Consider the following 66,361-nt stretch of genomic DNA (forward strand, 5'->3'; position numbering starts at 1 on the left):
CAGATTTGTTTAAAGGGGACATTTTTGAATAGGAATCCACAAAGAAACCGAATCAGAAATTTTTTCAGACGGGAGCGGTCTCACCACATGGACTATATTGTGTTCCTGTTTTAATGAAATTAATGCGACAATTCGATGAAATAAAATTATTTTGACATAATATTCGAAAGTCAAATCGGTAGACAACAACAGTCGTTTTGAATCATCGTCATGGAAACCAAGATCGTCGTCATGCTAACTAATTATATTGAAAGTTTGGTTTTGACAACCTTGTCAAATAATTAATTTGTGTATGTATTTTTATATTAATTAAATTAATTGATTAAGATTTGGTAATTTTTTAAAGGCTCTTAGAAAAAATGTTGTGCTTAACTCTTGCAGAAAATCTCTTTTCCGCACTCGACTGCTTGCCGAACTCCCGCTTCGCGTCGTTCGGCAAACTGCAGTCGCGTGCGGAAAATAATGACTTTCTGCACTTGTTAGGAAAATAAATATTTCCACCTACCTCTACCGAAAGTATACTTTTCTGGACCTGATTGTAGGGAGCAAAGTTGTACTTTTCCTCCCTAGGGAGGAAAAGTAAAAGTGACGTCATGGTATTTCATTCATGAAATATAACTTATTGACGCCCTGTATAATATCTATTTTCTATTACGAAGTATCTATACATTTTAACGTTTATTTATAAAACATCCTGTATTTTGCAGAATGGTAAAAAACAGTAAATTGTTATTTTGATTTAACAATGTTTACATTAATAATTTGACTTATATTTGACAGTTGACATTTATATTGTACCTACTCGTTGTTTTAGTTCTAATAAATTTTGTTGGTTAGTTCCATAAAGAAATTACGTAAAAATGAAAAAATGACTTGTTATTTGAGGAAGGTGGAAAACCCATATGTATAACATGGGAGCAAAGTGCCTTTTCCTCCCTTGAATGATTACTGCCCTCCGCTACGCGTCGGGCAGTAAACTTCATTCTCGGGAGGAAAAGTTACACTTTCCTCCCTTGTTATACAAATAGCTATTGTTTGCAATGCCGACATTTTTTCGCAATTATATTAACAAGAAATGAGTATATTAAACTTTGTAATACGTCATTTTAAAGCTTTTTCGATAATCTCGAAGATATTTGTACTAAAAAACCATAAGTTTCCCTGTTTTTCATTGATTTAAAAAAAAAAGTGAAAAATGCCATTTTTTGACACTAATTGTTTATAAACAAAAATGGCCGCCAGATCCTAAGCAGGAAATAGTTACAATTTATTCTTATAGGTATTAACTATCGAAAAAACGCTTCAGTACCCTGGCTGTTCAACTGTCATGGAAAAAACCTTATTACCTTGGACTATAAATAAATAACACTAAAATTTCTTTGGCGCACTAATATTAATTTACTCTACGCGATTGCCACTTAATTTAATTAACTAACTGTTAATTTATACCAGAAACTCAAACGGTTGAATTTTAGACGTGGCTCTTACTGATAAATTAAGTTTTATTGAAACATGTGTCTTATTCGGAGAGAAAGAGAGAGCTTTAAACTGAACAAGAAATGACGAAATGTTCATCAATTAAATAAATTAAAACAAGCAATTGGACTTCGTAAGTCCTAAGTTCTCATCTAACGCGAGCGGAAGTAGAACTGGAAGTCGATATTTAAATTCATCGTGTAACTTTTCGTCGATTGATATAGGACTTCACTAATTTTGAGTAATTTTTTCCAAACTACCAGTCATAACTTTTTAACCGGAAGTCACATCAAAACAAGAACTAGAAATTCGAGCTAAAGTTTTTAATACGCGTCGATTGCTTTATCACATGTACGATTTCTGCGACTATAATATAGCACTTCAGATTCTTCTTCTTATTTTGGCATCATAACTTTGAATGTGTCTTTGTTTATGCCCTTGTATTCATATCTCTCTTGTGTCCTTCTCCTCCATTATTTTATATTCTTACTCCAAGTCATCCAACTATCCAGTTCTGGGCCTTCCTTTTTTTCGCATTTCTATCGGCTTCCATTAAAATATGTCTGGACCTCGGAGGTAAACTACACTATGTCATTTTAAGCAACTTTTCAGTAGAGCAGTTTGAATATTTTAAAAATCTTATATATCCCATAATTAGGTATCTTTCGATCTGAAAGACAATGTGATCGTATTTTAATCATAACATATAACTAGTTTGTACAATTCAACTAATAAAACGTTAAAATTTGCCCTAACTACTGTAATTAATGGTAATTTACAGTGACAGTGCAGTTTACCACTGATAGGTTTGATCTATACTTATAAAATATTTAATGAATTTAACCGCGTTTAAGCCCAAAAAAATTAACTAGCTACTTCTCATGAAACAAATTTTTATTTTAGTTAAATGTTATTACAGTAAAACCTGTGCTAACGTAGACCGGTCAAAATCGGCAACCTGTACTAACGGCCATTTATATAATACGGACGCGGCCAAATAATCTTATCCAATCTAATACCGGCCAAAATATTTTTGTATAGGTACTTGTTGATAATACCCAATATTGCGAAATGCCCAATACTATTTTATTACTTATCGTAATTATCTAAAATGAGAATAAAAATAACCTGCAATATAATTAGGGTCGGTGTCAATGAACACAAAGTTCTTAAAGCTCTATAATAATATGTCGTAAAATAGGAAACCTTTGTCGCTAAGAAACATAATAAAAATATAATAGCTGAGAAAGTGAAAATTCTGGTTTAAATTCACAAAAGTTGGCCGAAAAATATAGTGTTGTAAAATTATCAACCTATATTCAAAAAAAAAAATAAAAGTGAGTTGAAGAATTCTTTAAAACGCTTCACTAAACGCTAACAATAGAGTTTTAACATCTAATAACAATCTGAACAGATTATGTTTTTTCCGTAGTATACAGTCTCTGGCCAAATTATTAGAAGCACTATAAAAGATTAAAAAAAAATGGTTATTATGAGGCAATGCCATTGTAATACTAAATAGGTTTTTTGTATGTAGCAGATACAAGGTATGTTGTTTGGTTGTCCATTTAATTGTCTTTATTTTATCACAAATCGATACATTTTTGGCAAAGTAACGTAAGTCACATTTTATGTTTTTCCATTAAACTAAAGCTATTATTGTTTAGAAGGTACTGCCAAAGTGTAATAAGCCTAGAATTAATTCAAACATAATATGTCTAGGCTTACAACACTCCGGCAGTACCTTCTAAACAATAAGAGCGTTTGTTTAATGGAAAAACATGATTCGCCAAAAATGTCACTTACGTTACTTTGCCAAAAATGTATCGAAATGAACATTATTATTAACCAATATGTATTTATTGACTCTTGAAAGGATACAGAAGTAACAACAATGTTGTCAATTTGTTGCTGACATATTGTGGCACAACAAAATAATAACATTTAATAATACTTGTTGTTATTTCTGTTTCTTTTATAATTTTTTTAAATTTAGCATAATTTTAAGTGATGCATAACTTTTGAAACTAGGTGTATAATACAATTCAAAATAGAAACACCAATTTTTAAGAGAAGGTACACACTATTTGTTATTGTTTATTACAAAAAATAACTGCGATTTTTATAAAAAGAAAACAACTATGTAACTATAAAAAAAGAATAGATAAAATTAAAAAGATTTATTTCTGTTACGAAGAACCTATGACCCGTTTGCCAGTAGGTGCTCAGTGCACTAAGTCAACATAGTGTTGTTTACCATCAGCACTCAGTTAGTAACTGAGGTAAAAACACCCAAGTTTACATGGCGCTTTTTACCTCTCAAATTATGTGAACTTAATGTCCTATCTTTTTGGTAATTTCGTTTTCGTGGTCATTAGTACCAAGTGTAGTATACCTCTAAAAAGCTCTTGGAGAGCTGAGTGAGTTAAAGGAATAAGAAGAAAACAACACCATGTCGACATTTTGTAGTTTACCTCCGAGGTCCAGATGAATTTTATTTGTTATTTTTGCATCTATTTGTCTGTGGATATGTCCCAGCCCTGATAATATTTGACTTTTCACAAGTCTTACAATATCATACCCTCCATTCAATTCGTTAATTTCGCCGTTTTCCTGATTCTCTAGTCAAATGCTTTTCCAGCCTTTCCATATGCTTTTCTCAGTATCTTTATCTCGAATGTCTCTTTCGATTACACCTTTTTCACCGGAAGTGATACAAAAAGGGAAGAATATATTTGTGAAAAAAATCCACGAGGAAAATAAAATTCCTGTAGCTGGCTGTGTACCATAAATGGCCAACCTTCCCACGTGGTTGGTCAGTTGGCCATTGAACTTCAATATGTTAGGTTTTAATACTCAAATTCCAATCACGTGGGAATAGTCCTGAGTTACCATGGGAAATATCCAGGAATATATTTGCAACCTCATTAAGTATTTTCATTAATATGTAGTATAGCACAACAACTTTTTACCCAAAACATGTTGGTGGCTCAGGCATGCTATTTTTTTTTTGGCTTTTAGTAACACTGATGATGGATTTTTTATTCCGAAAACGTCCTGTAATTTAATGTAATCCTTATTTAGGGAATTTTAAATATAGCTTTTACAAAGGATCTTGTATTTTTTTTGATATATTTATTCTCGTATTGCTAAGGTGCGTCGAATAGTATATAGCTTGTACTATTTCGGCGACTTTAAAACAGTACTTACGGTTTCAACTCTAAAGCCGGAAGTTTGAGGTCAAATCTCACCCCTAATACTACATGTGGGTTATAAGGTCTCATTCGACACCTCATTCGCCATTCTATCTGTTTTATTAACGGAGGAGTTATAATCGCAGACAGACAGGCGGACGGACAGACAGGCATGAAACCTAAAGCATATATTATTTTTCTAATCATGCTTAAGTGCGTCGAATAATATATCGTTTGTACTATTTCGGCAACTTTAAAATAGTAGGGCAGACCGGAGATGGTTTGAATAGGGGGATATAATGGACAGGATCAAAATTTCCCGCCGTAATGTGAATTTTACTGCCGTGATCAATTGTACGTATCGGCAACCCTATCAGAGACCAGCTGATAAAAGCATATGACCTCTTCTCTAAAATTGTAACTTTTATAGAGATTGTTTACTTTTTGAAATTATTGATCTAATTTTGTTTTCACCCAATTTTGAAAAAATGTGAAAACTTTGAATTATCCACGTCCGTTTGTCTGTCTGTCTGTCTGTCTGTGATCACAACTCCTCCATCAATATACCAGCTAGAATGACAAATGAGGTGTCAAATGAAAGCTTATAATCCAAGGGTGGTACTAAAGGTGAGAAATTTTACTTAAGCTGTCTGTCCGGCGTCGGTCTCTCCGACCGCGAATATAACTCCTCCGTATTTATACCAGGTAGGATGACAAATGAGGTGTCAAATGAAAGCTTATAATCCAAGGATGGTACTAAAGGTGAGAAATTTGATCTAGGCTGTCTGTCCGTCTGTCTGTCCGACCGCGGATATAACTCCTACGTCATTGTACCAGGTACAATGACAAATAAGGTGTCAAATGAAAGCTTATAATCCAAAGATAGTAATAAAGGTGAGAAATTTTAACTAGGCTTTCTGGCCGTCGGTCTGTCTGACCGCCAATATAACTACTCCCTCCTTATACCAGGTAGAATGACAAATGAGGTGTCAAATGAAAGCTTATAATCTAAGGATGGTAATAATGGTAAGAAATTTTACCTAGGCTGTCTGTCCGTCTGTCCGTCCGACCGCGAATATAATTCCTTCGTCATTTTAGCAGGTAGAATGACAAATTAGATGTCAGATGAAAGCTTATAATTCAAGGATGGTCCTAAAGGTGAGAAATTTGACCTAGACTGTCTGTCCGTCTGTCCTTCCGACTGCGAATATAAGTCCTCCGCTATAACAGGCAGAATGAAAAGAAAGTTGAGAAACTTGACATAAGACTTCCGGTTTTAGAAATGCAACCACAAGTACTGTTTTAGAGTCACCGGAATAATACAAGTGATATATTATTCGACGCGACTTCGCAAAAAGAGAAAAAATATATACTTCCGGTTTCATGACTGTGTGCCGGTATGTCTATCTCGTCCGTTATTAATACAGATAGAATGACAGATGATGTGTCGAATAAAATCGTAAAACCCAATCATGGTATTAAAGATGAGAAATTTGACATCAGATTTCCGGTTTAAGAGTTGCAACCTTATGAACTGTTTTAAAGTCACCGAAATAGTATAAGCGATATATCATTCGACGTGCCTTAGCAAGATGAGAACAAATGTAAAATTTTGGTTTTTATATCATTTCCGGTTAAAAAGTTTTAACCAGAAGTGCAGAAATATTACATGTAACACATCAATAGAAGCATATTGAAAAGTTGAGTTTGAATCTTTAATTTCGGTTTTGAAGTCATTTCTGTTTAAACAATGATGACCCAAAGTTTAGTAAAAATGACTAAAAATTAGTTAAATCGGCGCAAAGTTACACGAAGCGTTCAAATATCGACTTCCAGTTTTACTTTCGATTACTTTGGTTGAAAACCTAGGACTTGCGAAGTCCAATTACTTGTTTAAATATAACAACGTACGGTTTTTCTGTAAATTGGTTTCATGTTTTGCATTTGATAGAAATTGACATCATGTCATTTAAGCCTAACTTTCTCACAAGACAGGTTTTCTCAGACCAAATAGATAAAGTACTGGCGAGTTATTTACTACAGTACTTTAAACTGTTTTACGGATAAATGTAACACCGAATAAATGCAGACACATTGCTGATTGCAATTTGCTGAAGTAAACAATCTACCATTTCGTGAAGCCTGAAAAAAAGGACAAGTTGGTGATGACTGGTTTACTGACACACCGGCAAAGAAAGATCTCGAAGAAAACTAGAGTATGAAGATGGCAAAGATAACCAACGTTTGAAGAAGAAAGTATTTACCTACAGAAGACAAGAGTGTTTCGAAGAAAATTCTTCCGATAAAGACTTGGAAGAAGTCGTCATTAAGGGTTTTTGTTTTAAATGGGAAGAAGATATATTGATTTATCTACTGTTATATTTGGAAAATACACGATTTAGAAAGATTTCTGTTACATAATCATTATTTTTGTGCTCATATCTGCCTGACCCTTCCATCCATAGGTGCCGTCCAAAGTATCCCTGTGCACGGGGATAGTTTGGATAGCTTTTGGTACGATTTGTGTAAAGTCAAACTTTCGATTAATCAATCATAATAAATTACTGAAAATTTAGTTTTCGAAACGGCAACAGAAAAGAATATCAAGAGTTAAATAGGGAATTTTTAACTCGCTCTCACATAACGAATTTACAAACATTTATCTTGAAAAACACTTTCAAATATTATTTCCTAGCAAAACGGAGCTAAAAGAATTATTTAAAGAAGATATACAATTTCAAACAAATATCAAAATTATTTATAGGCAATTACTAAAGTATTGCCCATAAATAATTTTTAATTCTGCATAACTATTCGGTTTATTTTATTTAAAAAACTAATAAATAAAAGGATCACTTATTAAAGGTAAACGGTTTTAAACGATAGGTATTTAAAGTGTGTCATGTTTAAAATACTTTACATAATTTCGCAAACAGTGCAAATATACTTTTAAAATTACTCTTCTTTCTCTACGTCCGTTATTCCTGTAAGTCCGGCATAAAAAGTATCCAACCGTCAGAATTACCACTGTAGTTCAAGCAAATTAATCACTCTCAGTGACCTAAACACATACAAGGCAAAACTGAAAATTACCACACATCGTATACTTGCGGTTGCGTACACCCAGGGACGTTTTAGAAAAGTTAAATACGTTATATAGCTGAGATTGCATGTCGAGAAATTTAACCTGGGAGCAGTCGCGCTCACTTCTGTAACGTAAGTAGTAGGCCGGGCCGAAAAAGGGCAAAAAAAATTTTTTTGGGAAATTTTAAACGGGCTAGTAAAAAAAAGTTGTGTATGGTAGTCCTAATACTGTGTACCAAACATAGGCCGAATTAAAATATTTTTGACCGGGCCCCCGGGGGCCTAAAAAAAATTATTTTTTTTGCTTTATTTTTGGGGCGGGCTAGTGTTCAAAATATTAATATCGATGCTACTATCTCATTAAGAAATTGTCATCATGATTGAAAAAATTTAACCAGCCCCCAGGACTAAAAATATAAAAGGGGGGTAAACAATTCATATTTATTTACTATTTTTGCGCTGTGAACGGCGCTGCTCTTTGCTTGAATCAATATTCGGCACGAAAGGTTGTTACATTGAACTATTATGGACATACTTAACATTATTTTGTATATTATTATTTATTTAACCCAGAACTCATCACGATGAGGTAGCTGCATGGCGAGTTCCACCCGCCCACTATGAGATGTATGTAATCTTCTGCATCGAAATTGATTTAGGGATTTGGGATACTATGAAAACGCAATTTTTATACCAGCCTTCCTATATTTTAAAATTTTTCTGACAGCAACCTCTCTGATACGTTAACGTGAAGCTGTTGAATTTGAATGACTTCCGGGTGTGCAAATTAAGCATTGTCTTGAATAACTTTATTGATAATTGATGAGCCATTACTCGGAAAATCTTTCGAGGCCTGTATTAATTTCCATAGATGCCTGGTACCATATTTTAATCTTGGCTAAGTTTTTATCTCAAACCTCATACGAGAATATACTTGTCTTGTAATACAAACTCAGCTAAAATCTTTAAGCTTTTACAGAGGATCAGTTGTAGCTACATAAACTCTAATGCGGTTCGCTGTCACGAACCAACGTGTTTGTGCCATCCTGGACTTCTCTCTGCTAAACTTTGAGAACATATTCCATCTCAAATTATTATTATTATAATAATTGGAGAAAACTATATAACTATATAGTTTGAATAAATACTGTTGATCTGGACTTAGACCATTTTCGTTTACAAGAAGCAGGATAGCTTTTATGGGTTTAAATTTAATAACAGGCATTTTTTCGCAATTGGGAAGAGGGGATCCAATCAGCTCAGAATATGAATAGGGACCTTTTGTGTGCGCATCTAGTTTTTGCAGAAAATATCGCAAGGCAAGTTCAGTAGCGTGCAACGGGCATACATTCAGATGTAATGGTTTATGCACTCGCCTTTCTATAATTCCAATGATTCCACCTTCCAGTCGTATTGACATTTGTACCATCACATCCCATAACACTTAAACTGATTAGATCTATATTATGGCTTTGTAAATAATAATAGGTATTCTTTCGACAATATCTATGACACGAGAATGGCTAAGAGCTAAGTACCCAAAATATAAATTACCGGGTCCTTCGATTAAATATATATGGTCTTCAGTTTTCATAATTCGCCTCGCGTTTCCGAAGACCATGGTTTGATATTTTCTTTCATCACAGTATAGCCCGTTAATTGACTTGTTCAAATTTTTATTCTCGTACTGGAGTTGCCGTCTGTTTTCCTTAACTCCTCTCCGAATTTTATTTTTGTCGATGACCAGCGTTGTATTATCTTTGAAAATTTAGTTTAGATCTTCTAAAACGGCATTTAAAAGCTTAAGTATTTTTTCCTGTCGACTGTATTATCTTTCTTTCGCTTAACAATATAATATGACAATAGAAGCTTTTTTAATAGCCCCTAGCTTTTTTTTTAACAAAATAGAAATTCTTTAAGGGCCGGGGGGCCCGGTTAATTACTTTTTAAACCGGCCCAAATTTGATATAGTATTATATAAATAGTAGTTCCAACTTTTAGCCACTAGCATTGTACAAGAATTTGAAAAAAAAATTTGAACCAAAAAAAAATTTTAAGGGCCAGGGGGCCCGGTTAATTATTTTTTAAACCGACCCAAATTTGGTAAAGGATTATATAAATACTAGTCACAACTTTTGGCAACTATTCGTATAGAAAAAATGGAAAAAAAATTTTTCGGCCCGGCCTAGTAAGTAGTCTCGCGTAGAGAAAAAATCTGACAATATGGATTTAAATACGAATTTAAATCAAATTTCTCTTTGATAATATTTTTATTTACTTTTTATGTTAAAAATATCTATTTGTAACAATTTTAAATCTAATCGGTCCTCACCAAAGCAATAAATTCCACAAAAAAAATAAAAAATTTCCAGGCATTACTACGATCTTCCTCGAGGCACTTACGAGTGGAAAACAATGTTGAAAAATTTTTCATCAAGTTATCACTTAGTTATCAAAATGGAAATAAAATTACATTATTTTTTGTATTTAATTGGCATAATTATTTTGTGTACAAATCTACATATCTACAAATCACCAGAAAAGATTGTCTGGCCATGCACCGCCATTATGGTCACTAGTACTAGTGATAAAAATAACTTTTTTTTAAATTTATTTTCCAAAACAATGGTGGTTCCATAGTGGAACCACTAGGCCACTTGAATGAAACGGTATAAAACTGTTCAGATTGTCTGATTTACACAGTCCAATTATGCAAGTAGTACAGTAACAACGGGTGCAATTCGCTTCTTTCTTGGTACTAAAACTAGCACATCTAATATTTGTGACAGATGTTGACTAATCAGCAGCTTTGTCAATAGGTACCTGTATATGAACTGGATTTTCCGAAGTTTGTTTTCTGGTGTTTCTTTTGACACCCGTAACATTAGCACCAGTCAAACCTGTTGCAACTGCTTAAATTTTTTCAGTGCTATAACAGTTCCATCCACATTTTCCTTAAAAATTAGGTAGGCGTTCACCCCCAAATCGACGAAATGCTAAAACATGCGGTGCCACCATTTTCATCTTCATATCCGAGTAGTCCACATAGTCCACATGCATAATATCATATTTGATTCACAATTTAAGCTGAAATTGAAACTGAAACTGAAACTGTGGTGGAATCCACATTATAGACGGATAATAATGTTGAACTAATACAATTTTGAATGTTGACGAAACTTAGATTCTTTTTGGTGATAAGTACTCAAGGAACTTCAAACGTCCTCGTCTTTTACGAGGACGTTTTAAAATTTTGGAAAAATAGCCACCGCAGGCGGTTTTGAAGACACTGAAAAGTAAAAATTGATGTGATTTGTTTGTTTAGCCTTGCAGTAGGAAGCAATTCTCACGTATACTCTAATTACAAAGTTCGATATATGAAAGAAAGATATAAATTTCTTTCATATATCGAACTTTGTATTTTGTTGTTTTTCAATTCTCACGTATATCCTAATTACAAAGTTCGATATATGAAAGAAAGATATAAATTTATTTCATATATCGAACTTTGTAATTAGGATATACGTGAGAATTGCTTCCTACTGCAAGGCTAAACAAACAAATCACATCAATTTTTACTTTTCAGTGTCTTCAGAACCGCCTGCGGTGGCTATTTTTTCAAAATTGTAAAACAACTTAGCACATGCCTTAAAAATAATACCAAAATTAAATTTAAAAAATGCTTTAGAAAAAATACCGATCGGTTATAAGTTATATCTACACAGTGAGCATGAAAAGGTTGGAATAAATTCATTTTGTCGAGAATGGACAATATTAAAAAAAAATCCCGAAACAGGTCAATTTTTATTTTTAAATTAGGACTTTTTGGCATTATATTATACTAGTGACGTCACCCATTTGGGCGTGATGACGTCATCGATGATTTTTTTAAATGAGAATAGGAGTCGTGTGATAGCTCATTTGAAAGGTAATTCAATTATCTATTCAGTAGTCTAAACATTAACATAATTATTTATACAGGGTATCGAAAAAAAATTATTTCTGAATTAAATTTATTGACATAAAAAGAAGAATATGTGTAATTTATTTAATGCAAAATACATTTTACTGCTCTCAGAAAACAGAAAAAAATGTTTATTTAAAAAAACATTATTGTTTTTCGCTTAAATTAAATGCTTAAATTGTCAAGCGGCAGGTGGATCTGCTTTAATATTGAATTTGCAAAAAAAATATTTTTTATTTGTCAAATGAACATTTTTTCCTGTTTTCTGTTAGTAGTAAAATGTATTTTGAATTAAATAAATTACACAGATTTTTATTTTTGTCAATAAATTTAACTAAAAAAAATTTTTTGGACGCCCTGTATAAATAATTATGGTAATGTTTATATTACTAAATAGAGAATTGAATTACCTTTCAAATAAGCTATGACACGAGCCCAATTCTAATTTAAAAAAATCATCGATGACGTCATCACGCCCAAATGGGCGACGTCACTAATATGATATCCGTGCCAGAAAGTCGATATTTAAAAATAAAAATCGACCTGTTTCGGGATTTTTCCAAAATTGTCCATTCTCGAGAAAATAAATTTTTTCCAACCTTTACGTGCTCACTGTATAAAACATGATAATATAAAATTGAGTTAAGTTTATTGTTGAAAAAGAAATGTAGAGAATCGTCTCCTGCTATTCGCTCCGTGCGTTACCATGGTAGGGATACACGAAACTATGCCAACGCCCGTAGCGGCGAAATATGACAATTTTGGCGAATAATGATTAATTAATTATTTTTTTCAATAGATATTTCGCTTGCTTTATTATTGCTGTTTTGTTTTTTATTATATACACTCACCGGCAAAATATTCTGCCACCCAAAGTTTTTGATTAAGTTTTACAATTTATAACTTTATTATTTATACTCCGATTTTCAAGATTATAGCATCAGTTGATAGGTACAGATTTGAGTGTCGTTTGCTATTATTTTGGTAACAAAATTTTTTTGCTTAGATGGCATTATACGGGGTTGAATAGAAGCTTTATATTTTCTCCCAACTTTAAAAAATTCTGTGGAAAAATTGGAGGGCTGATTTTGTTACACTCCTTTTGTATTATCCTATTATCCTGGAGATATTCCTAAGAATTTGCTTTTTGAATTATTCGAATATCTCTTTCCTTGTAAGAGCTGTACAATTTTTTGTAAATAACAACACTGATTGACTCATAAACATAAATATCTTAAATAGAGGTTGGATTGAACACATTGAACAGAGTAGAATGGCCCGCATGCAGCCCAGATCTCAATCCTAATGAGCATTTATGGGATGAATTAAAAATAGGTATTCGCTGTCTCCTAGGCCTCCAAAAAATTTGGTACAGTTATAGCCCTGGTAGAGGAATATCGGGCTATTCCCCAGGCAAGCATAACACATTTTTATTCGATGTCAAACAGATTGCGAGCAGTCGTTGCCGCGAGAGGTAGACATACCCGCTATTGAATTGTTTTGTTTTGTTGTGAATTTTGTTTTGTGTTAATTTTAGCGCATTTGATATTTTTAATTAAGTAAAACTTCAAAGCAGTGTTTTTATTTACAGCTTTTAAAAAAGAAAAGGGATATTCGGATAATTCAAAAAACACAATCTTAGGGATAACTTCAGGATAATACAAAAGGAATATGTAACAAAATCAGCTATCCAATTTTTCCAGAGAATTTTTTAAATTTAGGAGAAAATACAACGCTTTCATTCATTCCTGTATAATGCCATCTAAGCAATAGTACATTGTTTACCGGGTAGGAAAAGCTTAACATTCCTGGACGACTGTGAAGATTGCTAAGTCGAGGCGCAAGCCGAGACTTAGCAACACAGAGTCCAGGAATGTGGCTTTTCCTACGAGGTAAACATACTATTTTTCCGCAAATCGTTTAAAATTCGACAGATATTGATTGATTTAAAAAAAACGCGATAATTTTATTCCCAAATAAATGGTGCTTTGAAATTCCTAATAAAATTACTTGGGTTACTATGGAAACGTATTGAGGTTGAATTGTCAAACTTGACGCTTATAAATTTAATTGCTGGTGTTCTCGAAAGTAAAATGATAAGTGATGATGAAATTTCCATTCCTGGGACTCCTCCAGAGCTGGTTGAGGCAGTGAATACTGCTTCCTTAGAATTATTGCCAAAGAAATCAAGAGAAAAGTACGAAAATGCATACAGACGTTTTATGGATTATCGCATGAGTAAAAATACGAGTTCTTTCTCAGAAAATGTTGTAATGGCATACTTCCTAGACCTTTGTTTAAAGATGAAATCTTCAACATTATGGGCCAATTATTCAATGCTGAAGTCAACCCTTGCACTTAAACACAATATAGATATATCTACATACTCAAAACTTCGTTCTTTATTGAAACGGCAAGCTCAAGGTTATAGGGCAAAGAAATCTAAGATTTTAACGAAGGAAGAAATTGAAAAATTTATCCAGGAAGCTCCAGATAAAGAAAATTTAATGATTAAGGTAATTTACAAGGAGAAATGAGAAATGAGACGTCTCTCATTTCTCCACTTACCTCGACACCGTAAGGTACAAGAGGACGGCTTAAGTAAGTAAGTAAGTAAGGTAATTTACAAGGTTTTAATAGCAATGTGTTTTCTATCATTTATGTAGAACACTAACAACTGTACGGAAATATCATTTCCTTACAGTAAGGAAATGACATTTCCTTACAGTAAGGAAGTCCTGACTTTTTCTTCAAGAAATTTTGACAGGAATGTCAAAATTTCCTGGCGATTTGCGGAAAATATTTTTTGTTACCGGAATAATAACAAACGACATCAATACATGTACCTACAAACTGATGCAAGAATCTTGAAAACCGGAGTACAAATAATTTTTTTATATATATATATATATATATATATATATATATATATATATATATATATATATATATATATATATATATATATATATATATATGTTTATTAGGCAATCTTTTATTACATTAAAAAATAGGCACATTTTATCTGAGAAATAATGACATGAAGATATTGTGACCAGCGCCACACATCTCTATAGAGATAATATTAAATTACTGTATTACATATTATTAACTTAACTACTGTAACAATATTAATGTCTGTGCGGTAAATCTAATGGTGTCTGTCTCTTTAACCGTTTTGTTTCCTGACTGTTGTCTAACAAATTAATTGCAAGCACATTCGCGTGGCTTTCAAGGCGTACGATGTATTTTGCACTTAACTCCACTATCACTTCACTGACGGTTTTTTCTCTTCCAGATCATTATAAATATCCCTGTTAGTAACAAACCACGGAGCATCGATTATTGAACGTAACACCTTGGACTGGAATCTCTCAATTATGGATACATTCGACTTGGATGCTGTCCCCCAGAGCTGCAGACCGTATGCCCAGACTGATTTGAATATTGTGTTGTAGACTAGCAGTTTATTTCTTGTCGTGAGCTGAGACTTACTCCCTAGAAGCCAAAAATGCTTACTAAATTTTATACCCAGTTGTTTCCTTTTGTTCCATATATGGGTTCTCCAGGTTAATCCCCTGTCCAAGTGCATGCCTAGATATTTTACAGAGGTAACTGAGGGAATTACCTTATGATTTATTGTTACTGAAGGTGATTCACCGCACCGTGACATTTTGTAAAAACAATATGGTTTGATTTTCGTTCATTCAATTTAATTCTCCAATTTTGTGCCCATGTATTTATTTGATTTAATACTCTCTGGAGTTTTGCAGCAGCTTCGACGGGATTTTTGTGTACTGCTAGGATTGCAGTATCGTCTGCAAAGGTGGTGGTCGTTGTATCACGATTTGTGGGTAAGTCGGCTGTGTAAATCAGATACAGTTGTGGTCCCAGAACGCTTCCTTGCGGTACCCCTGATCTGATGGGATATAGTTGTATAGGCTGACTCAAACTTCACTCGAAAGTATCTTTCTGATAAATACGACTTAAGGAGTGTATATAGTTCCTCTGGTAAGTTCTTTTTCAGTTTATACAACAGTCCTTGATGCCAAACTTTATCAAAAGCCTGACTAACATCGAGGAATGCTGCTGAACAGTAACTTTTTTCTTCAAATGTTTTATTTATAACGTTGACCACCCTGTGAACTTGTTCGACGGTACCATGCTCTTTCCTAAAGCCAAATTGGTGGTCGGGTATCATATTTCTGTCTGTTAGTATTTGTAGAAGTCTTTTTTCTATTATTTTTTCCATGATCTTAGACATTACTGGCATTAAACTAATTGGTCGATATGAAGTGGGCTCATTTGGAGGTTTTCCTGATTTTTGTATAAGGATAATTTCCGCAATTTTCCATTGGATTGGGAAGTGTTTTAGCCTTAGTACCGCATTACACAATTGAGTTAGCATTTTAATTGCTTTGATAGGTAGATTTTTAATTACCTCACCTGTGATTAAATCACAGCCAGGTGCTTTCTTTTTTATTAGATTATTGTTGATTATGTTTTGAACTTCATTGGGTGAAGCGTTTAGTGTGTTTTCTACTGTCGGGGTTTGGTTCTGTAGGAAATTGTAGATTTCTTGATCGTTATTTGTTGCTGCAGCTGGTATAGGTTTGAAAACTTCTTCTAGGTATTCGCCGAAAGTTTCTGCCTGTTCATTGTTTGTTCTGGCCCATGTTCCTTTAGATTTTCTAATTGGTGGGATATGACGATGTTGCTGTTTTAATTTTTTTATAGCCTTCCATAGAGCATAATCGCTGGCATCTGACGGCGTTAAATTTTCTAGGTATTCTTGAACGCTCTTATTTTTTAGTTGTTTTAGTAGTTCCTCTATTGAGCCTTAACTTGTCATCTGGATGTCTAGTTTGCTTCCAAGTTCTACTCAGATACCTTTTTTCAATTATATTTTTTCTCTGACGTTTATTGGACAATTAATTTTTTGTTTTGCTTTTGTTGGTGGAGGTGTTGATTTCCATGCAGATTCCTGAATCGTTGTTGTGTAATTTTGGATTTTTTTTCTAGTTCTTCTGGTGCATTTAGTGATACGTTTAGTTCAATATTTGCTTCAACCCTTTCTCTGAAAGCTTGCCAGTTGGTTTTGTAATATTGTACAAATAATAAAGTCATAAATGGTCAAACTTAATCAAAAATTTTGGGTGGCCGAATTTTATGCCGGAGAGTTTATATTTATATTTTCATACTGACTTTCTTTCCTTCCCCGATCTGGTGATATATTTCTATCATCATCTATTTCCATTTTGTGTTACACACAAAACACAAAATTAATAGTTCAATAAACCCAGGTAATGTTAAAATCTGGTACTAATAATTCACACTACCTAATTGATTTCGATGTACACTTAATTAATGGTAACACCGACAACGAAACTCTAACGAAAAAGTGAAGAAAACCCATAAAATTGATATTTCCTTCAGCCAACTTCCAAATATTCGCTTTTTAATTTGACGTTTATTTAACACTCGAGCTTATTGTTTGTATAATAAATTTTAATAAAAATGGTAAATAAATATTACATTCACGTCAAAAATGTCGTATGAGTATCATATGTTTAACGTCAAATTGTGTTCGCCAAAAATTTCAGGCGACTACGCTAGGTGTCGCGTCAGTCATTCACGGAGCGAATATTTATCTGCTAATAATTTTTAGTGTATTGTTTATCTTATTATAAGCACAGTATATATAGAGGTTCCCTTTTTACACTGTGTTATAAGTAAACCAAGTTAAAATAGAGAGCTATAACATCAAGCTAGAGATCTCAGTTAGGAATTGAAAATACAGATTTAATCTTAAAAATAAAAAAAAAACGGAAAGACAAAAGTGTTAAATTTTCATTATCAATTACAAGTAAAAAGTTGTTTTCTTTTAAAAAGTTGAAATGTCCTAAAAAGTTTATGCCAAAATGTCAAAATTAACGTAATTTCAACTAGTGATCTCCAAATAAAAATAGTAAGTTTATAGTTCCGCAGGAAATTAGTTTCAGAACACTATTAACCAAAAAGTCGTTTTTTATTAAGTGTAAAGAAAGTTGCCGAAAAATAATTGTGCAAACCCTGCTTCCGGTCCTGCACTTAAACTTACATAGTAAAACTCTAATTTACAGAGACTAGTTTATTACTGTATATGTACGACCCGCGCCAAATCACCAAACTTTAATTTACTTTTAAGGTAATTAAAGTTTATTTAGAGGGAAAAGTCTGGCCTGCAGTTTCGCAGAAAATAATATGGACGCTTTATAAATATTTATTACATTAATTTTTTGACTTTGTTTCGTTTATAATATTCATAATGAGGTTTTAAGCGATATTGCGCGAAGACCTTAAAGAATTTATTCTAATTTTGTAAACAAAGAAGGGGCAACATTTAAATTATCTATTCTTCCATATAGTTGACAAATTATAAGGAAATTGGCAATAACAAATATCCATTATTATAAAAGTATTTATTTTATTTGTCAATTCTGTTTTATCATATATTTTTGTGCCAACTATGGTACTTACTTGGAATAAAAATTAAAAAAAATATATTTGAATTTTAATATATTGTATTACTCACTAAAACAATAAATAAAATTTGCTTAAAAAAATTAATAGTACTGGTTTGATCCAACATAGAAGGCTATTGTAAATACTCGTTGTTTTGCAAATTTTGTAAAACATAATGAATCACAGAATAAGCTCAGCAGATAAATAAGGTGTATGCCGCGTCTACATTGGTAAATTTTTCGTGCGTACCAGCTGTTCGTCCCAAATATTTGCGTGCTCGAAGTAAATTGTGCTATTGTGGACGTGTTCGTCGCATAAATCGGACGCAAGAATTTTCGACGCACACAACGCACACCCTCCACCGGTTATCGTTTTCGAGCGAAGATCAAATGATCTGAGCACCGCGTCCGCACTGGTAAACATTTTCGACGCAAATTTTTGCGACGAACCATTAGTTCAATACGCACGAAACATTTACCAATGCGGACGCGCCATAAGGCAATCGTGTAGAGATGCGATATTCGTCATAAAGAATATTACGGAGAAATCACTAGAGCATAATAGAAATGAAATGAATTCAGATATAAATTCCTACTTGGTCCAGTCAGGTTAGACGAATAATAGGCCTAACCTTGCATTAGGAGCTGCCCCAAAATTTATTTTTCTAATCTTTGGAGGAAGTCAATAGTAGTGTAAATTTAAAATCTCGACTGAATTCCGCCATTGCGTCAGCCGTCATCTTGATTTTAAATGAGGATGGTTTTTGCTCAATATCTCCGCCATTTTCAACTTTTCGATAAAAAGTATAACAACTAAAATTATCGAAAATGTGATTTTCTATAATTCCGTTTATTACAATTTTTTTTGAGGTCGATATTTTCCGAGTAATGAGGGAAAATAGTGACAGTTAGAGCATATTTATTGAATTATCTCGTTTATTATTAGTTTTACAACAAAAATGTACCTATACAAAAATAACGAGAATTAATTTTTATACAATTTTGATTTCTTTCATTTTTTTGCTAAAATTAATATATAAGGTAGTACGAATGCGGTAAAGGAGCGAGCGTAAGACCTGATTGGTTTTATAGCAATGGTTTTTCTTCAATATCTCCACCATTTTCAACTTTTCAGCAAAAAGTGTAAGGACTAAAGGTGTTGTAATAGCGATTTACTACAATGGTAATGCTATAGCAATAAACGGACAACAGATTTCAAACAGTTTCCGTCAATTTTTTTCAACAGTTTATTAGCCACAATCAAATAATAATAACTTGGAAGTAAAGGGAAACAACAATCTTTTTATACCTAATTTTTCGATATCAGCGAGAGATATTTTCAACAACATTTTATCCCTACCTAATAAGTTAAGCAGTGGTCCAGATGGTATTCCCGATTACTTTCTAACGAACTGTGTATATTCACTAACTAATCCTTTATATCTTCTTTTTGAGTCATCATTAAAGACATCAGTTTTCCCAACTTTATGGAAGCACTTTTATATCTGCCCAATTTTTAAATCAGGTAATAAATAAGACATAACAAAAAATATGGAAGCGTTTGTAAGCAATCCTGTATACCAAAACTTTTTGATAGACTAATGAACGATCAATTAAAATTTTACTGTAAAGAGTGTCTAATACACAATCAACATGGATTTTCTCAGAATAAATCAACGGTAACAAATTTAGTACTCTTTGAACAAAAAATATTAAACGCGCTGGAGAATAAAAGTCAGATGGATACTATTTATACTGACTGCTCCAAGGCATTTGACAGAGTAGATCATAACATCTTATTAGGAAAATTAAATGCTTTTGACTTCAGTCATCAATCCTTACAATGGTTCAATAGCTTTTTAAGAGACCGCACACAGCAGGTGAGAATAGGTTGTTTTAATTAAAATATAATTCATGTGACATCAGGAGTACCCCAAGAGCTCACTGTTCACCTTTGTTATTTAATATATTTGTGAACGATATATCAGAGTGTTTTAGAAATTGCGATTTCCTGATGTTTGCAGATGATTTGAAATTATTTAAATCCGTAGATTCAAATATTGATGTAACATTAATTCAAGAAGATTTAGACCGGTTGAGTATTTGTTATATAAGCTTTTTTAGAGGTAATAAAAGATATGATACTTCTTACACAATTAATGAAAATGAATTGTCTTATGTTAAAACAATAAAAGACTTAGGAGTCACATTTGATGAGCAGTTGCGTTTTGTGCAACATATAAATAATGTAACAGTGAATGCATTAAAATCTTTGGGCTTTATCATTCGCAACTGTCTGAGACTATCTGTATGAGCTTTAAGAACAGTATATTATGCTTTGGTTGTATCTAAAGTGGAATATGCATCTATTGTATGGTCTCCACAATACCAAGCTCATTCTACTACGTTGGAGAGATTGCAGAATAAATTTTTGAGGTATTGTGCATAAAAATTAAACATACGCATTACTAATCATGATTATACCTTCTTCTTCTTTTTTAGGTGCCCTGTCTGTATTCAGACGTTGGCCTTCATCATGTTTACAATTTCTTGAAATCTCTCTCTATCGGCTGCTGCGCGAAATAATTCTTCTACTGTGCAGCCACACCATTGTCTAATATTACGCAGCCATGAAAGTTTCTTTCGACCAATCCATCTCTTTCCCTCCAGTTTTCCTTGTATTATAAGGCGAAGCAGGTGGTATTTAGGTCCTCTAATTATATGGCCGAAGTATTCTGTTTTTCGTCTCCTTATGATGCTTATGAGCAGACGTTCTGAATTCAGCATTTGAAGAACATCTTCATTGGAAGTGTGCGAAACCCACGATATCTTTAGGAATCGTCGATAGCACCACAATTCGAATGCTTCTATTTTGTTTAGCATTGTGGTTTTTAACATCCATGTCTCACAACCATACAATAGGATAGACCACACATAACATTTCAGCACCTTCTTTCGAATATTCATCGACAGGATTCTGTTACTTAAAACTGGTTTCCAGGTCATAAAAGCCTTCCCTGATATTTCGATCCTAGTTATTATCTCTTCATCAGAGTCACAATTTACATTTAACCAGCTGCCTCTATTTGATTATGATTATACCTATATTTTAAAAACGCGCAACATAAATTTATTAAAATCTCGACGAGATAACTCTGATTTGGTATTTGTGTTTAAATTAATAAATGGTTTAATTTGTTGTTCTGAACTTCTCCAATCGATTAATTTATATGTTCCCTCCAGAAGTCTCAGACATGTTGATTTGTTTTATATACCGTTTCATCGAACAAACTATGGTATGCATTCGCCCATTGAGCGAACACTAAAAATTTTAAACGAGAATAACTTGGACATGTTTGGTGTCTCCTTGGCTGCTTTTAAGAATCCGATTAAAAGAGCTTGACAGGTACTTTTTTGTTTATTCTAACTGATTTGTGTAATAGATGTAATAATGTGTAATAGATAACTACATATTAATATTAATATTTCGTTTTTGTTTAATGTGTAATTAAGATTTATTTTACTCTAGTGAGAGATTGATTTTATACTGTATGTTTTGTAATAGGGGTAATCCCGTATATAAATAAATAAATAAATTTTTCGAGAGAACCAGTGGCAGATCTACGAGGGGGGTGAATGGGGAAATTCCCCCCAACAGGTTCCAAAATGTAAAAAAAATATTGAAACAAAAATATATTAAATTACATAAAACTTAAACTACAAATTGACAGGCAAATTCAACCAAAAAACCCGCTAGTTAATTAAATTGAGTAATCTTTATACCTGTAAGTTATTATTTATATCTTTTATGTAGTTTGGTTGGTGTTTCATCGAAAGTTTCAAAAATTGTATAAAATATAATTTTCTTTATTTTTGTTTATGTACAATTATGTCGTAAAATTAATAATAAACGAGACAAATAATTAATTATGCTTCCCCACCTCTTCCATTATTTTCACCCTTAACTCGGAAAATATTGATGGCATATAAAAATTCTGCAAAAGAAATTACGAAAATTGCATTTCCTTCAATTTTAGGTCGTACCAGTTTAGTTGAAAAGTTGAAAATGGCGGAGATATTAACAGGTTGACTGCCACAAAAAGATGTTTAAAAAAGTCCCTGGTGCCAGGTTGAAAAAAGTTCATCTGGCAACCAACTGAAATACTTGCATTACTAATATTTTGCCAATTTTGTTTATTAGTCCAGATTTTTGGAAAAATATGTCAGCGGTCGAATACGACCGCCGGGGCGAGGGCGGCATACTTATTCCCGTGATGTCAAGCGGTCGGTGGGGCGGTCGTTCTGTTCATGATGAGACTTGTTGTGCATTATTCCGCTGAGTGGTTGATTTGACTAATATTTTATCAGTAAGGTTTCATTGTTAGTAAGACAAAGTGTTCGTGTTATTTTGGGATACACGGCTATAATTCGTACACAGTTATATAATAGTAAACACAATTATTATTTCTTGAAATAAAATGGGAAGTCGCGGTAAAATGATGGTTGGTTTTGGTTTCAACAAACATTCCAAATAAGTGATAATTTTTAATTTCTATCATGTTCTTATTTACCTTTTGTATGTTATTTAGTTTAGAATGAATAGTTTTTACATTTTTAAATTTTTTACTCAAAATAAAGACATGTCAAAATTTCGATATCATTTCAGTCTCCCCTATTCTGCCAAAATGAAAACTGATATGTATATGTGACGGCTGTATGCCATAGCGGTCGAATACTGCAATAATTCAGCTTCTCTACACACCCTCTGGCAAAACAGGAATTATATGACAGACCATATCAAATCGGTCGTATACGACCGCCGTGGCATGTAGTACTTATTGAACTGGCGGTCGTATACGACCGCCTGGCAGTGAACCTGTTAAGCAACAACGGTTCTCCTTTAAAATCAAAATATCGGCTAACGCAACGGCGGAATTCAGTCGAGATTTTAAATTTACCCTACTAATGACCTCCCCTAAAGATTAGAAATATAAAATTTGGGGCAGCTCGGAAACAAGATTTAATTCAATAATTATGCTCCCCCCACCCCTTTTTATTATTTTTCCACTTAACTCTGAAAATATCAACAGCACAGAAAACATTGTTAAAAAGAAATTTTAGGAACCATATATATATAATCATAATCATAATCCCTTCTACCGTAAGGTGTAGGGATTTAGGTTTAGGAATCATATTTGGAACAATTTTAGTTTTGGCCATTTTTGTTGAAAAATTGAAAATGGCGTAGACATCGAACAAAAACAATTTATATAAAATCAATCAGCAGTGGGAGCACGCAAAATAGATTTCTATTTTAGTGACGTCATGTTGCCTAGCAACCGTCGATTCTCCCATTATCAAATTCTCTTTTGTGACGTCAGCAAAATAGAATTCTATTTTGCGTGTTCTGGGCCCTGGTCTTACGCTCGCGCTTTTACCGCATACGTACTACCTTAAATATTGAAATTAGCAAAAAAATTAAAGAAATTAAAATTATATAAAATTTAGTTCTCTTGATTTTTGCATAGGTTCATTGTTGTTGTAAACTAATATTAAACGAGATAATTCAATTAGTATGCTCTAACTGTCAATATTTTCCGTCATTTTCCAACTCGAAAAATATCGACTGCACGAACAAAATTGTAATAAATGAAATTATAAAAAATCACATTTTCAACAATTTTAGTTATTACAATTTTTGTCGAAAAGTTGAAAATGGTGGAGATATTGAGCAAAAACCGTTCTGGTTTAAAATCAAGATGACGGCTAACACAACTGTGGATTTCAGTCGAGATTTTAAATTTGCACAATAAAATTTGGGGCAGCTCCTAATGCAAGGTCAAATGCTATCCCGACTGGGCTAACTAGCCGTTCTACAAGCAAAAATATTAGGAAAGCGAGGTCCAGGAAGAAGAAGAATATCCTGGTTGAAGAACTTCAGAACCTGGTTCAACAAAAAATATATGTGTAGCTTTTCCGAGCTGCTGCAGAGAAGATAAAAATTGCCATGAAGATTGTCAACATTCGTCAAGGATGGGCACACCAAGAGGAGGATAATATACGAGCATTTTTGTATCTCATTGATTTAAAGAAAGCATTTGGCAGAGAGAGACTCAATTATGTAATACATTTTCTATATAATAGAGAAGTTCCTTTAGATATTACAAACACTATTAAAAACATTTACCACAACACCAAAATACAAATCAGGATAGGTGGATACAGAAACTATAGAGATAGGCAACGCAATATGACAGGTAGCCTCATTAAGCCCCTGGAAATATTTATCTTATCTGCAGCAGCGTAGAAAAGCTTCACAGATGTTCCACTGAACCATGTTCTGAGTTTCTTTAATCAGAATGTTCTTTTTCTTTCTGGATCTCGTTTTCCAAATACTTTTCCTTGCAGAATCGCTTATAGGAGCGCATACCTGGTTTAATTTCGCATTTTTTGCGGTTCGATTAAAGAGGGACTTGCTACTAGCCTAATTTTGTTTTGTTATATTGTTACACTCTTTATATAAACGTATGTGAAGCTTCATTTCAATCTGTCAATTCATTATTTTTTAGAAGCCATTTAGTATCGATGTGCCACAGTATTTTTTACAATGGAAATAATCAAGTATCGTGTAGTGATTAAATTTTTTTTTCGGAAAGTTTAAAAGCAAATAAAATTTATGAACGAATGTTGAAAGTGTATAAGGACTCTTTGCCTTCAATTACTACAGTAGAAAGATGAGTTGCTGAATTTAAACTTGTAGTACAAGTCTTGAATATGATCCACGTCAAGGACGTCGAAAAACGTCAACAAAACCAGAAATCGTAGAAAAAATATAAGACATGATATTGGAAACTCATTGAGTGACTAAAAGTGATTTAGTAGAATCAGAATCCATAAGCATCTCATTGGACAGCGGAATTAATATTTTGGCTGAAGTATAAGATTTAAAAAAGCTGTGTTCACAGTGGGTGCCGCATTTGCTAACAACGGAACCCAAACACATTCGAATACGACTTTCTCAGCAACATTTAGAGAGTTTTCGAAATGATTAAGTAAATTTTATGCGTCGATTCATTGCAATGGATGAGACTTGGTCTATCACCATGATTTTGAATCAAAATATGAGGCTAAAGAGTGGTAGATCCTGGCTTTTCGGCTCCGACACGAGTTTGTTTCCAGAACTTGGCAAAGAAGGTTTTAGCATCAGTTTTTGGGATATGAGAGACATTTTTTTGTGGATTACTTACAAGTAATAAAACAATAAATTCTGGATATTATTGTAACCTTTTAGACCAGCTGAAGAAAAAAAATCCGGAAAGAAGACCCGGTTTGCAAAAGAAAAAAATCATTTTTCATCAGGACAATGCATCGTGTCATATGAGCATTCTGCGAATGGCTAAAATCCATGAATTAAAGTTCGAATTGTTGAAAGATCCACAGTATTAACCAGATTTGGCTTCTAGCGATTTCCATTTGTTTAGAACTTAAAATATTATGCGTGAAAAGCGTTTTTCATCAAACGATGAGTACATAACAGCTGTGGAAGCAGTTGTCCAGTGTATTTTGCAGTTGTCCAGATCCTTCCTGCAGGAATTTATAAATTGGAATCTCGTTGGATGTATTGATGGGCAGGGAGACCATACTAAATAATAAAGTGTATTTTAAATCACAAGATTGTATTTTTCTTATCGAACCGCAAAACTTATTGAACAACCTATATTGTAGCTTTTGAGATTTGATGGTAGTCAGTACCTCTCGATTCTTCTTCATTCTTTTGAAAACTTCTTCATTTGTGTTGTGATGGGGAAGGCTATATCACACGGTTGAAACTGGATTCTGAGATTTGCGGCTGATTCCAATAAAGGGTTCTAATTATTTTTATATCTTCTTCTTTATCCTCTTTATAAGCAATTCTGTTTGTTCGTTAGCGGATTGATACCTCTATGGAAGGTTTTCATTCCATCTTTTGCGCGGTCGGCCGATACTTCCTCTACCGATTGGCGATTTCTTTATCTCTTGCTATTTGACCACACGTGTCTCCCCCATTCTGACTATGTGGTTATTCCATTATTTTTTTTTCTATTTAGTGTTCATTCGTTTATACATGGTACGCTTCATTTTATTCTAATGTCTTCACTTCTCTTTCAATCTCTCAGCGTATTTACTGCAATTCTTCTTAGTACTCTCATCTCTTCCGTTTCCTCCAACAGAATATGTTTCTAATGAATGTATAATATGTCATTATTAGTCTTATTTGTTGTAGATTCTAGACACTTAAATAAAATCACTTGAACAATGAAATCACTTAAATAAAATATGGCTGTTTACTGAGTTACGGGGTGTTTTATTTAAAAATTTAAATATTATTTTTACCCAGTACTTTAAGACTATTTGACTTATCCTTATCATACTTAGCAAAAGTGTGGCTACTATTATACATACAACCTACTAAATTATCGCAAATAAACATTTCTAGCTACTACGAAAGGCGTACGACAGGGGATAGTGAATGGTTGACCGTTCTCAAATTCTACGCCACTGGGAGAATGACTATTTTAGCGCAATTTTTGGATTCTTCAATACTGTCTATATAAGTAATGGACTCTTCATTGGTAACGATAAAGTCATTATTTTTCAAGATATTTGAAGTTAAAAATGAAACGTCACATATATTTTGATTAATGTATTGTGGTCGCTTCATTTTTAACTTCAAATATCTCGAAAACTAATGATTTTATCGATACTAGTGAATAGTATGTTTTTTACATAAGAAGTATTGAAAAATCTAAAAATCGCACTAAAATAGCAATTCCGTCAGTGGCGTAGAATTTGGGAAGAGTCAACCAGTCACTTTACCCTATCGTACGCCCTTAATAGTAGCCATAAACGACTATTTAACATAATTTAGAAGAGTGTACAGTACCTACACTTTCTAAAAACTTGGGTTGGAATCGTCGAATAGTTTTAAAGTACTTAATACAAACAGTTTTTAAATATTAAATATGATATGAATCACATCATGAATTAATCAAAATAACTGTGCCGTTTTATTTTTAACTTCAAATATCTCGAAAACTAATGACTTCATCGTTACCAATGAAGAGTATATGATTTACATGGAAAGTATTGGAGAATCGAAAAATTGCGCTAAAATAGTAATTTCTCCAGTGGCGTACAATTTGGGAAGGGTTAACCATTCACTCTCCCCTGTCGGACGCCTCTGGTAGTAGCTAGAAACGTTTATTTATCATAATTTAGTAGGGTGTATATTACCCACACTTTCTGCCAAGTATAAAAAGGAAACGTCAAATAGTTTAAAGTACTGGGTAAGAAAAATTTTAAAATTATTAAATAAAACACTCTGTAACTCGGTAAGAAGCCACATGTTATATTATTGATTTGGGTTAAATTTTAATAATGTAAGGTCTAGAATCTACAACTCACAGATTGGAGATTCTTAACGATACACCCTGTATAGCATTCTGCCTTTCTATTTGATTTTTTTACCTAATTTATTACTTATTTGTCCAGGTCTGCGTAGCTGGACAGTGTAATTCCAAGGTATTTTACTTCCATTACTTGTTCAATATTAATGCCATCAATTTCTATTTTACATATGATTGGAACTTTACTGATTACTATTGTTTTAGTTTCCTGAGATGAAATTGTCATATTAAATTCTGTTGCTCTTATGTTAAATCTGTGGATTAATCTTTGCTGACTATCTTCATCTTGGACTATCAATATTGAGTTGTCTACGTAACAGAGTATTTTTACTTCTTTGTTTCCTATTCTGTATCCTCTTCCTTTGTTAACGGTTTTGACGATTTTATTCACGATTAAATTGAAGAGCATAGGACTTAACGAGTCCTACTGTCTTATTCCGTTGCTTATGTCTAGGTTCTGTAAGTTTTCCATCTATTATAAGACGAATTTCATCTATTATAAGAACCTGAGAGAATGGTTTGGATGCAGCTCAAAACAACTATTTACAGCTACTGCCTCAAAAATTAAAATAGCTATGATGATTGTCAACCTCCGTAGCGGAGATGGCCCCTGAAGAAGAAGAAGATTACTATTTTCATATCTTGTTTATTAATTTCTGCTTATTTTAGTGTTGGCAACATCTTTTCGTGTTGCACTCGATCAAAAGCTTTCTCGTAATCAATGAGACATGCATATGCGTCCCAATGGTCGCAATATCTGTGAAATTTGACTTTTATATAGCTTGTAAATTCTCTTATGGATTATCTTTAGAAATAATTGTAGGATATGACTCATGAGCTGGATCGTACTATATTATCTGCATCTTTTGATTCATGATTTTTTAAAGTGCAGTAAACTTAGACTTCATCCCTTCTGTTGATATTTATTTGGCGAAATTAAGCCCCATAAGCCCCATATTTCTCAATCTAATCATGAACCAACTCACCAAAAGTGTAAAAGGAGTATTAGATGACTATGTAAAAGATGGAGTAACAATCTTCCATAGATGTGTTAATCCTCCAATAAAAAAATATTGTTCTTTTTCTTCATGTACCATGTCATTTCAGAACGTTGGTTACCATCATAGCTACTTTATTTTATTCAATTTTCATCCTAAATCGCATGCTTGCGTCAGTACCTTACCATCTTACCAATCTCGCAAGTTCTTCATCCATGAAGTATTTCGTCGTCCTGGATTGCGTTTGCCTGATATTTTCCTGTGCATAATATTATTTAGCAACCTATATGTGGGTTCTCTCATTACATGTCCGAAGTTCTCCAGCTTTCTCTTCTGGATGCGGTTTATGATCTCAGTAGTCTTGCTGAGACGTTCTAGTATCGTGGAGTTTCGAATCTTCTCCTCCCAAGAAACTTTTACAATTCTTATATATGTAGCACCACGTTTCGAAAGCTTCAAGGCGATTTAGATCACTTTTAAGCCTGATTCTCATTAGACGTGCAAAAAACGGGACCGGCCACGGCAAGGCACGGGCAAGGAGCCAATGCACACTAGTTGGTTGCTTTGTGTAGTGAACAATGTTGAAATTGAACGTTAATAAAAATTGCTCTAATATTAGACGAAGAAACAGAAAATGGAAACAAATATTGCATAAATAGAAAAATACATTTTTAATGCTAATAGGCCTGGATCCCGCGTATGAAAAAAAAGTTGATTAATAGCAAGCTGCAAATTTGTTAATAGCTTAAGGGTGTCTAGTCGGACAAACTTTGATGTATGGGAACACTGGAATAGGGGAAGTTTTAATTCTGGAACTGGTTAAAAATTTGGAACGGTCAGACCACGAAAACGTCACATGTATTCTGTCCGACAGAACTTCCAATTGATTTGTTACCCTTTCATTAAACTCTCATGCAAAAATCGGACTGCTATTTATCACCTGTCATAATTCCTGTCATTTGACATGTTCTACGTGTTCTACTCATTAAAATGCCCAGTTGGTGATAAATAGCAGTCTGATTTTTGCAGGACAGTTTAATGAAAGGGTAACAAATTAATTGGAAGTTCTGTCCGACAAAATACATGGGACGTTTTCGTAGTCTGACGTTTCAAATTTTTAATCTGTTCCACAATTAAAACTTCCCCTGTTCCAGTGTTCCCATACATCAAAGTTTGCCCGACTAGACACCCTTAAGCTATTAAGAAATTTTCAGCTTGCTATTAATCAACTTTTTTTCATACGCTGGATCCAGACCTATAAAGAAACGCACAAAAGAATGAGAATTTGCAACCTACACTCCGAACTTTTATACGATCAGACAATTTTTTTTAAATATAACCGAATGACAGTAGATAAATAATTTAACAAATGATGGCTGCATATTGAACCATAATATCCAACCTAGTTCTTGAGTCACTCATCAGAAAAACCAATGAAACACCAAGACAGTACAAATTACTGCATATGCAGACGATGTAGTTCTACACTTTAACACGACTACCGGAAGCTTTCAAAAACATTAATCCTGAAGCACGAAAAATGGAGCTTTAAATAAACGAAGCAATAACGAATTACATGACCGTCAAAAGAACACCTGACAATGAAAATTATTACAATAGACAACTATACTCTTGAACGTGTGGATGCCTTCACATATCTGGGCAAAGAAATCAGAAAAATTCCGTAAGGATCGAAATTAATGCACGTATTTCCAGAGGGGAATCGAACGTACTATGCTATTAAAAGATTGATGACATGGAAATTATTGACAAAAGAATATATGACAAAAGAACCAAAATGACTATCTACGGAACATTGATTAGACCCGTATGGTTGTGAAACCTGAGCAATGACGATAAGGGATGAAGCCCAACTCAGTACATTCGAGAGAAAAATACTGAGAAAAGTATATGGCCCGGTGCAAGAGGAAGACGGCACATGGAGAATCAGTAGAATCAACTAGGTTAATGAACTGAATGAAGGTTACGATATTGTACAATTTGTGAAAAGTCAAAGACTGTCATGGCTGGAACATGTGCAGAGAAAAGACAATGAATAAACAACAAAGAAAATATTACAATGGAAGCCGATAGGAAGGCGAAAAAAAGGGCCAGAACGTGAGTGATGGATGACGTTGAAGACGACTTGAAAACCATGAACATAAGACAATGTAAAAAAAGTACATAAGAGAAATCCGAATGGAAGGACAAAGCCAGACAGGCAAAGACCCATCCAGAGTTATGATGCCAAGATAAGAAGAAAAATTGGCGCATATTGAGGGACCTCTTCAAAAACAAAATACTTCTTTTCTCTATCGTCTTTATAAAACTGATTTTAAACAACCAAGATTGCAGATTGCTTACCGGTAAATTATTCACACTGGGCGACTTTCACGGCACATGCTAGGCAAAGATTGTTTCGAAAATAACGTCGCATGCAAAGCCCGTCGCTTGCCGGTGCCTGGCACGCATAGTGTGAATTTCATCCCGTGAAGTTCATAAGATTTTATGTAAAATGTATCTTGCCGAGCCGATGCCTTGCCCATGCCGTGCACTTGCCTTGAATGATAGTGAGAATCAGCCTTTATTCACAGTCCAAGAGTCGACTCCAGAAAGTAAGACCGAGAACACGTAGCAGCGAAGTAGATGGATCCACAATCCATAATGCCAATTTTAGGTCTCGGTTATAATACCTTGGAAATCCTTCTAAAAGAGACTCTCTCTGCATCTTCATTTCACCGTGACTCTCTGCAATAAAAAGTCAGAACTTCTTATAAGAGGAAGACGAAAAAGAAGAAGCTATATTGCTGGTATCTTTTAAAGCTAATCTGTTTCAGCTTTACCTACAAAAATATTTAAGTCATAACATAATGAAGCATTTCTACATTTAAACGCACTGTATTCGGACGTGCAATAATTTTTGTAGAATCGCTTTTAAAATAATTATTCAACGAAATTGACTGTATATTCCGGGCTCGACATTTTTTCATTTATATTCCGGAAACGCATTCGCCTTCTAACAGACATCCTGGATGCACACAAGAAAATAAGAAGAGCGGAAGGGGAAGTACGGGTCATTACAGACAAACATTTTTCTCTCAGGGCGAAATAAGAGAATTCCAACCGCTCTACCGTGTTTTAGTTGACACTGACTAAGTGATATACATGCTTTTTGTTGTTTGCCCTGAAGTAAGACAAAAGTCCTACATCGTTGTTTAAGGAGAACTAAGGATGAAAAGGACATCATTTTACACTCTACACGAAAATGTCTTTTGAAAATAGTTTTTCCTTGCTTCATGCTTAGTAAACGAACATGAATTGCGAATGACACCATTTTTGTTTGGATGTTAGTTAGGGAGCTAGACAAAGAATTTTATTCTATATAACTATTAAAGTTAACCTGGTTAAATTTTAAATACTTAAAATATGAATGTTTATGGCGTACAAGAATGTAACAAGCAAAAGTTATTGCAAGTAAAGAAAAATTGCTAGAGCCATTGTTTCAGAGTTAACATTCAAATATATACTTACAGACTAGTAAACTCACAGGTAATATTAATTCTTCTTGGAGGTCATAAAGCTATTAACACTTTTGCACAGACAACACTGATTTTTACAAACAAATGTTTTTTATTAGCCTTGGACTCATTCTTATCTCTATTATTAGCAGGTATATTCATAATACTCTGGGCTAATTAGCAAAATTCATAGAAAAGTTATTTGCTAGCAATTTTATTGCTGGAATCGAATTATAAGATCCTATATATTAATTATATAGGTATGCAAAGTCAGCAGATAGTGTGCTACTTTTTTTATAAACAAAATGGCGCCGACAAATCGTATTTTTTTCAATTATTGCTCTATAACTCCGAAGATTTTAACTTTACAACAAAAACACTCAAATAAAAATTCACCGCAATTAAATTCTGCATAGAGACATGTTTTTACCGATTTGCTACGACGAAAATTTTCCTCGAAAAATGCGGGTTTCCCAACAAAAACTCTAATTTTCAAATAAAGTTTTAGGTAAGTAATTATTAATTAATAATTAAATAACTTAGTGACATCAAAGCTTTCTTGGTATAAATTGTAATTCCAGAAGCCGGTGAAAATTAAACGAATATTTTAGCAAAAATTCAATTGTTAATTAACAATTTACGATCGCAATAATAAACAAAATAATCATGATACATTGATCAAACTTATAAAGATTATAAAGATGAGATGCTTATTTAATATTTTATCGACAAAATATAAATTTTTCTTTTTTTTGCATAATCTTTAAATTTTGAAAAAAAAAATAGTTATAATACGCTGGTCTAATTAGTAAATTGCAAAGAAAGGTTATTTGCCAGCAAAGTCCGCAGATAGTGTGCTACTATTTTTATAAACAAAATGGCGCCGACAAATCGTATTTTTTTTAATTATTGCTCTAAAACTCCGAAGATTTTAACTTTACACCAAAAACACTCAAATAAAAATTCACCCAAATTTAATTCTACATAGAGGCATGTTTCTCCCGATTTGCTCCGACGAAAATTTTCCTCGAAAAATGTGGGTTTTCCCAACAAAATCTCGAATTTTCAAATAAATTTTTTGGGCCAGTAATTATTTTTCAATAATTAAATAGCTTGATGAAATAAAAGCTTTCTTGGTAGAGATTATAAATTCAGAAGCTGGTGAAAATGAAACGAATATTTTAGCAACAATTCAATTGTTAATTAACAATTTACAGTCGCAATAACAACCAAAATAATTATGAGACATTGATCAAATTTAGAAAGATTATAAAGGTGTGATGCCTATTTAATATTTTGTCGACAAAATATAAATTTTTCATTTTTTTGCATAATCTTTAAATGTTTAAAAAGATTGTTATAAACAAATTAACATTTCTCAGAAATTGTTTATTATATTCTAATTTTAAAAAATACTTAAAATGCGTATTACAAAGGTCTTGAAAATGAATGCTTTAAAAAAATTTTCCAACCATTTGCAAAAAAGTTATGAAACAACAAAATTAATATACGATTACTCCGTTGTTTATAATTTGTTTTAATTGTTTCAAAGCTTAAAAGTGAGTTTGTGGTACAATCTAATTACTCACAAAGAATGTCAAAAATTAGTGCAATGGTTATATTTTAATCAAAGATTAAAAATATTTTTTTGTAATTTTTATCGCAAAAGTAGGCCTGATACAGAGCCGGTGCTAAAATGTTCACTCGAAACGACTGACACGCAGCATACATTATTTATTAAAAGTGTATGTCGCGCGGCCGGTCGTCGCTCCGAGTGAAAATTTTAGCTACAGTACTGTATTAGTCTACTTTCGCGCGTGTAAATTACAAAAAAATATATATATAATCTTTAATTAAAATATAACCATTAAACTGATAATCGATATTTTTTTGTAAATAATTAGCTTGTACTTTAAACTCAGTTCTACGCTTTGAAAGAATTAAAAAAAAACTATAAACACTGTAGTAATCGTATGTTAATTTTGCTGTTTCATAACTAGTTTGCAAATGGTTGCAAAAAAGTCTTAAAGCATTAATTTTCAAGATATTTGAAATGCGCATTTTAGCTATTTTTTTAAATTATAATATAATAAAAACTTTCTGAGAAACGTTAATATTTTTATAACTATTTTTTTAAACATTTAAAGATTATGCAAAAAAATAAAAAATTTATATTTTGTCGACAAAATGTTAAATAGGCATCTCATCTTTATAAGATTTCAAAGTTTGATCAGTTTATCATAATTATTTTGGTTATTATTGCGACCGTAAATTAATAATTAACAATTGAATTGTTGCTAAAATATTCGTTTGCACAAAGGCTTTTAAGTCACCAAACGATTTAATTATTGGTAGATAATTACTTATCTAAAACTTTATTTGAAAATTAAAAATTTTGTTGGGAAAAACCGCATTTTCCGAGAAAACTTTTCGTCGGAGCAGATCGGAAGAAACACATCTCTATGCAGAATTTAATCACGTTGAATTTTTATTTGGGTGTTTTTGTTGTCAAGTTAAAACATTCGGAGTTATAGAGCAGTAATTGAAAAAAACAAGATTTTCGGGCGCCATTTTGTTTATAAAAAAAGTAGCACACTATCTGCGGACTTTGCATACCTATATTATTAATATATAGAATCTAATAATTCGATTCCAGCAATAAAATTGCTGGTAAATAACTTTTCCCAAAAAATGGCCTATTCTCCGGTAATCAGCACAGACTATAAAGAATTTCGAATAAAATATTCAGCACAAAGTAGTCAAATAACCCAAAATATGGTGTCCTCTCTAGTTTGTGTCACGGACTTCAAGCATTGAACAGATTTCTAATGGACATCAACAGTAAAGAAGAATTAATAAAAAATAATTCATTTCTTTTTCTGAATCTTTTAAATATAAAAAGAATACAGGATATGCAAATATGCAATTAGGGTTTACTGAAATCCATTTTTACAATCCATACCAACAGATATTGAAATTAAACCACAGCATAAACAATAAAAAGAGATTTGTCAAATCATTACCTATATGATAGAGCCCAAAACAAAAACAAAAATTTTAATTCTCAAACTGTTTTCTGCATTTGCTTTGTTTAAAATTTTTGCTTTATTGAAGTTACACTTCTTTAGGCGCAATTGGGAGTGAATGTACATGTACGCGAATTCATCAAAAATTGTTGGTGCTACGCGCAGATACATTATATTTATGTACGTCTGCCCTGATTGGGCATTTCAATAACATGTCAAAAATTATACAATATGGCGGTTGTTGGTAAAGAATGTGTTGTCATTTTTATTATTATGGTTATACTCTGGGCTAATTAGCAAAATACAAGGAAAAGTTATTTACCAGCAATTTTATTGCTGGAATCCAATCTTATGATTTCATATAGTAATAATATAGGTATGCAAAGTCTGGAGATAGTGTGCTACTTTTTTTATAAACAAAATGGCGCCCGAAAATCGTGTTTTTTTTTCAATTTGTGCTCTATAACTCCAAAGATTTTAACTTTACACCAAAAATATTCAAATAAAAATTCACCGTAATTAAATTGTGCATAGAGACGTGTTTTTCCCGATTTCCTTCGAACGAAAAATTTCCCCGGAAAATGCGAGTTTTTCCAACAAAATCTTTAATTTTCAACTAAAATTTTAGATAAGTAATTGTTTATCAGTAATTAAATAACTTGGTAATATAAAAGTTTTTTCGTATAAATTATAAATTCAGAAGTAGATGGAAATTGAATAAACAGTTTAGCAAGAACTGTATTGTAAATTCAAAATTTACGGTCACTATAATAACCAGAATAATGATGATACATAAGAATAAGTATGATTTTTTAATAAATAGATACAGTACCTATCTAGTGTACTTTACAGAATTGAAATTGGACTATTTAAGCGGCCTCGGGAATATTTTAAAATTATAAACAATTTTTTGGCTTTTAAACAAATAGAATATGTCGGGAAATATTAAATTAAATTAAACTGTGAAAACGGTATTGGAAAAAAAAGCGGCAGGACGATTCTTTTAAAAGAAAAAACGTTTAATTCTGATGAGTGGTTCCTGAGATACAACCGGTCAAAGTTGACCGGCATTTACGGCAAAGATATAAACAATAGGATCATAATTTTCTAACCATCACCTTTTTGTTTTTATCCTCTTTCTCCACACCAATTTTCATATCTTTAAAATACTCATAACATATATTGTTATAATAAAAACTATCGATATTACAAGTGAAAATTGCCAAAAATAGCAAAATTCTAATCAAAAATTAGGTTGGAGAAAATGTTATCTCAAAGTTCAAAGTCGGTATACGTTAAAAAAATTCATTTTCTCGGCTTCCTATGGAGCAATTCTCTTCATTCCTTTTTTGTTCCCAAGTAACTCGAGTAGAGCCTTCTAACTAACGTATTATCAAATGTCAAACTTGCTTTTATTTTGTCATAATAGATTAATTTATTTATAAGGAAAGAAAACTACATATTTTTTCCTGTGGTAGACTTTGTTTAAGATAAACTTCCTACAAGTGCACCTTTTAACGTTAAAAACACAAATAATCTCATTTGAAAGCTGTATAATTATTTAACCAATCTTTATTTAAACAAATTAAAAATTTTTGTTATAATAAATAAATTAATTTATTATAACAAAACAAAAACAACTTTGACATTTAATAATGCATTATTTAGATGGCTCTGCTCGAGTTACTTGGGAACAAAAAAATAATGAGGAAAATAATTGCTCCATGGGAAGCCGAGAAAATGCATTTTTTTAGCGTATACCGATTTTGAACTTTGAGATTAAATTTTCTCAAACCTAATTTTTGATTGTTATTTTGCTATTTTTGGTAATTTTCACTCGCCATATCGATAGTTTTTATTAAAATAATATATGTTATGAGTATTTTAAAGATATAAAAGTTGGAGTGGAGAAAGAGGACCGAAATAAAAAGGTGACAGTTAAAAAATTATGATCCTTTTGTTTATAGCTTTGATCTGTTGTATCTCAGGAGTCACCTATCACAATTAAACGTTTTTTCTTCTAACAGAAGCATCTTGCCGCTTTTTTTCCAATGCCGTTTTCATGATTTAATTTAATTTAATATTTCCCGAGATAATCTAATCTATTTGTTTATAAGCAAAAAAATTGTTTATAAATTTAAAATATTCCTGAGGCCACGTTAATAGTCCAATTTCAATTCTGTACAGTACATTAGATAGGTACAGTGTCTTTTTATACAAAAATCATAGTTATTCTTATGTTTCGTAATTATTGTGGTTATTATAGCGACCGTAAATTTTTAATTAATAATTCAATTGTTGCTAAAGTTTTTACGCAATTTTCATCGGCTTCTGGAATTATAATCTATACGAAAAGATCTTTTATATTACCAAGTTATTTAATTATTAATAACCAATTACTTATCTAAAATTTTAGTTGAAAATTAAAGATTTTGTTGGAAAAACCCGCATTTTCAGAGGAGAATTTTTGTCAAAGTAAATCGGCAAAAACACGTCTTCATGCATAATTTAATTACGGTGAATTTTTACTTGGGTGCTTTTGGTAAAAAGTTAAAATATTTGGAGTTAGAGCAAAAATTGAAAAAAACAAGATTTTCTGGCGCCAAACTGTTTATAAAAAAAGTAGCACACTATCTGCGGACTTTGCATTCCTATATTATTAATATTATACAATCATAAGATTCGATTCCAGCAATAAGTAAATAACTTTTCCCAAAAATGGCCTATTCTCCGATAATCTGCCCAGACTATTATGGTTGTTAAGTCGTGTTTTAAAAGTTGTGAGAACTGAGACAAAAGTGAGTTTACAGGTGTAATGTCTTGTTAAATGATATTTATATATATTTTTGGACTTATTAATATAGAAAAAAATAATGTGTGTGTACTTTGTACGCACGTCAGAAGATATACATACTTATATTAAAATTGTGTAGAAAATCTGAGGTTTTTTAGATCTTCTATGATTCTTCTAGGGAAAAGCAATGGCTGAGACTCTCCAGTTCGTCAAAAAATGATGGATAAACATTATTTTTGGAGGATTGACCATTTTTAAGGATTTTAAAATTTGGTGAAAATACAGCAGAAAATCGAAAGGCGTTTGCCCATGGAAAAATTATAGTATACATTTTTTGTCGAAAAACGACGTTTTTTAGAGTTTATACGATTCCTGACGAGAAAATCAATTGCGGGGACGCTCCAGTTCATAAAAAATGACGTATTAACGTTATCCTTAATTTTTGGTATTATTTTAAATACTAAAATTAGTTTAGTATTTAAATAAAAATACAATTAAAATGTTTAAAATATATTTGTTTCATTGCAATAATAAAAATAGAAGTAAAGCTCCTTACGTGCGTACAAATAACACACCCTTTTTTTTAATAATACATGGTCATGTAGTTAACCTAGAATACTTTCTTTCTTGCTCTTTTATTTTTCCATCCATCCAATGGCACTACAGACCAAATCGAGCCCTGACCTCCTTCAACAAGCTTCTCCAATCATTTCGATTTACCGCTTTTCTTTTCCATGAACGCGTTCCCAGGAATTTCCTGGCGTCCTCATCGACTTCGTCTTCCCATCTCTTTTTAGGTTTTCCAACAGGTCTTTTTCCCTGAATTCTTGCATTTAGCAATTTTCTGGGGATTCTATTCTCATGCATGCAGACCACGTGTCCTGCCCACCGTAATCTCTGCAGTTTAGTGTATTGTGCTAGAGTTGGTTCGCTATATTTCTGGTATTTTTTTCTATTATACCTAATTCGCCAGTTGTTATTTTCACTTATTGGACCCAGTATCCTACGTAATATTTTTATTTCAAACACATCTAATGCATTGGCAGATTTCTGTGTCACCACCCATTTTCACAGCCATAACTTACTATGGGCCTGATTATTGTTTTATAGACCCGGAGTTTCGTTTTCCGGTGTACGTCTCGCGATTTGAATATGTGGCCCATCTCGAAACAGGCTTTATTTGCCAGCACAAGCATTCTATTTATTTCCAGTTCTTCTTCATTGCTTGCGACCAGATCCATTCCTAGGTACGTGAATCTATTCACATGTTCTATATCGTCAATATAGTATTGTTGCGCCGGTCTGTTTGATCTGGTTGCTCTTTTATTTTTACCCATACCTATTTTTTTACACAAGAGTACTACTCTAATATCAAGTTCTTTTAAAGTTAAGTGCCACTATAACTCTGACTAATGTTATATTGATATATGATATATTTTGGTTTCGACTATTCCTAGTGTTTCATTTATTACGCAATGCGCTTACTATAAAATTATTAAAAAAAAAGTATTAAAAATCTTACCGAAATTTGGTGAAATTAAGAGCGAATCGTACCTGAAACAAGAAACAATATTAGTATAATTTTTTTTTAGAAATAAAAGGCAGATATTGAGCATTGTACCAAATTTATTAAATCTTGCCCAAGTACTTTAGCTCTCAGAGCCTCATCAGGGGCATTTCGTCAAAAATGGGGGAAGATGTCATAGGATGCCGTAGATAGAAAGGGCAAACAGATTAAGTTTTTTTTGGGCGAGGCTACATTCTTCAAAGATTTGAGGTACACTAATATACCTCATTATACTCAGACTACACTTGAGGAATAGAGCTAGTCAAAAGTAAAATAATTGGCTTCCAAAGTCAGTTGGAGTTTTATTGGTATATCTTGGCCCCCAATTTTTGGTGTAGTTATATTGTTACCTGTTATAAAAGACTAATTAGTGATTTTGTTCTTCGCCCTGCGATGGGGATCCAATCTGGTCATTCATATAATTTTTTCAACCAAGTAAACCATTTTTTCAACCATGTAGGTAAATCAGGTAAATAATATAAAGTAATATAAAGCTTTAAATTATTTTTATTAAGAAAGTAACCAATATTTTTGTCAATTTTATGAAAAATTTAATTACTGATGTTGTAGTTATAGTCCAGAAAGCCACTGCGCATCCGCTAGGAAAAATATTCTAATTCGGATTTTTTGCACAATCTTACTCAAAAAGGACCCCTTTTAACAAATTTGCATGTTGCCAGGACCAAAAGTTGGTCAACAATTTTTTAAACTTTTTTTTTTTGTTTTTTCCTAAAATTAATTTTTTTGCATGGAACAAATTTTTTTTAGGTTTCTTGGATCATTCCAAACAGAAAAGATCTTTAGTGACTTTTCTCTAAAGTTGATAGTTTATGACATATAAGCGATTAAAAATTGAAAAATTGCGAAATCGGCCATTTTTAACCCTCAAAAACTATGTGAAAAACTGAAAATTTGAATGTTACCAAGGTAGGTAGATATTCTTTAAACATCGATTGATGAAATCCCGAAAAGTTTTTGGCAATACAATATCAAAAACCCCTTTGTTTTTTAATTGCCAATCAAGCGTGCGCGACACTATTTTCCGTATTAAATATAAATGAATAAATTCGTTATTTCGTAAACCGGTGACTTTAAGGAAAAATCCCAAAACAGGTCGGTTTTTATTTTTAAGTTATGATATTGTGGCATATATATAGTATACTAGTGACGTCATCCATCTCGGCGTGATGACGTAATCGATGATTTTTTTTTAATGAGAATACGGGTCGTGTGCTGGCTCATTTTAAAGGTTCTTCAATTCTCTATTCAGTAATATAAACATGTACATAATTATTTATACAGGGTGTCCAAAATTTTTTTATTAAATTAAATCATTTGGCAAATTGACAAAAAAATTAAATTATTGGACACCCTGTAAAAATAATTATGTAAATGTTTATATTACTGGATAGAGAATTGAAGAACCTTTCAAACGAGCTAGCACACGACCCCTATTCTTATTTAAAAAAATCATCGATTACGTCATCACGCCCAGATGGATGACGTCACTAGTATACCATATATGTCACAATATCATAAATTAAAAATAAAAATCGACCTGTTTCGGGATTTTTCCTTAAAGTCGCCGGTTTACGAAATAACGAATTTATTCTTTCATTTGCACCATACTGCATACACATGCAACGGTGGAAAATAGTGTCGCGAACGCTTGATTAACAATTAAGAAACAAAGGAGTTTTGAATATTGTATTGCAAAAAACTCTTCGGGATTTCATCAATCGATGTTTAAAGAATATCTACCTACCTTGGCAACATTCAAATTTTCAGTTTTTCACATAGCTTTTGAGGGTTAAAAATGGCCGATTTCGCAATTTTTCAATTTTTAATCGCTTATATGTCAAAAACTATCAACTTTAGAGAAAAGTCACTAAAGACCTTTTCTGTTTGGAATGATCCAAAAAACCTAAAAAAATTTTGTTCCATGCAAAAAAAATAATTTTAGGAAAAAAACAAAAAAAAAAACGTTTAAAAAATGTTTGACCAACTTTTGGTCTTGGCAACATGCAAATTTGTTAAAAGGGGTCCTTTTTTAGTAAGATTGTGCAAAAAATCCGAATTAGAATATTTTTCCTAACGGATGCGCAGTGGCTTTCTGGACTATTAATGTTTGGAGTAAGGATATTTGAATAGTCAACGTAAAACGACTTGTTATATATGTCTATAAAACGACATGTAAAATATATGAAAGAATCAATTTACTCGTGTTAAAGGAGAGTCCGTTATACAGGGTGTCCCGAAAAGATTTGTCATAAACTATATCACAGATTCTGAAGTCAAAAATAGGTTGATTGAACCTCACATACCTGTATACAATAGTGCACACAAAAAAAGTTACAGCCCTTTGAAGTTAAAAATTGAAAATCGATTTTTTTTTCATATATCGAAATCTCTAAGAGATTTTTTATTGAAAATGAACATGTGGAATTTTTATGGCAGTAACATCTTAAAAAAAAATTAAGTAAAATTTGTGCACCCCATAAAAATTTTATGGGGGTTTTGTTCCCTTAAACCCCCCCAAACTTTTGTATACGTTCTAATTAAATTATTATTGTGACACCATTAGTTAAACACAATGTTTTTAAAACTTTTTTGCCTCCTAGTACTTTTTTGATAAGCCAGTGTTTATCGAGATATTTTGAATATTTGTCGAATCCACCACATATTTGTGTATGGTTAATAATCTGAAAAAATAACTTACTTCGGTATATTTTGTAAAAGAAGCCACATCTCGATAAAAGGTGACTTATCAAAAAAAGACTAAGAGGCAAAAAAGTTTTAAAAACACCGTGTTTAACTAATGGTACTACAATAAGGATTTAATTGCAGCGTACACAAACATTTGGGGGGATTAAAGGAACAAAACCCCCATAGAATTTTTATGTAAATATATTAAAAAAGAAGTCGCATCTCGATAAAAACTGGCTTATCGAAAAAATACTAGGAGGCAAAAAAGTTTTAGAAATGTTGTGTTTAACTAATGGTACCACAATAATGAATTAATTGGAAGGCACACAAAAGTTTGGGGGTTTAAGAGAACAAAACCCCCATAAAATTTTATGGGGTGGACAAATTTTACTATAATTTTGTTTCAAGATGTTCCTGCCATAAGAATAATACATGTCCATTTTCAAAAAAAAAATCTCTAATAGTTTTCGATATATTGAAAAAAATCGATTTTCATTTTGTAATTTCAAAGGGCTGGAACTTTTTTTATGAGCACATTTGTACTACAGTAAGTTAGGTTCAACCGAACTATTTTGACCCCAGAATGTGTGGTATAATTTATGACCAATATTTTCGGGACACCCTGTATAAAGGATTATTTGTTAATGATTTTTGTTTCCAATCGTGAAGTAAGATTTTTCATCACCTGTTTAATTTCTGTCCAATCAGATTATTATTATACTGGGAATAATCTACCAACATTATTCCCAGTATAATAATAATCTGATTGAAATGAATTTGGACTCAAGTGAATTTTCCTAACGGTGCCTTTTGGTATTGTCATACCTGGGTTAAACAGAGAACTTGAATCGAGTCGATATTCATTTCACTTATTCCCCGTTAGAGGGCGTTCTAACCATACTGCGATATAGGTTATGTTAGTTTTATAGTTAAAGAGTTTTAATTGATATCGAGAAACTACAGTCGTGTTGGTGTAAATTTGTCTTCCTCAGAGCATCCTTGACAACAGGTAGACCGAGAAATAGTACTATCGGAGAATGGAGGGGGACAGATTCAAATCAAAACGAAACCGTAGATCTTCTTATTTTACTAATGCCGTACTCTGTATTAGGGTACACAGACTCGTTTCATACGGGTTCTCTGAACCCACAGTGTGTCGTTGAGCCTAGCTAGCTGGACAAAAGTCATGTTCAAAACTAAAAGAATTATTATTTGAATATTTTAAAGAATACATCAAAACATCCTATTCTAATATTTATTTGTGTCTGACACATCCACCGTGTAAGTAATAACGTCCACAAGTAAGTATTTTGATTGTAATAGAATAAATCAGTTGAATTCCGGACATCATTTAAATCGCACGAAATTAACGTTTCCCCTAATTTATAAAGATTAATTGTTGAATGTGGATAGTACTTATATTGGTAAGTGCTAATTTTTATTAATTTAACAAAACTATCTGATAACCAAACACTATTAAAAAAGTTTTTATGATGAATGCAGGAAATTTTCTTCGTTTTGAAACTTCGGAAAGGTGGGAAATACTTGTACCCTTTTGTACCCGGGCTAAATTTTTTATATGTCATAGCTGTACCTATCGCATTGATAATAAGGCCTACTATAAACTGCACACGCTTGCACATCATTTTGTTTTTTGAGTAATAGCGTCCAAAGGTACGTATTTTTATTGTAATAAAATAAATCAGTTGAATTCCGTAGATCATATAAATCACATGAAATTTAAGTTTTCCTTAATTTATAAATAATAATTGTTGAAGGCGGATAATATTTATAATCGTAACTGATATTTTTTTCTAATTTAACAAATCTATCTGATAATCAAAGAATATTAAAAAAAGTTTGTATGATGAACGAAGGAAATTTTCTTCGTTTTCAAAGTGTGGAAGGGTGGCAATGACTTGTATCTTTTATATCCGGGTTAAATTTGCGATTTGTCATAGCTGCACCTTTCCCATTAATAATAAGACTTATTATAACCTGCATACTCGAGCACATCATTTTTTTTAGAGCACTGTCTTCCGAGGAGGGAATTTTTTGAAGAATGGGTAAAATGCTCAACAAAAGGAGAAAAAAATTGTTTTCTATTTGAGTTCCTTTCTACAAAATTTAATTTTAAAGACCTAACAGAGGACTCTGATAGGAAAATCAGAATGAGTATAGCAAATTATGCCTCCAAAATTTCTGATAAATGGGTTGCTGCGGGAAGATCAAACAGCGTTTTTTGGCAACTAATGAAAGTTGGTTGAATGAGCACATCAAATTTGAGGCTCAATGTACTGTGCCGCGATCGTCCATATTATTTCAAAGTTCCGGTAATATAGGAATACCACGGAAAAATTTTGACGAGGCATCGTTTAAAACAAAAAAAACGTATAGTTAAGGACCTCGTTGAATCACGCAGTGTGGGGGAGTTGGTAACTGCTTCAGAAGTAGCAGCTCGTGCAGTAGCGAAAAGGAACGTTGCTAATTCAATTAGGAGCGTAAGTGAATGCTCAGTAGGTGCTACATCTTCTAATTATAAAAAATCGAATAGCTTGCAGGATGGTAGGCAATTAAGTGGAGATGAAGCATTAGCCTATTACATAGACTCCAAATCTACAACGCATTCATACAAGCAGACTAGGAAGTGTCTACCATAAAGTATGCATTAAATATAGAAAACCTTTTAATCTTTTTATTTATTCCCCTGACGAACGCCTCTGATTTAGTCTTTGACTAATAAAAATGATTTATTTTATTATCAAATTACTTAACTGGTCGATACAAATGTAAATAAGATGAAAAATAATTTTGTCCACCTAGCTTGTTATAAGCGACACACTGTGGAACCGCAAATTGGAATATTTTCCTAGCGGTACCTTTCGGTATTTTCATACCTGGATTAAACAGAGAACTTGAATCGAGTCGAAATTCATTTCACTTATTCCCCGTTAGAGGCATCAAAACGAAACCGTAGATTTTCTTATTTTATTATTATCATACTCTTCAATTAACTTTCGGACCATATAGTTTAAATCGTCATAATCTTGAGCCATTATTACTTGATCGTCTGCAAAGTTTAGCGTACATACCATAGTGTTGATGAGTGGTATCCCCATTGTTCTACATTTTAGTTCCCATTCTTTTAAAACACGTTCGAGGTATATTTTAAATAAAGTATGGAACAGGCAACATCCTTGCTTTTATTCTTTTTGATGTTAAAAATCCTGTTGTTATTTGTGTGTTGTTTTTATTTTTCTTATGAGTTGATTATACTTTGTTTCTTCAGTGGAATGCTATCTCAGGCTTTCCGTATGTCAAGGAACAATATCCGAATTTCTTGATTCCGTGCCATCTTTTTTTATATTATATGGGTCTTTTTCTTCTGCTACAGAATCTAAATTTTCTTTCTCGATTCGATTCTTCAAAACCTTTCCCTATATTCTATTCATAGATCCGGTAATAGGTTACAGCTATTTCTGGGGAATTTTCACAATTGTTTTTATCATCCTTTTGTCCAATTCATAAGGATTTTGCTTGTGTTTATGTGTACAAAAGTAAACAACGCATGTTTTGTTGACATTTTAGCAGTTAGAGTTAGTAGCCCAGTAAATGAACGGAAAATTCGGCGATACCGTGTAATTTTCAGGGGCAACTCGGAATTGCATGAAAATTTGGATTTAGGTTCTACTTACCCTCCACTTCAAAGCTGAAATTGTGCCGTTGGTTGCTTTTACTTGGGGGGTGACAGTCACCCCTTCTCGGGGGTGAAAAAACATACGTTCAAGATAAGACCGGAAATGGATAAATTGACTGATTTTAAGCAACTTTTGTTCTATAGAGTTTTTTACGTAAGTCAATACTTTTCGAGTTATTTGCCATTGAAAATGTTGATTTTTCGACAAAAAAACTACGTTTTCAGACGGTTTTTCGCCAATAACTCAAAAAGTAAATATTTTATCGAAAAAAATATTTTAGCAAAAGTGTAGCCTATAAAAACTCAAAAATGGTGTATCAGTAAAGTCTATCAATCCAATACAAACAAAGTTGTAGCTCATGGAAAATACGTTTCCAAATCAAATATTTCAAGGTGAAATCGCCGAAAAATCGCACTTTTCGGGAAAAACCCATTTAAACTTTTTTAAAGTGTTTATAAAAAGCTTTGTTTTAATTGTTAACAAAAGTTTTATCATTAAAAGCAAACGAGTTAGGCTCAAAATAAGGTGGCCCTCTTTTTTTTTGTAAAAAATCATGAAAATCTCGCCGAGTTTAGCTCCCCAAATGAAATTAATCGCTACCGCTTTACAAACAATTTACTTACCTATTTATTTTTTATATGATCTGTCAGTCTCACCGGTTTAAAGTGTTTATTTTTTAAAGGGTTATAATTGAGAAAGCTTGAATGGGTCACTAATCACGAGTGTATGCAAATTTTAACAGCCATATCTTAACCAATTTTTGTCTTACGGAGAAACAAAATGAAACTAGCATATTTATAATAGCAAAACCTACATTTTTTTACTCTTTAAGACTTTTCTTATCACTAATACTTTTTAAGTTATTTTGAAAAAATGAAATTTTTCAAAAATTTTTAGAATTTTTTTTTTTTATTATAAAACCAAATGTTTTTAAAAATAAGCACTTCAAACCAATCAAACTTACAGATCATATAAACAATACACATACAGTTAAAATAGATGGTAAAGCCAAACAATTAATTTCATTTAGGGTGCTAAATAGAGGGAGGATTTCACGATTTTTTTTACCAAAAAAAGGGGCCAACTTTTTTTTTTCAGTGTAACTTGTTTATTTTTGATGCTGTAAACTTTTGTAAAAAACAAATAATAAGCTTTTTTTCGATACTTTAAAAATGTTAATAAGGTTTTTCCGAAAAACGCTTCTTTCTTCAGTGATTTCGCGTTGAATTATTCGATTTGGAATTAGACGAATAAGAACGTATATTTCATAAGCTACAACTTTGCTTCTACTCAATTTGTAGACTGTACTGATACACCATTTTTTAAATTTTGTTATAGGCTATACTTTTGCTAAAAATATTTTTTTCGATAAAATATTTACTTTTTGAGTTATTTGAAAAAAACGGTTTAAAAACGTAGTTTTTTTGTCGAAAAATCAACATTTTAAATCGCGAATAACTCGAAAAGTATTGACTTAAGTGAAAAATTTTATAGAACAAAAGGTGCTTAAAATAATTCAATTTATTCATTTCCGGCCTTATTTCAAACACGCGTTTTTCATCCCCCGAGAAGGGGTAAATGTCACCCCCCAAGTAAAAGCAACCAACGGCACAAATTCAACGTTGAAGTGGAGGGTAAGTAGAACTTAAATCCAAATTTTAAGTCATTTATTGGACTATAGGAGCAAACATATTAATTTATTGAATTATTTTAGTATAACATAATTTGTTTAAAATATAATTAATAAATAATTTATAAAATTATCCGCGAATTGTTGTCCTGGACAAACAGAGTTTCTACTTGACGTGCGTTTTGCAATATTATCTACTATCCAGGTAATTTTAATTAAAAATTAAAATATCTTCCTTGTAAAAGATAATAAAATATTACATCAAAAGACTCTTGGCAAGAAATCTAATTATAGTAGAAGCACTTTCAGAAAATTGTAAAACAGCAGAAGTTAATTGAACTAAATTAGTTTCTGATTAAAAACCTGCGTGTACATAAACCGGTTAAATCCACTAGTGATCTTTTTTATTTTATTTATTTAACTTCCATTTTTAACTGCAAACTCCCATATTTAAATAGCAAATAATACTTTTAGCTTGGCACATCAAAGCAAATGTAGGATAAAATTATATAGTTGGTTTTTAATTCCTGGGTTTGCGGTCTGTTATAAATAAAACACTTGATTTTGCTTAGACGTTTCGGCTATTTGCCATTTTCAATAAGCACTTTATTAAACATTACACTGTTAACAAACATATTTTATATACATTACATGTAATATTTTGAAAATTTAAAAAATGCACATCGTGTTTCTCTAGAGATGTTATGAGACATCTAGAGATGTTATATTACATCAAAAGACTCTTGGCAAGAAATCTAATTATAGTAGAAGCACTTTCAGAAAATTGTAAAACAGCAGAAGTTAATTGAACTAAATTAGTTTCTGATTAAAAACCTGCGTGTACATAAACCGGTTAAATCCACTAGTGATCTTTTTTATTTTATTTATTTAACTTCCATTTTTAACTGCAAACTCCCATATTTAAATAGCAAATAATACTTTTAGCTTGGCACATCAAAGCAAATGTAGGATAAAATTATATAGTTGGTTTTTAATTCCTGGGTTTGCGGTCTGTTATAAATAAAACACTTGATTTTGCTTAGACGTTTCGGCTATTTGCCATTTTCAATAAGCACTTTATTAAACATTACACTGTTAACAAACATATTTTATATACATTACACGTAATATTTTGAAAATTTAAAAAATGCACATCGTGTTTCTCTAGAGATGTTATGAGAGAATGCCAGGCATGGGCATATGGTAAAAGCACTTCAGAACGGTTTTGGGTGGTGGTCGTAAAACCAAAACGATTATACACAGGAGATCAAATTACATAATATACGAAAGAAATAAATTTGGAAATAAATCTAATGTTTAAGAGGAAACAGTAGCGATCAACAGGTAGCCAAAACGCGTTCCAAGATTGCGGCTGTAATTTTGAATATTTTTTCGAGATATTTGGCACACGTATTCGTAATATAATAAAGAATGGCGGTACAGAGCCTAATTTAAAAAATGAAATGAAATAATGAAATAAAAAATTTTAGTAGTTCCAAAATGACACAAAATCTAGGCATCGGATAAAAAAGTTTATTTGAAGAAAATGTATTTTTTTGTTCTTCTTAATGGCGGTACAGGCTCGTTTTTTTAATATTGTATTTAATTACAGAGTAATTTCCACATATTAATATTTTTTTAAATTAGGCTCTGTACCGCCATTCTTTATTATATTACGAATACGTGTGCCAAATATCTCGAAAGAATATTCAAAATTACAGCCGCAATCTTGGAACGCGTTTTGGCTACCTGTTGATCGCTACTGTATCACCTTAACGTTCAATAATAGGAGAAAGATATTTTGCAATTATGATCTCAGTATGTAGCTCGAAATATGAATACTGAGATGTGTATTTTTTTTTTGTATTTTATATGGAACAGAGGCTTGAACGCTAAAATAAGGATATACGTAATTAGAGCAGAGTATTTGAGGTGTGGACATATAGAATATTTTTAAAAATAACCTTGGTTGAAAAGATTATGAAACAAACCACGTTTTGTAACCGAAATAAAATAAAGAAAAATGAGATAATAAATACAATTAAATTAAGAAATTTACATTATTTGGAATCATGTTATGAGAAATGAGATATGTGTTTATGTAGATCATTATATAGGAAAAGATACTGGGCAGAAGAAGCTTAGGACGTTGGCATATATCCTGGCTAAAAAAAATTTATATAAAGGATACGTTTAGCCAGGATATATGCCAACGTCCTAAGCTTCTTCTGCCCAGTATCTTTTCCTATATAATGATCTACATAAACATATATCTGATTTCTCATAACATGATTCCAAATAATGTAAATTTCTTAATTTAATTGTATTTAATATCTCATTTTTCTTTATTTCATTTCGGTTACAAAACGTGGTTTGTTTCATAATCTTTTCAACCAAGGTTATTTTTAAAAATATTCTAAATGTCCACATCTCAAATACTCTGCTCTAATTGCGTATATCCTTATTTTAGCGTTCAAGCCTCTGTTCCATATAAAATACAAAAAAAATACACATCTCAGTATTCATATTTCGAGCTACATACTGAGATCATAATTTCAAAATATCTTTCTCCTATTATTGAACGTTAAACATTAGATTTATTTCCAAATTTACTTCTTTCGTATATCATGTAATTTGATCTCCTGTGTATAATCGTTTTGGTTTTACGACCACCACCCAAAATCGTTCTTTAGTGCTTTTACCATATGCCCATGCCTGGCATTCTCTCATAACATCTTAGAGAAACACGATGTGCATTTTTTAAATTTTTAAAACATTACGTGTACGTGTAATGTATATAAAATATGTTTGTTAACAGTGTAATGTTTAATTAAAAGTGCTTATTGAAAATGGCAAATAGCCGAAACGTCTAAGCAAAATCAAGTGTTTTATTTATAACAGACCGCAAACCCAGGAATTAAAAAACCAACTATTTAAAAATTCACGGTCAGGAAATAAGCGATAAAATTATACATGTAAATATTTAAACAGCATCGCAGCGGAATTTAAATGGGAAAAAATGTTGAAGTGTAATGGTTAATTTCCTTAATCTGAACTGGAGGAAGAATAATCTGAAGTTTTCTACTGTCGAATATACATATCAAGCCCATATGAAGCCTATGTTTGTCTTAGAGATTTAGAAAGCTTTTTTATTAATGAGAGCAATTTTAACACGTGTTCCAGCATTTCTAAGCTTTTAATACAGTGTGTAGCTGTCTTTTTCAAAAATAAATTAAAAAGTATAAAGTGGTCATTAATTTCCGATTAATTAAAAAACTCAAAAAAATTCAAAATTAATTAGAAAAATTTTAATTAAAAATGAAAAAAAAATAACTATTTCATTATACATTGTGTCCAACAAACTTCTGCAATTAATTCTTAAATATATTTCATTATATTTATTTATATTCCTGATAAATTAAACTTGTAATTAATTTTTTTTTGTTTATTTAGAAATAACAGCATTAACCACGAAGGTCATCAGCGGGGTAACGAGAACACAATTAATAAGTTTACAAAAGTATGAAACTGTGTACAATTAAATCTTACTTGCTAGGTTACATTTATTAAGGAATTGGAAAAGAGGTTTACAGTCGGTTTGCAGGTTAAGAATGTCTTTCATATTGTTTGAATAACCAGATACAGATTGTTTGTAAGCGGCAAATTCATCACATTCTGTTAGCACATGTTTTACTGATACTGGTATATTACACCTTCTGCATTTTGGTGCTTCGGTATGGGTAATGAGATGCTCATGAGTAAGTTTACAGTGTCCTAACCGAAGACGAGATAAGATGACTTGGTTCGATCTGTTGATTGTATGTGGATTCCATGGACCAGTATTTTCTTTAACGTCTTTTAGCTTGCTCGTAGATGTTTTCCATTTTCATTCCATAAATTGAGAGTCATTGATTTTAGTAATTGTTTTGTATCTGCGGCTGGAATTGATTGTTCTGCCAATGATGGTAATTGCGCAGCTGTGTAAGCCCAACGATCAGCGTTTTCATTTCCCTTGATTCCAGAATGAGAGGGAACCCATAGAAAAACTATTTTTGAGTCTGTTTGATGCAGACTGTTCAATATTTCTTTGATTAATATGACTATAGGATTTTTCGTGAAGGTTTGCTGTATGAATCTCAGTGAATTGAGTGAGTCAGATATTATTAAGGAGTGTTTGGTTTGTGCATTGCAAATCTGCTTTAACGCTTGTAATAGTTCACCATTTAAGATACTGTAGGAGCTGGGAAGCTTAAATAAATATTTGGTTTCATTGTTTATGTATACTGCTGCTCCTACGCCTTGGGAAGACTTAGACGAATCAGTGAATAAGTGGGTGTAATTTTTATATTCTGCGATTATTTGTTTATAATTTTGATATATAAGACGTGAATTGGTTTCGTATTTATTATATTTCGTCAATTGGGTGTTTACATGTGGGGTTTTGATAATCCATGGAGGAATGCTGTGTTCATTCATTAACCACGTTCTGGGGAAATTTTGGAGATTTAACGTTGATATATACCGGTGAATTCTAACATAAAAGGGTGGTGGAGATGTGCTATGTTGAAAAGTTGATTTGAAACGATTACAGAAAGTGTTTTTGTGAGCAGGAATTGATGGTATTGATGCTATTCTGGAGGCATAGGATAAACTAAGAATTTGTCGTGTGAAAGATAGAGCTGGTTCGCCCAGTTCGCAGTATAGGGTTTGGCCCAGCTCGCAGTTTGGCAAGAAAGAGTTAGTGTTTTAATATGATTTTTCCACGATAGACGTTCGTCGAATATCAGGCCCAGAAAATTTATGTGGGGAGTATAGCTTAGTTTCTGGTTGTATAGGAATATTGATGGTCGTTGCTACTCTGGTATGTTTCTTTTTGCGAATAATATGCAATTTGTTTTGTTTGGGGAGAAATTGTACCAAGACATTATAGACCAGCGTTCGAAGGATGTTATGCATTGCTGAAGGCTTTGAGCCATGGTGCTAAGACATCTTCCCTTGATAAACACGATCATGTCATCTGCGTAAAGTCTGGCTACAACTGGTTTCTTTAAATCTTTTAAGACATCATTCATAGCAATTAAAAATAAAGTTGGGCTGAGAATTGATCCTTGCGGTGTGCCGTTTAATTGTTTCTTGGTTGACGATATTGTTCCTGAAATTCGGACTTGGAATTCTACTCGAGATAATAAATTGCGTATGAAATTTATTATATTGCCTTTCAATCCCCAGTGATGTAGTTTATTTAGGATGATTTTATGGCATGTAGAATCAAAGGCTTTATTAATGTCAAAATAAATTGCTAGACATTTGTCTTTAGTAGCAAATGCTTCGTGAATATGACTTTCTAGTGTGCTTCTAGATGGTCGAAATCCGGATTGTTCGGGAATTAATAATTTGTGAGTTTCCAAAAACCATATTAGTCTCTTATTGATTATTTTTTCTAGCAATTTACTCATGGAGCAGGTTAGGGAGATTGTCCTGTAAGATTCAGGCAAGAGTGAAGATTTGTTAGATTTAAGTATGGGGATGATTGTTGCTTTCTTCCAGATTAAGGGGAAGTCACTATTATTCCACATGTGATTAAAGATATTAAGCAGGATTTGTTTCGCCGTTTCTGGGAGTTTTTTTAGAAAAATAGGAGGGATGTCATCGGGACCAGAAGAACTGTCTTTTAGTGATGAGAGAGATTCCTCCATTTCTTCTTTTGTCAGTGATTTGTTTAGAGAATCAAGGTTTTTCAGCTCTTTGAATTCCGTAGGGAGGGCAACGTTATCATTGGTTATATTTCTGTTTATGGAAAGCTTATGATAGTAGTCTGCGTATGCTTCACCTATTTCTTTTGTTTGGTTTATTCGTTTGCCATCATAATCTAATGCTTTAATGACATGGTAAGTTTTGTTTCCATAAATACCTTGTATCTTCCTCCATGCCGATGATATTGTAGTGTTTCTGTTTATGCTTCCTACGAACTCCTTCCATGACTCTTTATTACTTTTGTTGGTAATATATCTTGCTTTTGCCCTATGTTTTTTGTATTCAATTATACTTGTTGCGGTTTTCTCCCTCTTACATCTATTTAGAGCATATTTGCTGTTTTGTATTGCTTCGGCACATTCGTCATTCCACCAAGGCACAGGTTTAAATTTCTTGATATGGTTTGTTTTTCCTATTGAAAACTCAGCGGCTTTTATGATTATTTCGTTAAGTTGAGTTACTGCTTTATTTGCGTCTTTCCACTCATTAATTTTGTTTAATATGTTATTCTCAATGATTCTTGAGAAAGAGCTCCAGTCGGCTTTCTTTATTTTCCATTTCTGATGGATACTATCTCCGTTTGATATTTTGTCTTTTATACTTGAATTCGTTAATTTTATGGAAAAGTGGTCACTGCCTAGTAAGTCATCCATAACTCTCCATTCGAGGTAAGGACTAATAGTTGGGCTACATAATGAAATATTGATGCAAGAATAATTGCCAGTAGCTATATTGAATCTAGTATTGCTGCCATAATTCAGTAGACTTATGTTCATGGTGTTGAATATGTTTGATAGAATTCGTCCCCTTCTGTCTGTTTTTTGAGAACCCCAGGAGTAATTGTGGGCATTAAAATCTCCTAGAAGAATGAAAGGAGTTGGAAGTTGATTAACTAGAGATTCCAATTCATCCTCAATTAAATAATGGTCAGGAGGATTGTATATTATGTTGCAGATGGTGTAATTTAGTTGTGCTTTAATTTTTACGGCTATCGCTTCCAGGTTTGTATTTACTCTAAGTTGTGTTGCTTGTAGATGCTTTGAGACGTAAATGGCTACGCCGCCACTCGCAACTTGTACATTTCGGTTTTTAACGAATTCATTTTATCCCCTCATTTTGTGGACATTTTCGTCTCGGAAGTGAGTTTCTTGTAGACACAATATGTCCAGAGAATGGAGGGCTATGATATGCTGTAGCATATTTAAACGGGTGTAGTACCCATTTAAGTTCCACTGGAGTAATGACTCGAATGTATTTATTGGGTATCTTGAGATGGATTTGAGATATCAGATTGGGTATCACTTAAATCTTGGGATTGCTTTAGTAATTTGTTTTTTAGCCTTGTGACACGAGTTTTTAGCTTCTTAGTGTTTGCGTGAGGATGAAGTTCTTCTAACATATCTATTAGTTTTGGAATATCATCTGTGAACTCTTCAGCAATGCTAAGAACATCCTTCGATCCGTATGTATTTTCTAGGAGCTGTTTAAGCTGATGGCTGTTGATTATGAAGGGAGGAGAATGGGAGTCGATATAGTTTATAATGGATTCAGTAAGTCCTATTTCTTGATCTCATGTATTAGATTTGGGTTTTTTGTTTTTCTGAACGACTGTTTGGGGAAGAGAGAAGGTAGAAGTATTGGGTGGCATTTGTTCTTCTGGAGTGGCTGGAGACATATCTTCAGCTGTTCTTTTTGTTGCGGATGAAGTTGTTGAATTAGGAGTTTTGTCTGAGGTTGAGATATTTTCAGATTGAGCAGTGTGATCTGGATTTGTTACCAGATTGGATGTGATTAAAGCAGTATTGGCGACTTTTGCACAATTTTCTACTACCTAGGAACTTTCGGGTAGAATATTATTTATTGTGTGGGAATTTAAGTCATTAGGAGATGTTTCATCAGGTTGAGATATTGACGAGATTAGAACATTATGTGTGGGTTGTGATGATTGTTGGAAATCTGGGTTAATATTGCCCGAAAGGCATTGGGATGCAACATGACCCGATAATTTGCAGGTGAAGCAGCGTTGACTATCTAGGGCTAAAAAGATATGATATGATAGATTATCATGTGTTATTTCTCAGAATTCAGGTATGGTAATATCTGGGGAAGGAGCGATATACACCTGTCATCTGAAGCTGAGTATGTGTTGGTATTCTGGATTTGATGCACCTATTCTAAGGAAGTTTATTGGAGAAACTAATGTTAATCCAATATTTTCCAGTAAGGTTACAAGAGTTTCGTGTGGGATCGTTGGGCTTACATTCGATAATACTAGTCTGTCTGCTGGTGAAATTAGACGTCTTGCTTTGATGACTTCATTATTGACAACAATTTGACCATGATTAGTTTAAAACTCATCAACCAGTGATTTATTGGTTAGATAAACACATATTCTCTTATGTGAAATTCTGATACAGAAAATGATGTTTATTGGTTTTACGAGAGGTCCCAATTGAAGAAGATATTCTTGAAGTTTTGCTCCCTGAATGGAGCCAAAGATAAGTGCCTGGTGTTTGTTAGGATACTTGTAGATATTTTTTGAGACAGTGCTTGCATAAGATGCGTTGGAGGTATTCATATTATTTAAATTATTATCTGGGTGAGTGTTTGTCGATGAAGATTGATTTGTAAATGTTGGTTGTGACATTTTATTTAAAATATTCAAATTTGCTAAGTTATTTTGTTAAATATAATTATTGTCCAAAACATTTTTCCCAGACCGACCCTGCCTTTTGTTGTTAAAAATTCTTTATTTCGCTAGGCGAGTTTTTTACTAGCTAATTACTTTTCAGTCGTGTGGATCTTATATCTAACCTCAATCAGCCTAACAAAAATCGTCTGGGTGCAGTAAATATTAAAAATTTACTCACAGTTGCTGTTCTTGGTATTTTATGTCACTGCACTAGTAAAACTTAGCTATTAAAAAAAAACTTGTAATTAATTTAAATTATATTTATTATATAATTAAACAACATAAAATGCAGATCAGTTGCTTTAATTTTCCTGTGTAGTCTATTGACCGAACACACTTCTCTTTAGCAACTAGCTTTAGATTTTTCGAAGGTGGTTACTAATACGCAGTATAAGTATAAGATTTGTGATGGATTTTTAACCTCCCTTAATATAATTAATATAAATATATTTTTAAATAATGTAACCGCCCAGTTCTGTAAATTCTGTTAACTTTATTTGACCATTAAAGAGTCAGCGTCCGATATGTAGCCCAATCAGGGAACGCAAAATTTTACGAAAACCTCAAAAAAAATAAAGGAAGGATGAAAATTTGGAAATAGGTAGTTGTAATTGTCTATTATTATATAAGAAAAAGTTTACAATTCTACATCCCCTCCATTTTACAGAAATTGGAAATACGGGGTGAAAAATTTTTTCTCGGTGGTGAAAAAATATACGTTCAAAATAAGTCCTGAATTGGATAAAATGATTAATTCTAAGTAACTTTTGTTCTATAGAATTTTTTTGCCAAGTCAATACTTTTCGAGTTATTTGCGAGTGAATGTGTTGATTTTTAACCAAATAAAAAAATGTTTTTGGACGGTTTTTCGGATATAAATCAAAAAGTAAGTATTTTAGCGAAAAAAATATTCTTAGTAAAAGTATAGCTTATAAAAATTGAAAAAATGGTGTATGCGTGAGGTCTGCTAGACCCAGTAGAAGCAGAGTTGCAGCCAGTGAAATGTAGGTTCTTCTTCGTCAAATATCAAATCTAATATTTCAATGTGAAATAACCAAGAAACAGAGCACTTTTCGGGGAAAACTCATTACAACTTTTTTAAAGTGTTTAAAAAAGGTTTATTTTTGTTTTTTAAAAAAACTTCTAACATTAAAAGTAAGTAAGTTACGCTCAAAATATTGTTGGTCCCTTTTATTTTTTGGTAAACAAATGGCGAAAATCACACCTTAATTTAAAAAAAATTGGGTTTAAAATAAAACATTTTTTTTAATTAAAAAAAATCGTAATTGTTTATGGAATTAACTTAAAAACAATTAGGAATACGAAATGTCGAAATATTTAATATAGTATATAGTTGTTAATATCGTTGTATTGTATATAAACAAAGTCGTTGCTCATTGTAACAAGAAACGACTAATAATAATTAATACAATAAATTGGAATTAATGTGTGAATTCTTTTACCTAAGCCCAAACGGCACCTTAACATACCAACCACATGCTTTCTCAGTATACATAGTCATTTAGGACTTTTTCTATGGCTTTTCATAGTTCTGAAGAATGTATTAGAAAAGATACAAAAATAAGCAGTATAATAAAATAAGGGTGGATTACCCTTGGTAAGGGGTTGTTCGTCAATGATACACTTAAATATCCATATCTTGTTTATTCATTTAACAAATATAATAGAAGCTGATAGATGATGTCTCGTTCACTCAATTATACATACGTAATAATAATTACTCATTCATAATGTCGTTTTATTTTTGTATATATGTAATATATTACTTTTTACACCACTATAGACTGGGAATTGAGATTTTTGACTTTTTTAAACTAAATTGATGTTGCTCTGAAAACACAAAGTATATTAATTTTACAATATTTAAAAACTTAAAATTATACTACCTGAAAACACAAAGAAACAACAATTTAAGCTATTAATTATCTATTAATTATTCTACGTTAATAAATTCTTAATTATCTATGACATTAATTTTAAGAAAGTTTATTGATGGCATTTTTCCACTGTCACTTCACAGGTATCTCAGCTACTTGCTTCAAATTTAAATTAAAGAAAATCTCGACAGCAAAATTGATAGTGTATGTCGGGATTTCCCTTTACATCTCCCCCCATTCAAATGAGAACTAAACAGGTATTTGTGTGGTAAGTTTTGGATTCTTCAAACAACGGTGTTAGTTTTGTAATGTGGAACAAGTTTGACTCTTCTTTACTGTGTCCAGTGTCCAATTTGTAGATAGAATTCGACCATTTTTTCTTAATTGTATACGGTTCAGTTCGCAATTCGCTTAGCTTTGCCCTGTTTAATTTTTTACCATTTTCCACGTGTACTTGGTCTCCAACATTGAGTTGTAGGTCTTTTCTATGTGCATCAAATCTTCTTCTGTTGGGTTCATGTGATTCTAATATATATTTAAATGCTAATTTTCTATGTTTACTTAATATTTTTTGTGATTGTAGGTCTTATTTTATCAGGTAATATGTTTGTATTTTTACCTCCTAGTAGATATTTTGGAGAAAACCTTGTGATCGCATGCTCTGTCTTATTGTACGCTGCTTTAGATTTTTGTGCATCTGTTGCAAACTCAACTTTGTTTTTTGTTTCATTAATTTTAAATCTTATTTTGTTTACGAGCCTTTTTTTACTCTTTCATTCAGCCCATTAGAAAATGATGCATCAAGGGCAGTGAATACTAGTTTTGTATTATTATTCTTAAGAAATTGTTTATATACTTTTGAGTTTTTTCCAGGGTATTGCACCAAGTCCATTGCACTTTGATTCTGAGATGTGAAAATATAAACAGACCTTGTAATGTTCCTCTATCAATTTTATCTGCAATATTATTTGGTAGGCCAATAGCTATTAAATCTATTAATGTGCTTGTGTCAATGGATTTACTCACCTGCAGCAGTAGCTTCCCCTTTTAATTGCATAGTTTAATAAGGAACCAGTGTGGTATTTAAATGTGTGAGCATATCGTATTTGAGACCACCCTTTACTTCCAAACGTTTCACAAAATTTCTTTTTCTAGTCTCTCCAATCTGATTCTACTGTAAATTTTAATATCATACAGCTGTACCAGTCTATACTTGCTTTTTCAAGAAAAAAATTTAAAATTTCAATGTTTTTCTTTTCGTCTAGTATTACACAACGTTCGCATTCTTTTTCAAATTCTGATAGCCATGCGTTTATATTCTTTCCATCTAATTTTTCAATCATAAAATCTTTTGCTATCTTGCTTAAATTCTGAATTTCAGATTTTTGTTCTTTATTTTCCATTAGATTTTTCAATAGTGGTTTTTATTTTGTCAACTTGAACATTTGATGTGAGTTCACTATCACTCTCTGTCAGTTCTTCTAAATATTGATTCTCAAATTATAAATTTTCATCTTCGTCTAGGTATGTTTGTGATAATTCTTCGGTTAAGGTTATCCACACTTTTCTAGAATGATTTCTTTTCTTTATAGAGTTTTTTGATTCTTGTACATACATGTATTTTGCACACTTCTTTGTGCAAATTTGCTGGCTGAAATTCATCTGCTAATAAAAAATTTTTCAACCTGGTATGCTAATTGAAGTTATGCACAATAAATTTGTTTTTCCCTCTTGTGCTCGTACCATTTTAAAGTCAAACCTTATTTTTTCCATTTTTGAGTGCAAGCAAAATTGTTGTTTTGTAATATGTTACTTTGTACACCACCATAGACTGGGAAATGGGATTTTTGACTTTTTTAAACTAAATTGATGTTGCTCTGAAAATGCAAAGTTTATTAATTTTACAATATTTGAAACCATAAAATTATACTACCTGAAAACACAAAGAAACAACAATTTAAGCTATTAATTTTCTACGTTAATAAATTCTAAAAAGACTTGTTTACACGGGTAGAGTAATGATGCAAGTACTTGATAGAGTAGAGTAACTCTACCCGTAGAAACCCTCGGCACAGAGGAATAGCAAGTAGAGTGTATAGTAGGTGGTAAAGTAGAGTTACTAGCAACATGTGGCAAAGTAATTCTACTCTACTACCACCACCACCGCCAAAATGTCCACTCGCCTGCGCACTCTACCCATGGAACGCGCTCAATTCTGGTAGAGTAAAGTACGTAGGAGAGCATGATATAATAAATACAGTGTTTATTGCACCATGGTAGGGGAGTTTATTGTACCATGGTAGGAGAGTACATAGAGTCACTGTCATTCCGGCTGGAATTGTGTTTTGTGTAACTAGTGAAAATTAAGTTCACCGAAGATGAATTTTTAGAACTTGTAGAGCTGTATGGCGAATACCAGTGTTTATGGAATTTAGTTAGTGTACAATACAGAAATAAAAGTATGAGGCAAGCTGCGGAGGATGAAATCGTCGAAAGAATGGCAAAGGGGGCTTTGGAGTAAACGAGCTCAAGCAAAAAATTAAGAATTTAAGGTGCACTTGTAATCAAGAGTGTTTAAAAATACAAAAATACTAGCATCAGCACTATACTTGTACTCTCCTCGTGTGAACGGTATCAAGCCATTTTTGGTAGAGTAGCGAGTAGAGTCTACTCTCCTCGCTACTCTACTCTCCTCAAAACTCCACCCGTGTAAACAAGCCTTTAATTATTTACCACATTATTTTTAAGAAAGTTTATTTATGACATTTTTCCACTGTCACTTCACAGGTATCTCAGCTACTTGCTTCAAATTTAAATTAAAGGAAATCTCGACAACAGAATAGATAGTGTACATATTATGTCGGGATTTCTCTTTACATATTATATTTAATCCATATATGTTTCTTTATAATGTTTTCACTATCAATCTCATGATTTGTACATACCTAATCAAAGTATGATTCCAGCTAAATAGCATGATTTTACTGTGTCATATAACAACGCGTGACCTAAACCTGTTTACCTTGCGGTTGTGTTGTAATTATGTAATCAAGACATCATCATCATCATCATCATCATCAACTAGCCTATATTTGTCCACTGCTGAACGTAGGCCTTCCGTAAAAATGTCCACCTATTTCTATCTTGAGCTTCTTGCATCCAATTTGTGGTGATGCGCTTGATATCATCCGTCCATTTAGTCGGTGGTCGTCCTCTGCTTCGATATGCCTCCTGCCTTGGTCGCCATTCCAGAATCTTTTTGGTCCATCTGTCATCCGTCAGTCTAGCAACATGTCCTGCCCAAGCCCATTTAGCCATGGCTATTCTTTCAACTGCCTCCGTGACTCCTGTTCTTCTTCTTATTTCTAGGTTCGGTACTTTATCTCTGATGGTAATACCTAACATTGATCTTTCCATAGCGCGTTGTGTAACTCTTATTTTATTTATTGTTCTTTTTGTCAGAGTTAGTGTTTCTGCACCATATGGCACCGGCAAAACACACTGGTCAAAAACCTTTCTTTTTAAACAAACTGGAATATTAGACTTGAAAATGTTATTTAATCTACCGAAGGCAGCCCATGTGAGACCTATCCTTCTTTGTATTTCAGTTGTTTGGTTATCTCGGCCTAAGCGAATCTCATGCCCTAGATATTTGTAAGCTATTACTTGGTCGATGCTATGACTCTCAATCTGAATTTTATCGCTGACTACAAGGTTGGTCATAAATTTTGTCTTTGAGGTGTTAATTTTAAGACCAATTGTTTTTGACACTTTACAGAGCGTGTGCAGCATTTTTGTAGCTTTATCAACTCTATCAGATATTAAAACGATATCATCGGCAAATCTTAGATGCTTCAGATCCTCCCCGTTTATATTGATTCCCATATTATCCTCTCCTTCCATTTCCTTGAACATATATTCAAGAACAGCTGTAAACAATTTCGGGGAGATAGTATCACCCTGTCTAATTCCTCGTTCTATTCTAAATTTCTTGGTATCTTCATGAAGTCTAACACAAGCTGTACCAGTTTCGTAGATACTTTTAATCAAGGCGATATATCGGTAGTCAATGCGGCAGTCCGCCAATGCTCGAAGCATTTTATGATGATCTATAGTATCGAACGCCTTTTCATAATCCACGAATATAAGAAAGATAGGCTTGTTATACTCTGTGCACTTTTCTATTAGCGTTTTTATAACTTGTAGATGATCGTTTGTTCCGTATCTGGAGCGGAACCCAGCCTGTTCACAAGGTTGGTAACTATCCAGTTTGTTCACAAGCCGTTTTGTTATTATCTTCATGAATAGTTTGTAGTATGTATGGGAGAGCAAACTAATAGGTCTGTAGTTCTTCAGATCTGAAATGTCACCTTTTTTATGCATTATGGTTATTATTGCATTATGCCACTGAGAGGGGGTTACGCCTCTTGTCAAACAAACATTGAACATTTTTTCAACACATTTATTAACGTTTCTCCTCCTTCTTTGATGTGTTCAATGACTATCCCATCTTCTCCAGGTGATTTATTGTTTTTCATCTCCGAGAGAGCTGATTTTATTTCCTCTGTTGTGATATCTGGGATGTCTTCTGAGCCTACATTTTGAACTTTTGGTATTTGACTTTGATCAGGATCTGGAAGTTCTTCTCGCTTATACAATTCTGAGTAAAAATCTTGAGCAATTTTTAAAATATCTTCCTTATTTGTTGTTATTTCTCCTTTTTTATTTACAAGTTTACAAATATTTTTCGATCCTTCAGTCATTTGTCGGCGCTGTACCTTTAAACTCTTATTTTTATCAATGGCTTGAGTTATGTGTTCAGTGTTGTAATGTCTGACATCTTTTCGAATGGATTTTGTGATATCTTTGTTTAACTGTCTAAGTGCTGCAAAATTATCTGTGTATTTGTTTTTCAATTCTCTTCTTTTGTTTATAAGGTCTTTAGTAGCTTAAGTAAGTTTATCTATCTTGTTTTTCTTTTTTCCTTATATTTGCTATGAGCGTTTCGAATCGCACTGTTTATTCGCATGTTTGTCACCTCTATATCTAATGCATTTTCATTTAGATGTTCTACTTCTTTCAGTTCTGAAGTTATGAGATTCTGATAAGCTACACTATCTTCTATCGATTCCCATTTATTAGAATGCCTCTCTGTTATCATTGCTGTCCTCTCTTGTCTAATGCTGATCAATATTTTTGCTCTAACCAACCGATGGTCACTCCCAACAGTGATTTTATTGATTACTGTAACATCTTGGATAATATTTTTTCTGTTTGTGATGATGAAATCGATTTCGTTTTTTGTTATGCCATCTGGACTAGCCCACGTCCACTTACGTTGTTGGTTCTTTTTGAAAAATGTGTTCATCACGTATAGCCGATGATGCAACAAAAAATTTAGTAGCATACCTCCTCCATAATTTCGCTCACCATATCCAAATGAGCCCATAGCCACTTCTGCGTTATCTTCTTTATATCCAAGTTTAGCGTTTAAAATCGCCCATTAAGATTAGGTGGTGGGTTTTATCTTTTTCCATAGCTCTATTTATATCTTCATAAAAGTTTTCTATTTCTTTATCGCTATGACTCGTCGTGGGTGCATATACTTGGATAATTTTAATAGAGCATCTCTTGTTCAATTTTAGTATGAGGTACACAACTCTTGAGCTTACGCTATCTATTTTTATAATTTTATCTAGGTGTTTCTTGTGGACGAGAAAACCTACGCCGCCAACTGCCTTATCGTCTTCTCCAATGGAATGTAACAGATGCCCTGATTTTAAAACTAATTGGTTTTCTCCTTTTCTTCGTATTTCGGAAAGTCCCAGTACATCCCATTTTATGCAGTTAAGTTCTTCCTGTAATTCAATGAGCTTATCTTCAGTTGCAAGCGTTCTTAAGTTATAAGTGGCAATATGCAATGTTCGTTGTCCATGGTAGCCGTGTCTATCCCGGTGATTCTTTGCACCCTCTGCCCTTGGCCCGATCTGGTGGCTACCCTCACCAGGGACCGTTGGGCCGCCGGGGACTAAGGGCCTTTTTCTAGTTTGTATCATGTCATTCAAGACAATATCGTATTAAATATAGAATTCTCAGTCTTTTTAATCAATCTTTTTTAAAGAAATCATTTTTAGAAATTTCTGAAAAATGAGTTAAATCTCGTTACAGCAGGACTAATATTATTATCCAGGTGCGTTCCTAAACATCGCTGAGACATCCATAATAATAGGAGACCTAAATGCAAGATCCCCCAACTGGAACGATAGAGCTACGAACAGAAACGGACGACTACTAAATAGCTACATAGAAAATAACGAAGATACACTGGCAATGGGCCCAGAAGAACCAACACACTTCCCAGGAAATGGACTTCCCACCCATATCGACATCGTTGTGGCCAAAAACCTAGGACTACAAGCAGAACTAATCACGCTGAACGAAGGTACAACAGATCACAACCCCATTCTACTGGAAATAGGAACATGGGAAGAAACAAACCCGCCGAAAAGAATAAAAAAGAAAATAAAGTGGACAAATTATAAAAGATTAGTGAGTGAAGGAATAAATATAGTGCCAGTTATAAATGACCCGCAACAAATAGAAGAAAAAGTCCTAGAACTAGAAAACATCATCCAAGAAGCAATCAGAAACAGCACAACAGAGGAAGAAGTCGAGATCCACACGGGAAGGTTCAAAGACATACCACAAGAAATACAAGACCTGATAAGGGAAAAAAATAGAGCGAAGCAAATAGCCAGAAGAACAAGAAACCGAGTAGACAAAACCTGGGCAAATACACTAAACAGAGAGGTCAAAACGGCTCTGCAACACCACCGCAGCGAAAAATGGGACAACTACGTACAAGAGATGGAAGAACTAGACTCAAACATGAAAAATGTTTGGAAGCTCCAGAAAATGATGAGAAGCGACAGAAAACCCATCCCACCACTCCATGGAGAAAACGGCATGGTATATAAAATTGAGGAAAAAGCAGAGGTGATGAGGTCCACGCTCGAAAGAGAATGCAGGTTAAATTTCCACCAAGACGAAGACGCAGACTTCCTGGAAGAAGTCGAAGAACAAGAAGAAAGACCAGAAGACCCAGAAGACATCATTCCACCAACATCACCGGAAGAAATTAACGAACATATTAGAAACTGTTCACCGAGAAAAGCGCCTGGTCTAGACAAAATAACAAATAGAGCCCTAAAGTATTTGCCCAGGAGAGCCATAGTGTACTTTACAAATATAGTGAACGCGATATTAAGATATAAAATATTCCCAAACAGATGGAAAGAGGCCCATGTCATCATGATCCCAAAGCCTGGCAAGAACCACACATTCCCGCAGAACTACAGGCCAATCAGCTTACTTCCAGCGATCAGCAAGATAGTGGAAAGAATCATTCTCAGCAGACTGAAAGCGGAAACAACCAGATTAGATATAATCCCAGAAGCTCAATTTGGATTCAGGGCAGAGCATTCCAGCGAGCTACAAGTACTCAGACTAACTGAGTACATAGCAGCTGGATTCAACGACAAGCAGTACACTGGAGCAGCATTCCTGGACGTAAGCAAGGCTTTCGACAGAGTATGGCACAAGGGGCTATTATACAAAATGCGGGATTATGGGTACAGCGGAGCGATGACGAGGCTAATCTCGTCGTACTTAGGCGACCGGTGCTTCAGGGTTCGGATAGGACAAGTCCTGTCCGACCTCGGAAGCCCGGAAGCTGGAGTACCCCAGGGAGCGGTCCTGTCACCTCTGCTGTACACAATATACACCGCCGATGTACCTAGAACACCAGGAACCCTTATGAGCCTCTACGCCGACGATACAGCGATAGCGGCCAAACACAGAAATGTAGACATAGCAGTGACCAACCTGCAAACAGCGCTAGAAGACATCGAGGAATGGAGCATAAAATGGAAGATAGCCATCAACTCAGAAAAGACGCAAGCGGTACTATACAAGAAGGGAAGACAACAGCCAGAAGAACAGCTAACGGTACAGGACACCCCCATCGAGTGGAAAAATGAAGCAAAATACCTAGGAGTTATCATGGACAAAGGATTAACCTTCCAAAAACACGTAGAAGCCACAGTCCAGAAGGCCAACTTCGCGAGAGCAACATTAAGAGGACTCACAGGCAGAAAAAGTAAATTAAGACTAAAAACAAGGTTAAGACTAATAAACAGCATAATATTACCGGTATTAACATACGCATCTCTCGCATGGGGACAAGTATGTAAAACCCACAAAAAGAAGATACAAGCAGTCCATAACAACAGCCTAAGAGAAGCAGCCAGAGTCCCAAGATACGTAGCAGAACGATTCCTGTTTAGAGAACTGCAACAGGTGAGAGTCACCGAAGTGATGACAGACAAGGCAAGGGTCAAATTCGCGGATCTGG

General features: G+C 32.9%; 1 protein-coding gene across 1 annotated transcript; it reads left to right on the forward strand.

Moving 5' to 3' along the window:
- Positions 1-13,566: 13,566 nt before the first annotated feature.
- LOC126880682 (uncharacterized) lies at positions 13,567-14,519 on the forward strand. The gene is made up of 2 exons (XM_050644731.1): positions 13,567-14,234; positions 14,337-14,519. Exons 1-2 carry the CDS (start codon positions 13,812-13,814, stop codon positions 14,382-14,384), a joined length of 471 nt encoding a protein of 156 aa, XP_050500688.1. The 5' UTR covers positions 13,567-13,811; the 3' UTR covers positions 14,385-14,519.
- Positions 14,520-66,361: the final 51,842 nt, after the last annotated feature.

Source organism: Diabrotica virgifera, chromosome 2, assembly GCF_917563875.1.
Source record: "Diabrotica virgifera virgifera chromosome 2, PGI_DIABVI_V3a".
NCBI classification, from domain to species: Eukaryota; Metazoa; Arthropoda; class Insecta; order Coleoptera; family Chrysomelidae; genus Diabrotica; species Diabrotica virgifera.

What these genes read in the sequence shown, in the direction of transcription:
- LOC126880682 (XM_050644731.1), top strand. Translation starts at nt 13,812, where the DNA reads ATGATAAGTGATGATGAAATTTCCATTCCTGGGACTCCTCCAGAGCTG. An exon ending in AAGAAAATTTAATGATTAAG is followed by an intron (nt 14,235 to 14,336) that starts GTAATTTACAAG and finishes TAAGTAAGTAAG; the next exon opens with GTAATTTACAAGGTTTTAAT.